Source organism: Panulirus ornatus, chromosome 55 (assembly GCF_036320965.1).
Source record: "Panulirus ornatus isolate Po-2019 chromosome 55, ASM3632096v1, whole genome shotgun sequence".
In the NCBI taxonomy this organism is placed as follows: domain Eukaryota; kingdom Metazoa; phylum Arthropoda; class Malacostraca; order Decapoda; family Palinuridae; genus Panulirus; species Panulirus ornatus.
The window spans coordinates 23,249,311-23,321,399 of record NC_092278.1 but is presented as its reverse complement, the minus strand read 5'-3'; the positions used below and the strand labels follow the sequence as shown (position 1 = coordinate 23,321,399).

Here is a 72,089-nt window from a genome sequence, read left to right as displayed (position 1 = left end):
ATTCAAACTCACCTCCCAATTTACTTGACCCTCAACCCTACTGTACCTAATAACCTTGCTCTTATTCACATTTACTCTTAACTTTCTTCTTCCACACACTTTATCAAACTCCGTCACCAGCTTCTGCAGTTTCTCACATGAATCAGCCACCAGCGCTGTATCATCAGCGAACAACAACTGACTCACTTCCCAAGCTCTCTCATCCCCAACAGACTTCATACTTGCCCCTCTTTCATATATATATATATATATATATATATATATATATATATCTTATCTCTGGGGATAGGGGAGAAAGAATACTTCCCATGTATTCCCTGCGTGTCGTAGGCGACTAAAAGGGGAGGGAGCGGGGGGCTGGAAATCCTCCCCCCCCTTTTTTTTTTTTAATTTTCCAAAAGAAGGAACAGAGAAGGGGCCAGGTGAGGATATTCCCTCAGAGGCCCAGTCCTCTGTTCTTAACGCTACCTTGCTAATGCGGGAAATGGCGAATAGTTTGAAAGAAAGAAAAAGACAGGGATAAATCAACTGCCGAGATATTGTCAGTTCGGTCATCTACACGAGTTCCACTACCATCGTTTAGAGGAGTGAGGTTGGCGTTTATCATACAGTCAACCATTTGTTCTCCCCTGGCGTCTGCCTGGATGCTTCCCCACTGATAATGATGAGGATTTAAGTCTCCTAAAACTACTTTACGGTGAGGCAACTGATTAACAAGCAAGTTTAACTCATCATTATCAAGTGCATTGGAACCGGAGCAATATATTGAACAAAGGGCCAGATGTGTGTTATCAAATTTCACTCTACATGCGACAGCGTCTAGAGTAGAATTTAAAGTCACTCCTGTGTGAGGTAAATTTTGGTGTACATAACTACCCCACGGAACAGTCTTCGACTGTGCCGTTTGGAAGCGTCTCCTGTAGACATTCACGGTTGGCCTATACAGTGCAAGCAACAGTTGTAGTTGTGCTTGTTTATGCCTAAGGCCTCTACAATTCCACTGGATGATGTTGAACGTGTTAGTTTAAGAGTTACCTAGCCGACCAGTTTTCTTAGCCCGTTTATGTCGGGACTTGGGGGAGTCCCCAGGGAAACATGATCGGTCCCTGGAAGTGGATGTTCTGGCTTCCATCACTTCTATGTCCTCCAACGAAGAGGACCTGTGAATCACAGACCTCCTTGGTGGAGGTACTGGTACGTTGACGTGCGACGTAGGTTTTTCGAGTTTAGTTAATTCTAAGGATATGTTAGTCTTGTTCTCTTGCTTATCTTTATGGTTGGATGAGGATGTGGTGTTGGCATAGGATTTTTTGTGGGCTTTGGTTGGAGAAGTTGGTATAGGATTAGGTGGAGCTGGGCAGTGGTGATCGGTGTGTTACAAGGAGTTTGCGTAGAATTCGTACGCATAAACGGCTTACATTTCAGAGCCGACGCGTAGGAATCATTAGGTTTAGGAGTCTCATGAGACTCAACCTTCCTCCTAGCCTCGCCATATGAGATGTTGTTCTGAGTCTTAGTTGTGCACACTTCTTTCTCAAACTGGAACCGGGGACAGGCCCGGTCCGAGCTTGGGTGGTTGCCATTACAGTTGACACAGATTAGATTAGATTATTTACATTATTTATTGACCACAGAATCACATAAGTCACAAATTTCTAAAAAATACCGAAACCAAAAGTAAACCATCGTCTCCATAACATAAAACGTTAATTATGGTCCAATTGAAAAATACTTATTATATAATGACTTAAACATAAGACACCCAATACAATACATAAGAGAAACATTAGTAGCTAACATATTCTAACACAATTAGTCATATAGGTTCAAAATTTCATGAATAGCATGACATACAGTTTTATGATCCATCCTATTTACAAAGAAGTCTTGCATGGTAGTAATACCTAACTGCTGTCTTAGCTGGGTAGACACTGCGCACTGTTATATAACATGTTTCTCGGTTTGAATATTTCCATACATACAGAGCCGCCCCTCCAATGGTAACCTGCCCCTCCCTCGCCTGTTCCAACGCCCTTCCTCCACAGCGAGGGAGTGAGTGCTTAAACGCAACCTAGACCATGACATTCGCTCTCTCTCTTACATCTCTCTTCAATTTATATATGTCATGTGTTACAAGACTTGGATTTAGGGAACAATAAAGTTGAGTTCTGTTTGCTGATGAGTTTAACGATTTTTGTTTCAAATCCATCAGAGCAATGTGTACATCATCTACCTCGTTTTCCAGTAAGTCATGGATATAGCGAGACGTGTTGTGATTATAAGTAAGTACTGTACTGATCGAATGAGCTAAAGGGTCATCTTCCATTGAGCGTCTCTCCCTCCACTTGATCGAGAAGAATTTACGTTGTTTGCTCAAAATAAGTGCACGTAGGGTATCCTAACTCCAATAAACACAGATCATTACATGTTGTCCTTCTCACCCCCAACAACTGCTTAATGCACCACATGTATAACCTATTGACTGGCTTTATGTCACCATTGAGCCACGATTCACAGCCGTACAACAAGGAAGATATTAACGCCGCTTCAAAAACTTTTCGCTTGACACATTATGTTATTCGTACAATCTTCCGCAGTAATGACCCTCCTCAGCACACTTCCCGTACCTTGCAGGAAGAGTGCAAGACTTTGAAGGGTGACCAAATTTCTGGCATTTATAGCAATGCAGGGGATTTGGAATATATGGGCGAACTTGACAACGCATGTAACCAATAGATATTTTCAGGTAAACGAGATTTTCCGAAAGTTAGGGTAATCAGGGGAGTTCTACGTCGTTCGCCAGATAAATTTAGTGGTGAATCTGGCAGCGATAACGTCCTCGTTTGCCAGTTCCTTCACAATGTCGTCCTCTGACATATCCATGACAATCAGTGCAGTGGATGACTCCCCTGCATGAAGTTATGGAAACGGGTATAGAGACCTCAACATCATAAGTATGGAATTTGGTCAACTTAAGTAGTTCTGCCACCTGATTCGATTATTTCACTTCTACCAATAAGTCACCACTTGCCAGTTTCCTTACCGTTTCAACAGGCCCAGACCATCAATGATCTTCCTGATTAGGAAGGGATTGAGGGAGGCGAGGGTCGTTGCTGCGGTCGCATGATGCGGCCAAAACACAATCAGCATTTTTATTTTTGATCGAAGGTCCGTCCCTACTACCCCCAAGGGGGGGGGGGCAGTGGATGGCTTACCTGGGTCCATCCTAGGGGCCTAACCCCAAAGTCTGGGGTGGCAAACCACCCCAGACAGTGGAAAAGAAACACTAGCTACCCCCTCAAATAGAAAAAAAAAAAAAGGATCAGGCAATTGTTCTATGCAAAATAAATTTCGGGGCTGAGCCGATTGCACAAGGCCAGGGGAAGTTTTGCGGACACCCGTCAAAGAAACATCAATTTTGCACAAAACCTTACAAAGATATTGATGAACAATAATTTTGCACAAAACAACCTTATAAAGATATTGATGAACAATAGCTTTAGAAAAATTACCTTCAAAACAATGTTAGGGTAGCGCAACGCAGGAGGGGGGGGGGGGGGGGGGGGGAAGAGTAGCGACAACCTCGCTCTGTAAGACGACAGCGGCTCCGTACACATCGTGAGCTGATGCGCGATGCCGCCATTATCATGTACTGATTTGCGGCAGTACGTAATTGACAGCGACTTGCCCATTTTGGGAAAAGCTTTAGTTCAACTTGGTGGGGTAAACTTACGTATTTGCAATCATGCCCTCCAAGTAGAACAATCAACTTTCCCTATGGTGGTAGTTCCACTGCCAGACAAGGCAATCATGTCAGTGGCTGATGCAACCTATGAAACAATGCACAACTAAACCTACAACCGGATATGCTATAAACAAGAAATCACAGCAGTGACAATCTGAAATGATACCCGAGGAGAGCAACACTTCATGGCTGGATACTGTAAAATGCTGATATTCCTTCGAAGGTAGGGTGAAAATCCTGAGGCACGAGACACTCAAACTCACCCATACCGACAATCGTTATCCTACCCTCTAAACATGGAGTGGAATGAGAGACACGAATAAGTCATACTACCAAATTACAAGATTCCTCTGCTAAATATCTGCTTGAGAAACAGTCTTTGTTGAGACACTAATAAATCTGTCAATGATAACTTACATAAACAAACAAACAAACAAAAACCCGCCTCGACCCGCCGGCTCGGGTGGCAGGCATTTCTTGCCGGAGGAATCCCGAACCTGTGTATGTGTGTGTGTGTGTGTGTGTGAGGATTACAGACAGTCTGCTTCTGCTGCTTTATTCAGTGACAGTTGATACACAGTAACGGTGACTACTATTTTTACCATACCTTTTTAATTCTACCTCGTCAGAATCATATATGCCATGTCAATACACCAGAATATATGTTAATGTGTTGATACAACACCATAGTCTCCACTAAACACCAATAACATCCTATATATGAGGAATTACTAATTCGTAGCGATTAACGAGTATAGAAGTCAATATGGACAATGAAATAAGTACATAAGTAGACAACAGACTACCTAAAACAAAAATGATGAACTGAAAAAGTGACTTATTACCGGGCAGGTGGTATCATGGTTTCCAGCAAAGCACCATCGAGTGGTTCAGTTGTCCCCCTCTGCTCTTGTGATACGACTTTGTATCCCGGTTAGTACGAGGTTAGACACTGTTAGTTTTAATTTCATAATACTAAAGGCTAACTGTTGAGGTGGTTAACAAACATGTATGGGAACAAGTATGGACCACTAGGGACCAGGCATTATAGATCATATATATATATATATATATATATATATATATATATATATATATATATATATTTTTTTTTTTTTTTTTCATACGATTCGCCATTTCCCGCATTTGCGAGGTAGCGTTAAGAACAGAGGACTGGGCCTTAGAGGGAAAATCCTCCCTGGCCCCCTTCTCTGTTCCTTCTTTTGGAAAATTAAAAAAAAAAAAAAAGAGAGGGGAGGATTTCCAGCCACCCGCTCCCTCCCCTTTTAGTCGCCTTCTACGACACGCAGGGAATACGTGGGAAGTATTCTTTCTCCCCTATCCCCAGGGATATATATATATATATATACATATATATATATATATATATATATATATATGGATCTGGAGAAGGCATATGATAGAGTTGATAGAGATGCTCTGTGGAAGGTATTAAGAATATATGGTGTGGGAGGCAAGTTGTTAGAAGCAGTGAAAAGTTTTTATCGAGGATGTAAGGCATGTGTACGTGTAGGAAGAGAGGAAAGTGATTGGTTCTCAGTGAATGTAGGTTTGCGGCAGGGGTGTGTGATGTCTCCATGGTTGTTTAATTTGTTTATGGATGGGGTTGTTAGGGAGGTGAATGCAAGAGTTTTGGAAAGAGGGGCAAGTATGAAGTCTGTTGGGGATGAGAGAGCTTGGGAAGTGAGTCAGTTGTTGTTCGCTGATGATACAGCGCTGGTGGCTGATTCATGTGAGAAACTGCAGAAGCTGGTGACTGAGTTTGGTAAAATGTGTGAAAGAAGAAAGTTAAGAGTAAATGTGAATAAGAGCAAGGTTATTAGGCACAGTAGGGTTGAGGGTCAAGTCAATTGGGAGGTGAGTTTGAATGGAGAAAAACTGGAGGAAGTGAAGTGTTTTAGATATCTGGGAGTGGATCTGGCAGCGGATGGAACCATGGAAGCGGAAGTGGATCATAGGGTGGGGGAGGGGGCGAAAATTCTGGGAGCCTTGAAGAATGTGTGGAAGTCGAGAACATTATCTCGGAAAGCAAAAATGGGTATGTTTGAAGGAATAGTGCTTCCAACAATGTTGTATGGTTGCGAGGCGTGGGCTATGGATAGAGTTGTGCGCAGGAGGATGGATGTGCTGGAAATGAGATGCTTGAGGACAATGTGTGGTGTGAGGTGGTTTGATCGAGTAAGTAACGTAAGGGTAAGAGAGATGTGTGGTAATAAAAAGAGCGTGGTTGAGAGAGCAGAGGAGGGTGTTTTGAAATGGTTTGGGCACATGGAGAGAATGAGTGAGGAAAGATTGACCAAGAGGATATATGTGTCGGAGGTGGAGGGAACGAGGAGAAGAGGGAGACTAAATTGGAGGTGGAAAGATGGAGTGAAAAAGATTTTGTGTGATCGGGGCCTGAACATGCAGGAGGGTGAAAGGAGGGCAAGGAATAGAGTGAATTGGAGCGATGTGGTATACCGGGGTTGACGTGCTGTCAGTGGATTGAATCAGGGCATGTGAAGCGTCTGGGGTAAACCATGGAAAGCTGTGTAGGTATGTATATTTGCGTGTGTGGACGTATGTATATACATGTGTATGGGGGGGGGGGGGTTGGGCCATTTCTTTCGTCTGTTTCCTTGCGCTACCTCGCAAACGCGGGAGACAGCGAAAAAAAAAAATATATATATATGCAGTGGAGGAATTAGCGACAACCTCGCTCTGTAAGACGACAGCAGCTCCGTACACATCGTGAGCTGATGCGCGATGCCGCCATTATCATGTACTGATTTGCGGCACTACGTAATTGACAGCGACTTGCACACTTTGGGAAAAGCTTTCGTTCAACTTGGTGGGGTAAACTTACGTATTTGCAATCATGCCCTCCAAGTAGAACAATTAACTTTCCCTATGGTGGTAGTTCCACTGCCAGACAAGGCAATCATGTCAGTGGCTGATGAAACCTATGAAACAATGCACAACTAAACCTACAACCGGATATGCTATAAACAAGAAATCACAGCAGTGACAACTTTATCTGAAATGATACCCGAGGAGAGCAACACTTCATGGGGGGATACTGTAAAATGCTGATATTCCTTCGAAGGTAGGGTGAAAATCCTGAGGCACGAGACACTCAAACTCACCCATACCGACAATCGTTATCCTACCCTCTACACATGGCGTGGAATGAGAGACACGAATAAGTCATACTACCAAATTACAAGATTCCTCTGCTAAATATCTGCTTGAGAAACAGTCTTTGTTGAGACACTAATAAATCTGTCAATGATAACTTACATAAACAAACAAACAAACAAAAACCCGCCTCGACCCGCCGGCTCGGGTGGCAGGCATTTCTTGCCGGAGGAATCCCGAACCTGTGTATGTGTGTGTGTGTGTGTGTGTGTGTGTGTGAGGATTACAGACAGTCTGCTTCTGCTGTTTTATTCAGTGACAGTTGATACACAGTAACGGTGACTACTATTTTCACCATACCACTTTAATTGTACCTCGTCAGAATCATATATGCCATATCAATGCACCACAATATATGTTAATGTGTTGATACAACACCATAGTCTCCACTAAACACCCATAACATCATATGTATGAGGAATTACTGATTCTCAGCAATCAAAGAGTAGAATAGAAGTCAATATGGACAATGAAATAAGTACATAAGTAGACAAGACCACAGAAAACAAAAATTAACTGAAAAATTGACTTATTACCGGGCAGGTGGTATCATGGTTTCCAGCAAAGCACCATCGAGTGGTTCAGTTGTGTCCCTCTGCTCTTGTGATACGACTTTGTATCCCGGTTAGTACGAGTCCTTTTCCTCTGCTCTGTAACAAAGTTTAACAAACTCTTGTCAATATCTATTTATGCTTAGACATTGTTAGTTTTAATTTTATAATACTAGAGGCTAACTGTTGAGGTGGTTAACAAACATGTATGGGAACAAGTATGGACCACTAAGGACCAGGCATTATAGATCATATATATATATTTCTTTCTTTCAAACTATTTGCCATTTCCCGCGTTAGCGAGGTAGCGTTAAGAACAGAGAACTGGGCCTTTGAGGGTATATATATATATATATATATATATATATATATATATATATATATATATATATATATATATAACATAGGGAGCTGTGGTTTTGGTGCATTACACATGACAGCTAGACTGAGTGTGAACGAATGGGGCCTTTGTTGTCTTTTCCTAGCGCTACCTTGCGCACATTTGGGGGGAGGGGGGCTGTCATTTCATGTGTGGCGGGGTGGTGACGAGAATGAATATGGGCAGACTATGAATTATGTGCATGTGTATATATGTATATGTCTGTGTGTGTATATATATGTATACGTTGAGATGTATAGGTATGTATATGTGCGTGTGTGGACATGTATGTATATACATGTGTGTGGGTGGGTTGGGCCATTCTTTCGTCTGTTTCCTTGCGCTACCTCGCTAACGCGGGAGACAGCGACAAAGTATAATAAATAATTTTTTTTTTTTTTTTTTTTTTTGCTTTGTCGCTGTCTCCCGAGTTTGCGAGGTAGCGCAAGGAAACAGACGAAAGAAATGGCCCAACCCCCCCCCCCATACACATGTATATACATACGTCCACACACGCAAATATACATACCTACACAGCTTTCCATGGTTTACCCCAGACGCTTCACATGCCTTGATTCAATCCACTGACAGCACGTCAACCCCGGTATACCACATCGCTCCAATTCACTCTATTCCTTGCCCTCCTTTCACCCTCCTGCATGTTCAGGCCCCGATCACACAAAATCTTTTTCACTCCATCTTTCCACCTCCAATTTGGTCTCCCTCTTCTCCTCGTTCCCTCCACCTCCGACACATATTCTCTTGGTCAATCTTTCCTCACTCATTCTCTCCATGTGCCCGAACCATTTCAAAACACCCTCTTCTGCTCTCTCAACCACGCTCTTTTCATTTCCACACATCTCTCTTACCCTTACGTTACTTACTCGATCAAACCACCTCACACCACATATTGTCCTCAAACATCTCATTTCCAGCACATCCATCCTCCTGCGCACAACTCTATCCATAGCCCACGTCTCGCAACCATACAACATTGTTGGAAGCACTATTCCTTCAAACATACCCATTTTTGCTTTCCGAGATAATGTTCTCGACTTCCACACATTTTTCAGGGCTCCCAGAATTTTCGCCCCCTCCCCCACCCTATGATCCACTTCCGCTTCCATGGTTCCATCCGCTGCCAGATCCACTCCCAGATATCTAAAACACTTCACTTCCTCCAGTTTTTCTCCATTCAAACTCACCTCCCAATTGACTTGACCCTCAACCCTACTGTACCTAATAACATTGCTCTTATTCACATTTACTCTTAACTTTCTTCTTTCACACACTTTACCAAACTCAGTCACCAGCTTCTGCAGTTTCTCACATGAATCAGCCACCAGCGCTGTATCATCAGCGAACAACAACTGACTCACTTCCCAAGCTCTCTCATCCCCAACAGACTTCATACTTGCCCCTCTTTCCAAAACTCTTGCATTCACCTCCCTAACAACCCCATCCATAAACAAATTAAACAACCATGGAGACATCACACACCCCTGCCGCAAACCTACATTCACTGAGAACCAATCACTTTCCTCTCTTCCTACACGTACACATGCCTTACATCCTCGATAAAAACTTTTCACTGCTTCTAACAATAAAATATAATATATATATATATATATATATATATATATATATATATATATATATATATATATATATATATATATATATATAACGTCACCTTTTAACTTTTCTCGAGAAATATGACCGATACAAAAATTCAAAGCATTGCTTGAGCTGTGAGAGTTTAGCAGCAAATGGTTAAAAGACTGTGCAAAATCAAGTGCATGAACATAACATTGAAAACCTAATGTAATCATGATAAAATCTGCGAGGTGGTAACCTTGAAATCGGTATATTAGACCGGTCGTTATAAAAAAAAAAAAAAAATGACCTTGAACTGCCGTACACAGCACCAATTTAACCCACTGGTTCATGCAAAAATCTGTCTGCAGATCTATTCTAAACTGATCAATCCATGCAAATATTCCAGTGACATGAATGATGCCTGACAAATTACTGCTGCGGCTGCAACCACAAAAAGTTTACATAAATCATGAAAAACACTTGGAGTACCAAAGTTACAGCTTTACAATTGTTTAAATGTTATCATGGAACAAGACTGGTGGCTGTCGACAAATGCCGTTTTAATTCAAAATTGTTCATGATTTTTTGACCATAGTTACAGCCGCCCTCTTCCACCAATACGCCATCTTCAACACTCTCGCGGGAAGTGACGATCATTGAGGTTTATCACTTAGTTATATTCTGTGCATTGTGAAACACTTCCAATTGTAAATCCCACAATCCTCGACTACTTAAACACACAAACAAATCCAAGAAATCAATTCAAATTACCTCAGTAAGATGCTTCAGCGGACCCACTCTAAACCAAGACGTTGGTTGTCCCTTCACCTGCATCACAAATTTTGGCGGGAAAGGAAGTCTCATGACCCGCCCAACCGTAAGTCAACTGCCATTAAATCATTTAGAAATATTGGAAGCCTTTTCTTTTTGAGCGGTAAATTGATAAACGAAAAATCTCACTTTTCGAATATTTGTGATTAAAAAGATACTTTTTCCATTAATTCGATCAGTTAAGAAATGAAGCAGCTGGATCATGTATTGTGACCGTTTATAATCTTTCTTTTTATAAGTGTTTAGTGAAAGTTTCTTTATATGTATTATTTTCATGAACAGTAAAAGTATATTAAATGATATACGTTACTTTGTCATACCTTTACACTCGTTTTTACAGCAGGGATGATCACAGATTAAAAAGCTTAAAATCCTTATTTTTCAGTTTCAAAATAAAAATATAATGGATCTATGATATTATGAAATGAAACTTTTGTATCACCAATAAATACATTTATTTTCATCAATGTACATATATTGCTTAGGTTTTCCCGCGCAAACATATCCTTGTCGGAGCAAGCCTTCAACCATCACAGATTTATTTTCAAATTTCTGAGTGAAAACGAAATGTACGTAAATAGTTCTTATCACAGACTCATATATTGGTAGAAGTGTCTTAAAAAATCTACTGACAGTTGTGTAATTCAGTGCATGATTCAAGCTGTGTAGAATTTAAAACCCTGGACGTTCATGGCACACATTCTTCGGTATATGGGATGTTGGTGCCAACCATCATGGCTATCAAGAGAGAGAACACTCCTAACCTCATCCTCCTGTAAGTTCAGAAACCGCGCTCCTTGTCATACTACATATAGAATGGTTTACTCTTTAAGTGTACATTGTTATGAGAGAAAACAAAACAGACTGTAGACTTACCAGCATCTCTGCACAACTTGTAGACTTAGTCCTATCTAGGTTTGAATTACATGTATTTCTATGTAAAGTTTTTGATTTAATTAAAATGCAGAGGCAAAATGTATTTCGATAAGATTCTAAATCAAAAGATCTGTTACACGACGAGAAATAGCAGTGTTATGAATTTAATCATGGCCACAAACTCGGTATCTAATCAGCCCCTGTGAGTTAGGGGAAAAGTTAGGTATTGGTGATTATAACCACCCAATTTACTGTAAATTATCAATTTGATTTGATGCATATGGGTACATGGGTGACCTTATCATTGCTTGGGCCTTGAGCAACAGTAGCATCTGGGCCCCGTGGTATGGTACTCTTGCTACAGATAATGTAAAACTTTGGGGCCTGGACAGTGCGAGTCCCTAGCGATGGCCTTCCCTAAGTTGGCCTCTGCATGACGATATAAAACTTTAGATTAACAGGCAGACAAAACCCACCTTGAAACCAGCGATTTGAACTGGATTAGGCCCTTTGACGTTAACTTAGTTCAAGAGATATAGAGTAACTTCAGGAATAAAATGCTTCTTAGCAAAGAGTACGTACCAAGAAAGGTAAACACACACACACACACACACACACACACACACATATATATATATATATATATATATATATATATATATATATATATATATATATATATATATATATATATAGTACTGAGAAGGATGTATCGAGTTGAATAACAGAAGGAATCAGTGACAATTGTAAGAAATAAAGATACCCTCATCGTATCTAAGTGAACATCATTAGGAATGTGATATACATATGAGATAAAGATATTGTAGAGAGAAAACCGTAACCAATACAAAAATGAAAAAACTTTTCACAACATTTGTAAAAAATTTAGGGAATTCTTAAATTATGCAAGAAGCAAGAAAAACTAGAAAATGTTGGTCCACCAGCAGATTCAAAACTTGCCGATAACACACACACACAAAAAAAGAAAATCCGTTAACAGAACATTTCCTCAGAATGCAAAGTAGTTTAGACAAATCATTGGAACTATTGGCTACTTAGCAAATAAACATCATAGGAAATAAATGAAGTGATGCATTTTGGCGCTAAAAGATGATTAATCATGAATGCAAGATATTCAATAAACTATTATCAGGGTGAAAGATCTTGGATTGATTTCAGTAAAAACCTTAAATACGATTAACTAGCAAAGAAGCTCGATTTCATTTGTTTCACATTTCGTATTATGTACACTTGTCTAACTTCCAGTTGTTTCTCTTTGCTCTGACCTCTTCTTGTCTTCACATGACATTCTATGATAACACCGTCAGAGCGTCATAGAAATATACATTTTGACAACTTGTCTCCTACTTTTTTTGTTTTTATCATTTGGGCAGATTAATGAATGTCTTCCTGTGGGTCATTACACTATAATTCATAACACATTTCAAGAAACATTTCTTAGAACTAACACCAGTTTTCTTCTTACAAACGCTGAAGCTTTAAGAGAAAATGCTCCTCTTGACTCCATCCACTACTGCCTTTATGGTCGCCTTCTACACTTGGATATATTCCTTCTTCTTTATCCCCCGGAGATAACATGATACATAACCCATGAAATTACTTGGATTTGGCCTTACTTAGCTTTAGGCTTAAACATTGATGGCATTAGTATTTGATTTTGGAGTGACATCTTTTGGGCGAACAGTGAAAACTGTTGGACCGTTGGGATTAAATGCCAGTTTGTGTTTTACGGCAGTTTGGTCTTTCACGTCTGGTGCTGGTGGTTCAAAGAGGAAACACAACCGATGATGCTGTTGTACTTGAACAAAAGGGAGCAAATCTTGTCTTGTTGAAGGAATTTATACGAAGGCAAATCGTGAGAGACCTTTTAGTACAAAGTTAGGGAATCTTAAAGACAGGCATCACTGGTAAGTGAGGTGTCATGAGCTGCTTGTGTTTATCTCTGCTGAATTCGAATGTTTACATGTTGACCAACAGGTGGTTTATGTATATTTTTCTGAGATGTTTGGGTTGTTTTACTCTCCTATCCTCTAGGTTAACCGTCATATGCTATTGATTTCTATTAGTTTTGTTCAAATTACGGGTAATTATTATATGGGAATAGCGAGGAAAGATGCATTCACTGTATCGGTTATTTTGCTACAAATTCAGTTATCTTTATGGATGAGTGAGTCACTGTTTACCATTACTAGTGCTGCAGTACTATCTTAACCACGTGTAATTATTATGTGATTGTTTGGATGTGAAGTAAGGAGTGAATGGAGTATTATTTGCATTATTTTACTGCTATACTAAATATGTAGTCATCCTCTTACTAACTATATTGCACTGAAGGGTCAAACAATGTTTCTTGAGCTATGTAATTTCCTTAAGTTTCACTTTATGCTGGACATTTCAACTTTCATATCAAAGGAAAGTTTGTTAAATACACTGTAACAAGCACGTATGGGTATCTTTGTGTAATAATGAAAACAACATTGAATTTCCGGCAAATCATTTTGCAGATTCATAAACTTTTCTGATGTAGACACATGAGGAGTTGAAAGCACTTTAGCGAGACATCAAATGGATGGAAGAATGTGATATATGGCTCCAGACTTTTAAAGCTGTGTTGTGTAGCAGTATGCATGTGGGGCAGTAACATTTTAGGAACAAATTAGGAAATTAGTGGCATTTGGATTGAAAAATTGATGTTGAAAAGGACTTTGGATTGTATGCTTCCTTCACTTTAAAACCAACATTGGATATTGTCTTAGCATTACTTAGCCTATCCTAGTGTTACCTAGCTTGTCATACCTTAACATTTGCATAGCTGAGCCTAGCTTCCTATATTTGCCTGAACTTGGCAAAACAAACTGTGCCAACCATAGAGCATATAATGTGTGTTGCCTAATATACCCTTAGCAAAGCTAATGTCTTGGAAGTTTTGGCTTTGATGTTGTCAGTTAGTTATATCAAAAGGACTCATAATTTTGATACACTCCAGGAAATAGTGCAAGAGTTGGATATTTTACAATGGCAATTGGGACTTTACAAAACAGGATCCCTTCATTGCTGAGAAATAATACTGTCACCACACTTGATCCTCAGGTCTTTGGTCATTTTGCTGTGGCAAAAATTTAATTTTTTCTGTTAATTGAAATGGTGGCATGGCATTTTTTTGTATATGTTATTACATTTTGAAATGTGAGACCAGAGATTTACCCAGATTCTAATGATTCAAAGACAGCCAAATAAATCCAGCCAGCATCTCTTATCAGCTCATGCTTTCTGCAGATCCATAAATGCTACAAGAATCCTTTTCTTTCCCTAAGCATATTTCAAAGAGTCTTCAAAAACCTGGCCCTCGTATCCTTTTTCACTCATGTATTCACATTTTCCTCTCAGAGGAGGAGCATAAAGCAACTACCTTTCTGCCTAACATTTTCATGTTTCGGTAAGTAACCTCATACTGATCTTGGTTTCATCTTTTTGATTTCTTTGGTTGGTTTTAGACTTCTGTTTCTATGATTTACTTGCAATTCAGCGTGAAAAGTAGTTGGTGATTTACCTTTACGATATAGATTAAGGTGTTTAAAGTTTTCCTCTCTTTAATAAGTCTAAATTTATTATAGCTTACAGAATTCAAGATTTTGTTTTCTTGAGAAAATCCCAAACCACAGTAAAACAGGGTAGCTTGGTTAGTCAGAACCTTGTAATTAGTTTTATAGCTGTGTTTTAAGTTGCCATGTTTATCATTGTATTACAGTATGATAGATGTGCTGTATTTATGTATATTATGCGAGTTCAAAATTTGACTGATTTGTATTTACATATGGTATACGTTTTTTCTTTTTCAGGAGTAGCAGATATGGATGAGCAGGAGGTAAACTTTTGTGTTTCCATGGATGAGCAGGAGGTAAACTGTTGTATTTGTATGGAACCTTTTGATGAAGATGATCACACTCCTCGCACATTAAGATGTGGTCACACACTGTGCTCATTCTGTATAGAGAGTCTCCTGCAGAGATGTGTAAATGACAGAAAATGTCCAGAGTGCTGCAAACCATTGAAAATCACCAATGTTTCACATCTTCCAGTTAGCTACACTGTACTAAGACTATCACATGTATTGTCTGATGTGAAATATAAGCTTTTAAAAGAGGCACTAAGTGATGGTGATGTATGTTTGAAGCATGGGTTTTTGATAATCTCATGGTGTAAAGAGTGTGATATGTGGCTGTGTCGACGGTGTAAGTGTAGGGAGATGTGTTCAGATGCAATGCCATACTCTGATGCATTGCTTCATTTGAAGCGTGATCTTGTAGCTGAAACAAACTTAGTGATCTTTGATTTACTCCAGAAAAAAGAATTCTATGAAGAAATGAAACACTCTTTAGAATTGCAAATTTCAGAGCTTAAGGGAAAGCTTGAAGGTGTTGTAGAGAAATTGAGGAAAATAGAGATAGGCATTGCTTCAGTAGAAGAGGATGAAGCCCAAGTAATAGAAGTTAATTCGGTAAAGAGGATAGAGAGAGCTATTAAGCAAAGTAAGAAACACATAAGTGAGTTACAAAATTTTATGGAAGAGAATGGTCGAGAGTCAACACCAGAAGTTCCTCTTTCTGCACCAGTTGACTTACAGGTAACTGCTTGTTGATGGTATTGTTGAAGATATTTCAGTTGTCTATCCTAAGCTAGGGGAATGTTAACTATCATGCGAAAAGTAAATTGCATTACAGATAGTGTTTTATCTGATCTACCTTCCAGTGATACAGACTTGGCAATTTTGCTTATACTTTTATATATCTACCAGATTTATCATCTCTGACTATTGTGCACATTGGCACAGCTACACATAATCTGGCTTGCAACTAACTAAGTTATCCTTTGATATTTTATTGTGGGAGTCATATGATTGCAAGGATTGTAGATATACATGTGCACTTTTATAAAGGTAATATTGTATGATTATTACAGGATTTAAAAGATAGACTACAAATTACTCAGTCCATGTATGCTGTTCATACGAAGGTTGATGGTTCAGTGCGTTGGTCCAAGCTGACCATCCACGGCATGAACTTGCTTCTTCATGCCTCAGAGGAAACTCCACCACCATGTGATGCTACTCTTGTCACGGTAGTTTTATATGTGTTTTTGTGGTAGTGTAAAACAGCATTGGACAGATTTCTAGTTTATCACTGTGATGTAAAGATACAAGAATGCTTGTGACATTATCTTGAAATATAGTAAAACACCTTATCTTACTTACCCCACCATTTTTTTTTCTGTAAATTTTTTCCTCACTGGCTCTCTCTTCCATGACTTTTTTTTAATTTAATTTTAGATGACGTAATGCTGATATTTTGACTTCTCAAAATTTTTTAGAATTAAACCACTTTCCTCTACATGATTTTAATTCTTTGTTTTTCTCACTCTTTCATTGCTTTCAATGTGTCTCTCATGATTTTGTTTTCTTCTGTGTTTATTTAGGATGATTGCAGATAGTTTACCTTAACTCATTTTTAAAATGTGATTTATTTATTTATTTAATTTTTTTACTGAGATGGTATGGGCAACTAAATGCCTAATCAGGGCCATCTCATCAAGGGGGCCAAGTGAGGATTTTTCCCTCTAAGGTTCAGTCATCTGTTCTTGATGCTACCTTGCTAATGTGGGAAATGGCAAAAATGTATGGGGTCCCCTCCACCTCTGACACATAAATCCTCTTTGTCAATCTTTCTTCACTCATTCTTTCCATGTGACCAAACCATTTCAATATACCCTCTTCTGCTCTCTCAACCACATACTTTTTATTACCACACATCTCTCTTACCTTTTCATTGCGTACTCGATCAAACCACCTTACACCACATATTGTCCTAAAACATCTCATTTCCAACGCCTCCACCCTCCTCCGCACAACTCTATCTATTGCCCATGCCTCACAACTGTATAACATTGTTGGAACCACTATTCCTTCAAACATACCCATTTTTGCTTTCCAATATAACATTCTTGCCTTCCACACATTCTTCAATGCTCCCAGAACCTTCTGCCCCTCCCCCACCCTGTGATTCACTTCCGCTTCCATGGTTCCATCCGTTGCCAAATCCACGCCCAGATATCTAAAACACTTCACTTTCTCCAGTTTTTCTCCATTCAGCTTACCTCCCAATTTACTTGTCCCTCAACCCTACTGAACCTAATAACCTTGCTTTTATTCACATTTACTCTCAGTTTTCTTCTTTTACACACTTTACCAAACTCAGTCACCAACTTCTGCAGTTTTTCACCTGAATCAGCCACCAGTGCTGAATCATCAGCAAATGACAACTGACTCACTTCCCAAGGCCTCTCATCCCCAATAGAGTGCATACTTGCCTCTCTCTCCAAAACTCTTGCATTCACCTCCTAACAACCCCATCCATAAACAGATTAAACAACCATGAAGACATCACACACCCCTGCCACAAACCGACATTCACCGGGAACCAATCACTTTCCTCTCTTCCTATTCGTACACATGCCTTACATCCTCGATAAAACCTTTTCACTGCTTCTAGTAACTTACCTCCCACACCATATTCTCTTAATACCTTCCACAGAGCATCTTTATCAACTTTATCATATGCCTTCTCCAGATCCATAAATGCTATATACAAATCCATCTTCTTTTCTAAGTATTTCTCACATACATTCTTCAAAGCAAACACCTGATCCACACATCCTCTACCACTTCTGAAATCACACTGCTCTTCCCCAATCTGATGCTCTGTACATGCCTTCACCCTCTCAGAATACCCTCCCATATAATTTCCCAGGAATACTCAACAAACTTATACCTCTGTAATTTGAACACTCACCTTTATCCCCATTGCCTTTGTACAGTGGCACTATGCATGCATTCCGCCAGTACTCAGGCACTTCACCATGAACCATGCATATATTGAATATCCTCACCAACCAGTCAACAACACAGTCACCCCCTTTTTCGATAAATTCCACAGCAGTACCATCCAAACCCGCTGCCTTGCCGGCTTTCATCTTCCACAAAGCTTTAACTACCTCTTCTCCATTTATGACATCATTCTCCCTGACCCTCTCACTTCGCACACCACCTCGATCAAAACACCATATATCAGCCACTCTATCATCAAACACATTCAACTAACTTTCAAAATACTCACTCCGTCTCCCTCTCACTTCACCACTACTTGTTATTACTTTCCCATTTGCTCCCTTCATCGATGTTCCCATTTGCTCTCTTGTCTTACGCACTTTATTTACCTCCTTCCAAAACATCTTTTTATTTTCCCTAAAATTTGATGATACTCTCTCACCCCAACTCTCATTTGCCATTTTTCACCTCTTGCACCTTTCTCTTAACCTCTTGCCTCTTTCTTTTATACATTTCCCAATCATTTGCACTACCTCCCTGCAAAAATTGTCCTAATGCCTCTCTCTCTTCTCTTTCACTAACAATCTTACTTCTTCACCCCCCACTCATTACCCTTTCTAATGTGCCTACCTCCCACCTTTCTCATGCCACAGGCTTATTTGGCACATGCCATCACTGCTCCCCTAAATACATCCCATTCCTCCTGCACTCCCCTTATGTCATTTGCTCTCACCTTTTTCCATTCTGCACTCAATCTCTCCTGGTGCTTCCTCACACAAGCCTCCATTCCAAGCTCTCACTCTCACCACTCTCTTCACCTCAACATTCTCTCCTCTTTTCTGAAAACCTCTACAAATCTTCACCTTCACTTCCACAAGATAATGATCAGACATCCCTCCAGTTGCCCCTCTCAGCACATTAACATCCAAAAGTTTCTCTTTCATGTGCCTATCAGTTAACACGTAATCCAATAACGCTCTCTGACCATCTTTCCTACTTACATATGTATACTTATGTATATCTCTCTTTTTAAACCAGGTATTCCCAATAACCAGTCCTTTTTCTGCACACAAATCTACAAGCTCTTCACCATTAACATTTACATATATTTTTTTTTTTTTATACTGTTCGCCATTTCCCGCATTAGCGAGGTAGCGTTAAGAACAGAGGACTGAGCCTTTGAGGGCATATCCTCACTTGGCCCCCTTCTCTGTTCCTTCTCTTGGAAAATTAAAAATGAGAGAGGAGGATTTCCAGCCCCCTGCTCCCTCCCCTTTTAGTCGCCTTCTTCAACACGCAGGGAATACATGGGAAGAAGTCTTTCTCCCCTATCCCCAGAGATAAACAGTACACATATAAAAACAAAAACAAGACTTACTGGAATTTTTTTTTTTCTTTTTTTCACTTTCATACTTGTTAGCTATTTCCTACCTGAAAAAAATCCTTGCTTGGCTCATTTCCTTTTGTTTCATCTTAAAAGAAAAAAAAAAAAATAGCAATAAAGGAGGGAGGGATTTCTAGCCCCCCTCTTAGATGCCTTCTACAACTTGCTGGAGCTATGTGAGCAGTATTCTTTCTCCCTTATTCTCAGGGATAATACAGTATATTATTTTTAACATTAACTCCTTAATGCCTTTAGACTGATATTTATGTGATCTGAGTAATGCCTCTTGATGGATAATCATGTGTCAAGTTTCACACCCCAACTTCAAGGTCATGCAGCAAGTCTGGGCGATGGCTGAGGTGGCAGGGCACAATAATTTTTCCCCACATTGCTTTGGTTTCTTAAGAAGGAAACTGTGCAGCTTTTAGCTAGATTTAGAGGACCAGGCTTAACATGATCCTGAATTATTTGATAAGGCACAAAAAAAATTTCTAGCAAAAATTGGGGCAGAGTTGCTAGTACAGGTACACCACCGATTTTCCAGCACTCTTATATATTTTTATATATTTTATACTTTGTCGCTGTCTCCTGCGTTAGCGAGGTAGCGCAAGGAAACAGATGAAAGAATGGCCCGGCCCACCCACATACACATGTATATACATATACGCCCACATAGGCACATATACATATCTGTACATTTCAAGATATACATACATATACATACACAGACATACATATATACACATGTACATTATTCATACATGCTGCCTTCATCCATTCCTGCTGCCACCCCACCACACATATATTTATTTATTTTTATATATTGTTTGCTTCTATTAGAGTATTTTCATGATCACATTCAAAAGATAAAGTGAATGCTTTCATTTTAAGAGGTAAATTTTCACCTCAGGAACTACCATGAAAGCTTTTGGTGTATCTAAAGGGTTAGATAAGCTTTCTGGCATTAATCATTGAATTTTAAACATTTACTGTGTGTGCAAAAAAATTGGAAATGAAGTTCATTGTGGAGTATGTTGATGTAATTGTAAAGATTCTCCTTGATACATGATTTTTTTCTTTCTCCATTTTCTTACAGTTTGATGGAGTCATGCAAGCCATGGATCCAGTCAGGCAGATGGCATTCATTGACCTCTCTGTTGATTACCGCCATGAAGGGCGTATATGTATAGATTTGTTTAGAGGCACATTGCGGAGTGAAAATTTTTTACGGTTTTGTTTGGGGAACCACGGCCCATGTTACAAAGGCTTAGAGATAGAAAAACTGGTTATTGACGATGGTGGTAAAGAATACATTCAGTCCATTCAGTCAGGAAATTTTAAAGACATGAGGTATTGCACAGCACTTGTTGATGGTATTACAATTGGTGGTTATTACCAAAGAAATTGTCACCCAGGGCTAATTTTTGGCAGTGATGATCCAGAAAGAATGTCAATGTTTGGAATATCTTTGGGATATATGAGTGGAGGTTTCACTAATACTGCTTTTGGAAAAGTTACAAGTGGTGTTTTAGTCCTCAGAAATACGCTTTATGAGATGAAAACTGAATCAAAAATAGCACATGTTGGTGACTGTGGGATCATGATTCCTCTTCGTAAATAAGCATCTGAGTCATTACTTTCACTTGTTTTAGATATTTTATATATGATGAATGTTTATGAATCAGATGTCTTTGTCATGTATTAGTTTTTGTACATCAGTCTTTTATATGCCAAATACAGTATTTACATTGTGAAATATGTAAGTTTCTCAACTTATTACATTATGTGTAAAGAACAGTTGTCAAGTGCATAGTTAAAAGTTTGCAAAACATAAGGCAGTTTGTGTATTTAGCACATGTAAATGAATGAACTTTTTAAACTGAGTATTCTTCCTGAAATGAAAATGGTACAAGAAAAAATAAGTGGCTTTTGTAGAGATGGTCTTTCTCATGTATTAGTTTAGTAAGCAATAAAGTTGTTTTTTAGGCATGCAAGATCAGTCTCACTAAAATTTTGTTCAGGTTTCTAGTCAAGCATTCTAAGAAACATATTGCAGCCTTCTTGTTTGGAAAGTTTCATTGCACATAGTTGTCACAGTGAATGTTAATGATGGTCATTATGTTGATATGAACTTTGATGTATGCTGGGGGTGATGTGTAAATAATTAGGGTTGGGAATCATGTAATTATTATTATTATTGAAATTTATCCCTGGTAAGTTGTTAGAAGCAGTGAAAAGTTTTTATCGAGGATGTAAGGCATGTGTACGTGTAGGAAGAAGAGAGGAAAGTGATTGGTTCTCAGTGAATGTTGGTTTGCGGCAGGGGTGCGTGATGTCTCCATGGTTGTTTAATTTGTTTATGGATGGGGTTGTTAGGGAGGTGAAAGCAAGAGTTTTGGAAAGAGGGGCAAGTATGCAGTCTGTTGTGGATGAGAGAGCTTGGGAAGTGTGTTGGTTGTTGTTTGCTGATGATACAGGGCTGGTGGCTGATTAGGGTGACAAACTGCAGAAGCTGGTGACTGAGTTTGGTAAAGTGTGTGAAAGAGGAAAGCTGAGAGTAAATGTTAATAAGAGCAAGGTTATTAGGTACAGTAGCGTTGAGGGACAAGTCAGTTGGGAGGTAAGTTTGAATGGAGAAAAACTGGAGAAAGTGAAGTGTTTTAGATATCTGGGAGTGGATTTGGCAACAGATGGAACCATGGAAGAGGAAGTGAATCATAGGGAGGGGGAGGGGGCGAAAGTTCTGGGAGCATTGAAAAATATGTGGAAGTGGAGAACGTTATCTTGGAAAGCAAAAATGGGTATGTTTGAAGGAATAGTGGTTCCAACAATGGTATATGGTTTCAAGGCGTGGGCTATAGATAGAGTTGTGCGGAGGAGGGTGGATGTGCTGGAAATGAGATGTTTGAGGACAATATGTGGTATGAGGTGGTTTGATCAAGTAAGTAATGAAAGGGTAAGAGAGATGTGTGGTAATAAAAAGAGTGTGGTTGAGAGAGCAGAAGAGGATGTTTTGAAATGGTTTGGTCACATGGAGAGAATGAGTGAGGATAGATTGACCAAGAGGATAAATGTGTCAGAGGTGGAGGGAACGATGAGAAGTGGGAGACCAAATTGGAGGTGGAAAGATGGAGTGAAAAAGATTTTGAGTGATTGGGGCCTGAACATGCAGGAGGGTGAAAGGCGTGCAAGGAATAGAGTGAATTGGAACGATGTGGTATACCGGGGTCGATTTGCTGTCAGTGGATTGAACCAGGGCATGTGAAGCGTCTGGGGTAAAAAATGGAAATTCTGTGGGGCCTGGATGTGGAAAGGGAGCTGTGGTTTTATTGCATTATACAAGACAGCTAGAGACTGAGTGTGAACGAATGTGGCCTTTGTTGTCTTTTCCTAGCGCTACCTTGTGCACATGTGGGTGGAGGGGGTTGTCATTTCATTTGTGGCGGGGTGGTGACGGAATGAAAAAAGGCAGACAGTATGAATTATGTTCATGTGTATACATATGTATGTATGTGTGTGTATATATATGTATACATTGAGATGTATAGGTATGTATATGTGCTGTGTGTGGACGTGTATGTATGTACATGTGTATGTGGGTGGGTTGGGCCATTCTTTTGTTTGTTTCCTTGCGTTACCTCGCTAACGCGGGAGACAGTGACAAAGTATAATAAATGATAAATAAATAAATATCCCTGGGGATGGGGGAGAAAGAATACTTCCCACGTATTCTCTGTATGTCGTAGAAGGCGACTAAAAGGGGAGGGAGCGGGGGGCTGGAAATCCTCCTCCTCTCGTTTTTGATTTTCTAAAAGAAGGAACAGAGAAGGGGGCTAAGTGAGGATATTCCCTCAAAGGCTCAGTCCTCTGTTTTTGACACTACCTCGCTGATGCAGGAGTTGGCGAATAGTATGAAATTTTTTTTTCATTATTATTGGGGATGGGGAGATAGACTACTGCTCGTGTGTGTTGTAGAAGGCACCCAAGACGGGTAGGAGCAGGGTACTGGAAATCCTCCCCTCTTACATTACTTACCAAAAGAAGGAACAGAGGAAGGAGCTAAGTGAGGATTCTTTCCTCTTAAGGCATATGCATTTATTTCAGATTCTACCTCACTCACACAGGAAATAGCAAAGGTATGAAAACTATTATTTTTGTGGAGTTGCTTCTGACATGCTTGACAACTCTCACTCTTCACGTTTTGAAACCCCCAGAGTCTCTCTTACTCTGTCTCCTTCTTGGCCTCTCCTTCCTCCTTCCACTTTTGATGCATAGATCCTTTTAATCAAACTGTTCCCTCCAATTGTCCAAATGTTTCAGCATACCCTGATTAGCTCTGACAAAGAGATTTCATTTACTGACTTGTCTCTCTCTCTCTTGCACTGTCATTATTTTCAAGTTCAACCTGCCACACACCACACGCTTACCTCAGTTTTTTTTTCCCCATCAAACCTCCTCCATTCTTTGGTGTTCAGGTTCCCAAACTCATCTGTACACCACATGGAACCATTACTGTATACTTTTTCATGCTTGATTAGTGTTTCCAATGCTAGCAAGGTAGCACCAGGAGCAGAAGAATGGCTTTATTTGTTTACATCCACTCCCTAGCTTCATGTGTAATTCTCTGAAGCCAGTGCTTCCATCTATAGCCAAGCCACACAGATATTTCCATTTTTATATCTGCTTGCTTTTCCCCACATTAGGAAGGTAGCATCAGGAACAGATAATTAGGACTTCAAGGACATATTCTGCTGCAGCTCCTCTGTTCCTACTTTAGGAAAATGGTAATACAAGAATGGAAGATTTGCAGGTCCCCAGACCTTCTGCCTGTTTTAGTTGCCTTCTACAACATGCTGGAGATACTTAAGGAGTGTTCTTTCTCATTTATACTTTGGGTATTGTCAAACTCCAGAAGAAAATGTTTGGAAGTAGGTGAATAGTTTGAGGAGAATTGATAGATGCATGAGAGAAATGGGGAAGCAATAACAGGGAAAGAAGATAGAGATGGAGTAATTATGTGAATGACTGATGACTGTATTGGAGGATAGGGTGGCAGATGTGGGTTGTTTGGGCTGTATAGGTATGCTGGCAGAGTCTTGGCAAAGGCTTTTGTGAAAGAGAAAAGGTACTTAAAGACTTGCAAAGTGACTGGAATAGATGGTATTACAGTTGAATTTCCCATGAAAAGTGTTAGCTGTGTTGAGTGAATAGTCAGGATTTTTGGCATATGTATGATTAAATGAGGTGCCTCAGAAGACTGACAGAATGCCAATATAGTACCATTATTCAAAAGCAAGTGGGACGAGTGATTGCTCGGTTTACAGTGGTAGAAGTTTGTTAAATGTAAGAGCATACCTAGAAGATACATGGCAGAGCAGTGACAGAGAGGCTGTTGACATACACAGAGAAGGGGGCCAGGTTAGGATATTCCCTCAAAGGCCCAGTCCTCTGTTCTTAAAGCTACCTCGCTAATGTGGGAAATGGCGAATAGTTTAAAAAAGAAAGATCTCTATTTCCAGTTAACTTCGCTCTGAAGCTCATCGTAGGCAATCTATAAAGCAGTTACAGTGTATCTTAATCACCTGACACAGATGGAGTCATATTTTTTTGCTTGCATTATCCATCTGTTATCTTGTACTATTTTTCCAATTATCTGAGTGCATGCATAAAGACTCTCATTTCTCACAGGCGTTTTCAACCTACATCGAGTATGCTGCTGTCAAATTTGTCTCCCATAATGATATATTCACTTGATGCCATTTCACATTAAATCATCCCATGAGAAATGAAAGTGTCTTTTAATACTTCGTTCAAACGGAAACCGATTGATTTACATTTTTATTCATTACCTGCTGATGAAGAATCAGTCAGCATTGATATGCCATGTATAACATACTGTAATTTTATGTATAATATGTAAAAGTATATAACTTTTAGTACCCCATCACTGTCATTTTACCATCACATATAATTTCTCTGGCATCTGAAATCCCTCCTCCCTTCATCAGTTGCCTTGTTGCAGTCTATCAGTCCTCCTTGTACTGTCACCGATACTTTTTTATTTCTTCATTAACCTATATCCTGTGGATACTTCATACATGACTACACTTTTTTAAAATACTTTGATCCATGCACTCTTCTGATGATATCTATTTATCCTTTTCACATTTTTATATTTCACTCTTTCAGTTGTATTATATAAGTTATCCATGTATACTGCTGTTTCTCACTTAAGGACTTAACTCGATGAGAAAGTTACAACAACTTCATGCCCACAAATGATAAGCTATAACGATGAAAATTCACTCTTTTTGACCACCATAATGATCATGAGGACAACAGATGTCCATTCACCTGTTCCCAGTGCCATACAGCAACCTATGCAGGTTTACTGTGTCACAGCATGAATTGGCCCATGAGGTACGATCTCCAACATGGCATCTTGGTCTTGACTTGTGTTTTAGGGGCAGATCCCCAAAACAACCTTAAAGTATGTTTAGAGTAAGCTAAAATCTCAGACCAAACTGTGGTGGTAGTAGATCTTCAAAACCACCATAGAGTATACTTAAGGTTCCAGATCAAGCTGTGGGGTTAGGTGACTTCTAAAAGGTATAGGTAATGTAAAACAAGGTCCTAGACCAAGATATGGTGGGAAGTGTGCCATTGAAGGATTTTGTTTATGTTTTCCTCCTGGAAAGCTCTCCATTAGTATTTGTTGAGGAAATTTTTTGGAACTGATATCTTAGCTTGTTAGTGGTAGGTAACAATATAGTGGGGTACAGAAAGGTGACCAAAGGTGTGAGTACACGTTATTCAGCATATGGGTGGACAAGGTGAGTGGGATCTGAAGGTGACAATCTTCTTGTGGTTCACTACTAATCTTAAGAGGTAAGTGGTGACACTTTTGCCTTGTAATTCATAATAGCAACCCCCTTTTCTCTTTTAGTTTTAAGGAAAGGTAATAGCAGTATTTTGACCCTTCAGAAACAATTCCCACCAGTTAATGTCATTCTTTTGGATGCTTTTTAACTCGCATAAATACTTTATGGATTATGGTTCCACAAAGACGCACCACATTCTAGTTTGTAAGATTTATATACCTTGTTCAACAAGAATACTGTTATTTTGTTTGTTTGACAGTTATGCGTATATTGCAATCTCATACTGCCCAGTTTGGGGGGGGGGAGGTGTCATTTCGTATGTGGCGGGGTGGTGACGGGAATGAATAAAGGCAGCAAGTATGAATTATGTGCATGGGTATATATGTATATGTCTGTGTATATATATGTATACGTTGAAATGTATAGGTATGTATATGTGCGTGTGTGGACGTGTATGTATATACATGTGTATGTGGGTGGGTTGGGGCATTTCTTTCGTCTGTTTCCTTGCGCTACCTCGCAAACGCGTGAGACCGACAAAGTATAATAAAAATGAAATTATATATATATATATATATATATATATATATATATATATATATATATATATATATATATATATATATATATATATATTAGCCACCTACGACATGCAGGGAATACGTAGGAAGTATTCTTTACCCTATCCCCAGGGAAATTTAACTTCCCCCTGATATGTAATTCATATGTCTAATTGTTCCATTAATTTAATTTTTTAATGCAGGTTACATTAACCTACATATTACAATTTTAGAATAAATATAATAAGTAGGTTTATGCAAGTTAATGTGCCATACAAGTCATTCCTTCAAGGAACGATGACACGATTTCTATAAGGTGCTTTATAATTATTAAATAATTTAAATCATTATATTTTATGTATTTTAAAATAACAATGATATATTTCCAAGCGACAGCAATTCTAGTAACAGTATTCATGGTTTTACATTGTAAACATTTTGTTGTGTGCTTAAAAACTAAAGTTGGTACGATTTACGACTTGAATAATTCACTCCTGTTTATACGAGGCTGTGAATGATATATGGAGGGATCATGCTGCTGCAGGACAAACCTTATGTCACATTATGTCAAAATTACGTGGAAGTGTGGAGGTCGGTGCGCATCTTCCGCCTCCACTGTATACTGTTTTGTCGCCTTTATTCGAACACTCTTATATGACTTTAACCAAAAAATTTAGCACAGAACTAGTGAATCTGTAATAAGATGTTAACTCGTAGTGTTTTACCATATTTCTTTATAAGTTACTGAAATACGTAATTGGTAAATGTATTATTATTTGATTAAGATTGTTAAAATTATTGTCAATATAAAATGAACGAAAGGGATTGTGAGACGGAGTGTTTTGGAGCGTCGTCTGATACACTGAGGCAATGGCTTCCAACTGTATTGATGATTTGGTGCAATCTGTAGGCTTATATGTACCTCGACCGCTATTGTTACATGGCTACATATTCCCCTTCGTGTTGTTATATAGTGTATGGGCGTGGGCGTGGACGTGGGTGTACGGCTGGGAGGAATATTTCGAGGCGGGTCTCATCGTTCTTGCAGGCATCGGCTGTCTCCAGGTCCTGACCTGTCTCTTCTGTCACTGGTCTGTCCATGTCCGGTGCCTCCTCACTTGCAGGAAGGTAAGGCTCACATCTTGCGTCAGGAAGACTGGGAAACGTCGCTCATGAATTCTTAATTTATATTCGTAGGGTTTAGATAGTTACAAATATTTTCCTTGGTGCTTTTATGTAAATAGCTCGTACCACACAGGACTGATTTGTCGTATCTGAATAGTGAACGAAATTAAGTAAGATAAGAATGGCATATCTGGGCAACTTTATAAGTAACAGAAAAGTTTGTAATACCCTTAGTGAATCAGCAGAATTTAGTGTGTGGAAATCTCACCTAACCTCCCAGCAGTTCATGTATTCCTGTCACACATGAACATGCACCTCTGACATGGCACTAGATGTCAACAGACAACATACAAACAGTCATTCAGTTTCAGCAGGAGATGAATTGTGGTACATTTTTTTCCCGCACTTTGGCTTCTAGTTGATTTCTTTTTCCTTTTTAATGATATGAGTGTATTACTTACTATTACATTAATTAATCCCACATTTTCTCCAATACACATAATCTTCTTTGCTTCTTTTGAAATCATCTGATAAACTATGATGCTCCAAATCGTGCTATGCAACTGTTATTGTAACCTCTTAAATTTTGATAAATTTTAATCTGATATTGCAGAGCATGTATGTATCAGTTGTTATTCTAAGTTAATAGTAATGAGGAGTTTTGGGAGTTTAGGATGTATCTTTATTGGACCCAAGTTATATTTGACTCTGTTTATGTGTTTTTTGCATACAGTCTTTTCCGGGAACTCAAGTATGGTGTATTTTGAGGCTTAGATGTAACTGACATTCCATTCCAAAGATCTCTGGGTAGAAAACCTATTCTTTTATAATATATACTGAGATGAAAGATGAATTATTTTATCATATAATGTTTTGTTCTTCATTGGCCATCAAAATGAAAATTAATCCTGTCTCATTTACAGTATCATTCACAAATGTTACTGTAATATCTATCTATCTATATCTCTGATGCCCATTCCCTCCTGGAACTCCCATCAAGGGATGGCCACGGCAAAAGAGTCCTTAGTTATCTCTGTCCTTACATGCCTACCTCATATACACCATTTCACACATTTTCTTTTATTTCTCTCCCTCCCGTATTCCTCCATCCTATTTGCCCATGTTGCAAGTGGTCTTCCTGTCTTACCAACCCCTTTAATTGTACTATCATACACCCTCTTTGTTAACTCCCAGTCTTGCTTTCTTTCCGCATGCCAAAATCACCTCATTCTACCACTCCACAATTCATTCCCTTTGCATTCCTTGTCATACCACATCACTCATACACCCTTACATTTCTTTCTTCATACTATCTAGTCACTCCACAGGCTCTTGTCAAATAGCTTATTTCCACAGCCTGGATTCTTGACCTCGTGCCTCGTTCCATATCCGTTTTTGCTGCCACCACACTCCATCTCTGCACCCCTTTTCCATAGTTTTGCTTTCATCTCTCTTATCACTGTATCCATGTATATATGTTAAAAAGCCACATAAAGTGAATGATGAAATACCCTCTTGATTTCAGGAAAGGGATCCAAAAGTAGCAACAGTAGCAAAGGTGGTGCCAACTCCCAACAATGGCTCCCCAGAACTGGTCAGGGTCCACAAAACTCCTGTAAGTTGGATTTGATTTACTTAGGATTTTAAATCATTATAGTACTGATAAATTTCTCAGGATTTTAGATCATTTTAGTACTGATAAATTTCTGCTCCTACCAGTCTTATTTTATAAATGTTTTTCTTTTCCCTCTGTCTTATTTTGGAACACCACAATTAATCCCTACAGTAATCCCTGGGGATAGGGGAGAAAGAATACTTCCCACGTATTCCCTGCGTGTCGTAGAAGGCGACTAAAAGGGAAGGGAGCGGGGGGCTGGAAATCCTCCCCTCTCGTTTTTTTTTTTAATTTTCCAAAAGAAGGAACAGAGAATTGGGCCAGGTGAGGGTATTCCCTCAAAGGCCCAGTCCTCTGTTCTTAACGCTACCTCGCTAATGCGGGAAATGGCGAACAGTTTGAAAGAAAGAAAGAAAAAGTAATGTAAAGATGTTGGCATAATCATACCTTCTGTTCGCTCCTGTTTTACAGGCTGCCGACAGGCAGAAGCCTGTGTCGGATTAAGCAGAGGTCTGACAATCTAACTAACAAATCTCCTGTTAATCCAATAAAATATTACTAGATCATCTTCCTAAATAGTATGGGGTATTTTATAAGTGATATACAGTAATTATTTCTCGTTAGCAACAGACTAATTGGGGAAAATCGTATTTCATATGAAGCCAAATTTCAGTACATCGTGAGTTTTGTTAGGAGCAATAGCAAATTATTGATTTTATAAGTACACTGCAAAATTACCTTGGTCCAGCATATATCATCTGTGTTATAGATCACTCCTCCCTCAAGAGGCTGGAGGGAGTCACCTAGATCACTTCCTGATCAGAAACAGGGCACACGTGTGGTGTGAGCTACTTTCACCACCCTCAATAATCATGACCCTAAATCATTTTTAGCTTCTCAGGAATGGTGAAATAAGTCCTAGGCCTCATAGCTAGTGCACTGCTGATAGTGCTATGATGTCGTAATGTAATACAAAAAGACAGGCCTTTATTCCTCTGAAAAAATGCATTTGTGTGAGAACTTGGTATCAAGTGCATGTTTTGATGAAGCATTTGTGTATCTCAGTCTGACAGGCTGTGACCATGTTGAAATTTCTACCTAAATTATATTATTTTTCTAGGTGTAATGGTACAAGAAATAGTATTGCATCATTAAACTATCTTAGATTAGGGTAAAATTGCATATATATATATATATATATATATATATATATATATATATATATATCAGAAAGACTGTTGGATGTCAGTGAAATAGAGATAAAGGTGCAGAGATGACACGCAACAGGCTGTCACATGTTGTCTTGATGCTCAACATTCCAGAATGAATTTGGGAGCTAATAGAATATTTCATTACATCCCAAACTCAGTCGGATGGTTCTGACCTTACTGGACAAAATTTGTAGTGTAATGAACTTTCACAGGATTTTCCATCACATCTCGTACTTAGTGTAATGGAATTCAAAAGGTCTGTCAGAAGTTGAACTTCAGTACATTGAAGTTCATTATAAGGAAGTCTCTCTGTAAAGCTTGTACATTATCATGATTTCATTTCCTTGTACATGAATCAACACTATCTTCATGAATTTTATATATTCTCTGTTTATAGTGTGGTGATTGATTTTTATGTACAGGTATTTGCTCAGAGGTTTTTGATAGGGAAATCATTAGATATTTGTCTGTACGTTACATCCCATTGAAGGAGATGCTCTATTTCCATTTATGCCTGAAGGTATTAATTATATGCAGTGCTGTTTTGCCCATCATATCCCTTTCTGGGAACATAAGGCCCTCATTTGACAAGGATCTGTTACATACACACTTCTTTACTTTCTTGCCCAAGGATCTCCTTCCCTGGGGATTCATGTAATGCTGAGTGAGCTAGCTATTTTCTCTGAGTGTGACCACAGATCAAGATATGTAACGTTGTATATCTGTCTTAGTGGGGTGAGTGCTGGACAGTAGCGTTGTAATTGTTCAAGGTCAACTGTGTGAAAGTTGATTCTTGAGCATAAAGGGTATTCTTATTTGTTGAATCAGTGTTTTTGTGTATTTTTGTTTACTAAAGTACCTTTTTATAGTTTTACATATTTCTTATTTATCCTTTATTCTTGATATTTATTTAATACTGATCATGCCATATGAAGATTAAGGCTGCAATGTAAGTGATACAGTCACCCATAAGATGGATCCTAATTTACAAAATCCCTTTTTCCAGATCAGTAAAGACACAGTGGAAAGTATTTGGTTCACTTTCCAAAAAACAAAATACATTTGGGACAGTGACGAAAAGAAGCAGTTTGTTGGACTTAAATTTCCAGTGGACCTCCAATTGAGAACATATGCTGAATGGCGGGGTTACCAAGAGGACACAGATTTAGCTTCAGCAGAGCAGAAATATGGAAAAAATGAGTAAGAACTAAATTTTTAGGTACAGTTTGATTTAGAAAAGGGCAACAGCTATTCACTGTTTTAGTTTACTTAAAGGGTGACAGTTGTTTATTCTTTTATGGTAGCAAAAATGGAATGGACTGAAACATACCCCAGTTGTGGACATCTCAGATGTAAGGAAGAAAAGAAGAGCATGAGAAAAAGACTTTAAAGATTACTCTGAGTTCCTTGACATTTGTAGACCTGACTTTTAAATGTTAAAAGGTTACAGGAAGAGGGAAATATGAAAGAAGGAAGACAATTCCACAGCTTTGCTCTTTTAGGAAAGGAGTTATCAGAATGGTCATTCCTTATGTGGCTCGTCTCCATACAGAAACCTTGGGAAGCAACAGTATAATTGATGAACAACTTTCTCTTCTGGAAAAACTGAAGAATTTTTTCTCATATGTGACTGCAACACAAGTACTAGTGTTGTATTAGAAGACAAATGTATCCTAAGAATTTACTTAATATCCAGTCACAATTGAAAAATTTATAGAATATTGCCCATGAATGAAGTATACCTCAGCTGCTGAATTTATGATTTTTGATTAAAAAGTGCAACCTTGGACATGGTAAATTAGCAAAGTTGGCTAAATAATGAAAAGCTGGATGATTTCCAAACTTCAGAATGCACTGCTAATGATACTGAGGCTGAAAGTTAAGTTTTTGTAATGTAGTTAAAGCCTTATCCAACAACTATTTGCTTTGTGTGTCTTTCTGTAAGTTGCAGCTACAGTTAGTCTTAACTGGTTCAGAGGATTAACTGGATAGAATGGTAAGTGGGTTTGATATGTTTTAAGAGGAGGCTATTGAAAAGATGTGAGTATAAGAATATTAGAGATCAATAATGTACATAGTATAGTTGGAATTGGGGGTTAAGATGAGTGATGATATGAGAAGGATGTTTGTCAAGAAATTGTTTGAAAGACTAATAAACAGGGGTTTAAGTAAGGTGCTCTGGCAGTGTACCAATCATGGCAGATGATAGGTTAAGATATATGATATCATAGTGAAAGTACAAGGAGAGTTAGACCATGAAAGAGGTGGATAGATGCAGTGAATTAAATCTTTAATGTTAAGGTTATTTCTAAGGATTTCATAGAAATGAATCTTGATTGTGTGAAATGGAGAGGATTTGTATATGTATGGTTGTGGGAATGGAGTCCTTAGTAGCACTCTCAGAATCAGAGTAATGTGCATGATGAAAAATTAGAAGTGGTTCTGTTGTGAAACTCCTTATAAACATTAGTATATTTGTTATAAATTGAGGATCTTTGTAAGTAGAGCCTAAGACTATATTGCATCTGCTCCTCCTCATAGATATGGTAATATGTTTAAAGCTAATTGATGTACAATATAGATAATGTTTGTTTTTGTTATTAGATTAACGTAAGAGAGGATCAGACATACAGCACTACTTAGCAACTGGGTCTTCCCCTCATCATCCATTACAGTCCATGGGTTTAACTGCATGTGATTTCTGTTGATTCGTTTAAGCTTTAGCCAAAGATCTTATTATAGATATTTTTTAAGGACTACAGGATGTCAGAGTAACAAGCTTTTGACAAATACTGAAATACTGAATGCCTTTGTAGTGATTTTAATGGAAGTACCTTTAGGACATTAGCCATAGGCTTAAGCAGTAAATGTTGTAAAGGCTGATATGACTTGTAGCTCATTAAGGTGGGAAGAAGTGGTCAGAATGATATTTATTTATTATTATGTAAGCAGAAAGCAATTGTCATGCATTTGATAGTTAATATCCATACCAAATGCTTCAGGTGTTGCTTTTACACATCTGCACTTGAAATTTATTACATGCTCGGCAGTCCTGTGTTGTTATGACTGCTAGATATCCTTGTGAAGTACTCTCCTGTCCTGAACAACTGCTTCCTGTGGACCAGTTCGTTAAGAAATAAAAGAATGAAGTTTGTACCCCACCCTCGGTTACAGCGTACTTGCACCTTAGGCACTGGCTTACTGCTCCATAAATCCAGTCCATGCCAGAGCCATAACTGTTTGCTGTAGGGCTGTTTTTTTAGTGATGAGACTTTGCTTTTTTATGAACTTTTAAGTTTTTATGAAATGTGATTAACATTGCTTTTGTGAGGAACAGCATATTGGCTTTGCCTAAATTCTTGAAGAGCTGTGAAGTCGCACTGTAATGAATCATAATCTTTCATCATTAATGTTCAGAAGATAGTATGAATGATATTGGAAAGCTGCACTGGCAATAATCATGAACATACTCAAATTTGGCTTGTAACTTGGTTCATGTCACTATTAAACATGTGTACCATTCAAGTCAAAAATTTATTCTAAATCAAGTGATATACATTTATCAACTTAGTGTCCAAAATTCAGACACAGCCTGTTGATGGAACATGCAGCTCTGTAGGCATTTAGTTGGTCTAGGAATGCTATCAATTTCACGGGTGGTTATGAGACCAAAGGATGAATGGTTGGTTTTTTTGCAGAGGCATAGAGGTGGCTGGAGACTGCCATCTTCCTCTACTGAAGTTTCGATTGAGGAACTCGGAAGTGAGTTCTACGCATTGTATCATCAGTTATCTGCTGGGCTGATAAGGTGAATTTTGAATTAGCTGATCCGAGTGCAAAATACTTAAATTTCTCAATAGCTAGCTTTCTTATTAAGGTTATTTTAGCTTATGAACAGTCATTTGTTACTTTGTAAAGTTACAAGGGCTGGTGAGTTCCTGCAAGATGCCATTAAGTGGGCAGTTCTTATCCTGTGGTGGAACAGTCATGTACAAGGGAATTTTTTTAGTTCAGAACTCGTTTTGTTAAAGGATCAGTTCAAGGAGAATTTAAGTTGTAGCTTGAACAATCCAGTTGCCCAGTAACCACCTGTGCCAAATGCAGTGCTGGTCAGTTGTTGGAACAGTCTTGTTCCACCATTCATGATCTTCATGTCTGATGATGGTTGATTTGTATTGAGTAGTATTGTGTGTTCCATCTCTTTGCTAATAATTATAGAGGCTCATGATGTTGTCTTTTTGAGTATTAAGTACTCTGTGAGATGGAGTTCACCTGTACCCCAGAGACAGAGTGGATACGTTCCTGTAAAACTGATCATTAAGCATAATCCAGTAAGAGGGACCATCTTTTCCATAAACTCCTAATATATAATTGGAGTCAGGAGATATGTTCATACAATAGAAATTTCAGCCCCAGGACATGCCAAAAAAAGTTAAGTATGCAGAAAAATTTTGACCATAAACAAATTCAGTAATGTTTTGACAAAATAATAATAACATTAATATGGCAGAAAATACAGTGACGATTTAACATGACAGGTGGTTTTGTAGGAAGATGTGAAGGAGTTACTATAGCTGGTGTATATACAGTCCTGGCAGAAAAAATAGGTGTGATAGTGCCTGTGCCAGTATTTTTCACTTGTTTGTATCATGCCCCCAAAACATGACTTTGAGATTGTGAACAATACTCAGGCAGATCATGGACATTGGTGGTTGGGGAGGGTTAGCAACAGGTGGCAGTCAATCTGCCTGGAGCTGTTGTGGTGGGTAAATGTATTTTTCTGTTGTCCCCCTGACATCTGCTTTTTTATCCTACCCACGTGTGCTTTGTGGTGGGTTTGTGCTGCAATGCCTGGCCCTAAGGACTTGTTAACAGAGGATATAGCTGTTATTATAACCTTGTACAAGGCAGGGAAGTGTAATAAAGAAATAGCTGAAACTACAGGGCTGGCACTACGAAGTGTGCAAAGATGGATGAAGTCCTTCATTGATGGTGAGCAAGGCATTGGAGAATCCAGAACTTTTCCATGAATTCTGTCTATATCTTTGATGCCTGTCCCCTCTGGGAACTCCCATCAAGGGGTGGCCATGGCAAAAGGGTCTTCACTTATACCTGTCCATACATGCCTCCCTTGCATGCACCATTCCATACAATCTTCTGTTTCTCTACCATCAGTATTCCTCTACCCTGTTTGCTCATGTCACAGGTGGTTCTCCACTCACAGCAACCCCTTTAATTATACTATCATACACTCTCCTCATAAACTCCTGGTCTTGCATTCTTTCCACATGCCCAAACCTCCTCAAAGTATTACTTTCACCCGTATTACCAGAGTCTTACAGTAGGAAAACAGTATAGGAGACAGACTGTCTGCTGGCAAATGTTAAAGTATATTTCAGTATATTTATGAGGAAATGTTCAGCAAACTGCTTGCATTCTACATTTGGCCAAAACTAGATCATGTTAGCAGAAAAAGTTTCGACTTGTTTACTGATCTACTACCAACCCACCTATGTTATGGTTTATGATTTTCACTCTTCTTATGGTTAATTGATCTTTTAGTTTTTGAGTTCAATGTGATCTTGATAGGGTTAGATGAGCTTAAGAGCTTCATTTGTTTATTTAAGAGCCCCATGATTGAGTGATACACAGAAGGTATGTGGTAGGGGGAGTGTATACTCAGGGTAGTTGGGCTTTTGTGTTAGGATCTAGCTGCTTTGACTAGACAGGACTGCCTAGCCTGTTTTCTTTTGGTTTCTGTTATAATGCAGAAATTAGTCTGTGTACAAAATGTTTTAACTCTTTGATTTGTGAAGATGTACACATCATACATTTTGAAGTTTCTGCTTGACTAACCTTTCTCAAGTGTGAAGTTTATGTTAGATGTTCATTTAAAGTATAGGTAAATAATTCCCAGGAAATAAGTTATTTACTGTATTGCTTTTAATGTTATCCATTGTTTTAGGGTGGGCTTTGTTACATTTTCAATATGGACTATCCAGAATCAGTAGATACAGTGATATACCTCATTAAATTTGAAATAACTTTCAATATTTTTCATTGCAAAAAGCACATATATTATTTTCAGCCTTCAGATGGATGTACCTGAGTTCATGGAGCTTTTCAAGGAGAGAGCCACAGCACCCTTCTTTGTGTTCCAGGTCAGTAGTTGTAAGTAGTAAGACTACTTTAGTGATAGTTATAGTTTGCTTATGATTCCATTACTTTTACTTTGCTTATCCTTTATTTTAGTTTGCTGAGCAAGGACACCAATGTCACTCTGGTGGACTTGCATCTCTTGCTATTCTACAGTGTTAGACAGGGCAGAAGATTATTTGTAATAAGATCTGGACTAGAGGGTTCACATTACAATTATGGTGTTGCAGCTCCATTTAGCCAGAAATTTATGATTTATGTTTATGATGGGTTTTGAGGTGTGCATATTAAAAACTTGAATTCTTATTAGGGGTTGACTTTTATATGATTAGATTAACAGCTGGTATGAGTATTACTTAATGATCTTCAAAGATCTGTCAGGTGCCTCAGAATTTGAGGTGAATAGGCCTGAGAAAATTAGAAAACTTAGCTCGAGATTTGAAACAAATAGGCCTGCAAAATTGAGAAAACCTAGTGCTGTCTGTAGCATTATCAATATATGATGTTAGTGATAGGTATTTATTTCAGGTGTTCTGTGTGGGATTATGGTGTTTGGATGAATACTGGTACTACTCCCTCTTCACATTATTTATGCTGGTTATCTTTGAGTGCACTCTAGTACAGCAGCAGCTGCGGAACATGTCAGAGATTCGCAAAATGGGGGCAAAACCATACATGATTCAGGTAAAGTTTTTTTTTTTCAACTCCTTTGTGATGAATCATTTTTTATTGTACTGACCTTTCCTGGAATTTTTTCCACAGGGTGTTTGGTGTTTCCAACTACTATATTTTCATTACTTCCTTTATCAAACCCCTGTCTTAGGAATTTCTTGTGCATATATGTCCTCACTACATGTGTTTTTTATTGATTTTGTCCAAGTCTTGAATATGGGCTTTGTGTCCCATGCCATTCATTCTTATATCTCTTGCTATAACCGTTTTTGATTACTGAGAAAGAATTGGCACTTTAATGTGAATCATTATTTTTGTATGTCACAGAGAGTGTATTCTGAGTATTTGTTTGTCAGTTTCTCTGTTCCTGCAGGCGTACCGAAACCGAAGGTGGCGTTCTGTAATGACAGATCAGCTTGTTCCTGGAGACATTGTAAGTGTTGGTCGAAGCCAGAATGACAATCTTGTCCCATGTGACCTACTCCTGCTGAGAGGGCCATGTGTAGTTGATGAAAGCATGCTTACAGGTTAGTGCTTAAGGCTTCACTTGGAGTACTTGTGGGCTTTTTCTAGGACATGATGAAAAAAGTTAACTATGATGTCAGGGCTTCAACTTATGATTGATATATTTTTAAGAAATATATGGGATCATTATCCTTTGGGATGGAGGAGAAACAACACTACCCATGTACCGTCTGCATGTCCATAAAGGGGACTTAGGAGTAAGAAGTTGTTGACTGGAAATCCTTCACTCCTGTATTATCATAGTCAAGAGTAGAAACAAAAGATGAAGCACAACGAGAATATTACCATGTAGGCTCAGTTCCTAATGCCGTCTCACTTCGTGACAGTTTGGTTGTGAGCATAGATGAGGAATATGTAGGTCTTGATGAAAATATGTGCTTTTGTGTTAGAAACAGATGGTTGAACATGATAGCTGGTGGTTTATGTTGAAGATTGAAAACTAGGACTCAAAGTAGGGTTAAGTATTAGAGAAATGTCATTCATGTTTTTTTTCTTTATTTAGTAAAGAAGCTATCAGAGATCTTTTTTAGTGAAAACTTGATAAGTGCTGTTAACATTTAAGTGTGAAAGTTAGATTGTTGTGAAGTTACTTGTGTGCTTGATGATATGGTACATTCCTTTCAGTAGGTTCTTTGTGCATGAACTTATAGTTGTCTACACATTCAAAAATGCATGTGAACACTTAAGTTGCTTATCCCAGAGCTCTCATCACTCTTTCGTTGAAAACATTCAACAAAGTAGAGGAGATAAATGCCAGGCAGAATATGAGAGCAAGCAGGTATTCTTTGAGTGATGATTTGTATTGCCTCATAAACTGCACAGAAATTGAAACAGTATGGAGAATAAGAATTCAACTGTATTATACTGTGATATAATTGAATATGGAGTTTCACCTGTGTTTGTTCATAATGAGTGATTTTGTTGAAAACCTCACATATACTAAAAGTGCTATTCATTGCAGCTCTACTGATTTGATCAAGTTTTAGCCGGACTTTTGTCTGTGACTGAACATCCAAGTGACGTAGACCCTCCAGTCACTCAAAATATTACTGATGTATTTCTTGTGGTCATTTGGCTGTTGTGTGATTGGAACAGCTTCCATATCTGTGCGGTTAGAATTGGTGTGCGAAAGAATGACTGTTTCCTTAGAAATTATGCACAAGGAATGAAAGATAAGGAATTTAGATATGATAGAGGGAAGCAGAACCATTGAAAAACAATGATGAAGATGTTAAGACCTGTAATCTCAGAAATATATAAGGGGTTTGGATGTATGAAAGACCATCATTTGATGTTCTCTCTTACCTTATTTTTTGTAGTTGTTTGCTGTTTTCTACATGAGCAGGGTAGTGCCAGAGACGGATGAAGAAAAGGCCTTACTCACTCATGTCCATTCTCTAGCTGTCATGTGTATTGCACCAAAATCACAGCTTCCCATCCACAACCAAGCCCCACATACCTTTCTCTTTTGATGTGAGCAAAATTTGATTGTTACAAGCTGTGATATGCAAAGTTATGAGGTAAATGTCACTTTCCTCAAATTATCCATCTTATCAGCATAACTAGAAACTGTATTAAGTTATGCCATGTATTATTTTTGTTATTTTGCTACAAGTATCCAGATTGCTCCATGATAGAGACTGTAGTCTTCTTTCAGAATGCAGTATATCAAGAGATAGCATATATGGTATACTAGTTTGTGGGAAGCCAAACTGGCTTGTTGTACAAATTGAATGTTGTATATAAGAGAGTGATATAATTGTTTTATTTCCTTTTTTCCTTATCAGGAGAATCAGTGCCTCAAATGAAAGAGAGCCTGGAAGCTGTGGAACTCGATCACCATCTGGACTTAGCTGCTGATGCCAAACTTCATGTTCTGTTTGGGGGCACCAAGGTTGTCCAGCACTCTCCTCCCAGTAAAACTGTAACAGGACTGAGAGGTTAGTTACTGATTTTTGTCTCTGCTTTATACCATTGGCTTTTATACTTTTCAGTACTCAGTTGCATAGGTTTCTCTCTAGCCACTCCATTGGTGTAGTTATTGATGGATTGACTTCTTTCTTTTCCAGCCATCTTTATTTTTTCCAAGGTTTTTCATCTTTGCCTATTCTCTTAGTCATGCTAAAATAGTTGCTGCCTATATCTCTAATGCTCACTCATTTGCTGCTCTCAAATATCAAAATTCAGCAATACCATCCTGCAACATCATGAACTTTATTATAACCCTATCCTCCTCTTTGTACTGTACTGGAAACCCTAATGTGATGAACATGACAGAATAAGGTTCCTAAAGGCAGAGGTTGTTGTATGGATACTACAATGATTTGATTTTTTCAAGGCTGCTACTACATTTCTGTTGGTGTCTTGTTCTCTGCAGCTTGAAGTCCTACTCACATATCTAGGATGGCTTTTCTTCCAGTGGACTGAATGGACTGGAAAGCATTTTACCTTATTGATTGTCTTTGTTATCCCCTTTCTTCACTTATCTTTTTCTGTCTACCATGATATTACATCGCTTCTTTTGTACTATGAGTTGATGGCACTGCCTATGCTGCCCTGAGTTTCTGCATGTGTCCTAGCTTCTAAAAGTAAGACTTATAATACATAACTTTTTTTTTTTTTAAGTTGAATGCACCAGTCATGGACAAAACTCCACATCAAGGCCGGGCTGTAATTGAAATAGAGAAATATGAAGCAGAAAAAGAAAAGACAAGGGAAAGTATTTATGAATTTTTGAGGATGTGAAAGACCTGTCTTTTGAAATGTGCTAGGTCATAGGTATTGGGAAAGACATGAGAAGGTAGACAGTTCCAAATCTTTGACATGTAGGGAAAGAAGCAGGTATCAAAATGGCCCACCCTTGTGTTGCCAATGGCCACAAAATAATCATGTGATGCAGCAGCTTGCTGAGTATTGTGTGGTCTAGCTCGTGGTGGGGCACACAAGCAACCAGCTCTTGGGAGCAAAAACCAGAGTAGTACCTATTGAAGAGGGAAAGTGAACCAACATTTTGGCATAGGGCAAGGGAGTCAAGTTTGGCAGTTAACCTGGGACAGTATAAGTCAGAATGCTTTTGACTTGACTCTGTCAAGTAAGGATACAGAGCTAGAACCACCCCAAATATGAGAGCAGTTCTCTATACAAGGGCAAATCAATCCCTTGTATAAATGGAGCAACTGTTCAGAAGAGAAGAATTTTCAACATCTAAACAGGAAACCCAGTTTCTCAGAGGCTGACTTAACTGTTCCTGTAATGTAGGGTTTCCAAGATAGAGTGGATGTTACAGTAGTACAAAGTATGTTTATTGAGTTGAGGTGGAATAACAGAACCATCTAAGGAGAAGTGAGTTGTCAGGAGTTTTCGATAGAGAGATGGGTAGAAATTAGGTCTTAGAGGCATTAAAGTTAACAAGATTTTGTCTACCCAACTGAGATATCCTGTCTAAGTCTGACTATATTTAGGAAGCTGTGTCAAGACAAGATGCAGATCAATTGAGAGAAGAGGGAGCAGAATTGAAGGATGTTGAGTCATCACTGTATGAGTGCATTGGATTATTCGTGGAGGAAAGGAAATCATTGAAAAAAAGAGGAAAAGTGTAGGGGACAGGACAGAACCTTGAGGGACACTGCTGTTGATGGAGAAAAGGGGGGGCTGATCCATCAACAACCATAGAGATAGATTGGCCGGAGAGGAAGCTAGATATCAAGGAGCAAAGTGAGGGAGGGAAACCAAAAGAGGGGAGCTTAGAGATGAGACCCTGATGCCTCACCCTGTCAAAAGCCTTAGATATGTCAAGGATAGCTACACATGACTCCCCAGAATCTTTCAGGGATGATGACCAGACATAAGTAAGATAGGAAATAATATTACCAGTGGATCTTGCCGTATGGAAGCCATACTGGTAGTCAGAGAGAAAACTGTGAATTTCGTGGTGTTTAAAGATATGGGAGTTGAAGATGAATTCAGACTGGAAATGGTAGATGTCGAAGCAGAAGGATGATGTTTAGTGGGGTCAGAATGGTCACCCTTCTTAGGGATGGGATGTATCAATGCGTATTTCCAAGGAGAAGGAAAAGCTTTGGTTTTTAAGCAGAAATGGAACAGATGAACAAGCTTAGGTGCAAGTTCAGAGGCACACTTCTTCCTCATTTGGTACCTGTGTGGAGACCATTTTTGTGAAGATTGGCAGATATGATCTCTAGTGCGACTGCATATTAAAGCTGTGGAATTACCTTCCTTTCATTATCTTATCCTCTCCTTATGATTAAATCCTTTTTAAGAGTCAGGTATATAAGCATCTGATGAACTCATATTGTTTCCCTTGTATTTTATAGTAAACTCATTTTACTTTTTTAACTGGATGTGGCTTCATTTAGGTTATAATCTTGTCAGTGCCTTGTCAGCTACTATAAAAAAGAAAAAGAATTAGCTGTATCCTAGACACTGAATTTTGGTATTCTTTAACATTGTTAGAATTGTAATAGAATTAGATTTTCTTAATTTTTAACAAATTTTTTTCTTGATTGCATTTTTATTTTACGTATGTAGCATGGTAGACACTTTGGGATCATTTTGTCTGTCATTGAGTCATTGGTTAGCCTTTTTTATTTACATGATCACTGAATTTCTGATAGTATCCGTGAGTTTCATCCATGTGTTTCAGCTAATGAGATTGGGACTAGGTTTTCAAGTTCCCCAAAAGGTACATGTATGCATTCAATCCATCCTCTGTTGACGGTCATAAAGTTAGAGATGATAATAGGCAGATATAGATAGGCTCATGCTATGCATGTTACTGGAAAAGATAATCTTGCTCATAACCAGCAGAAGGATGAAAGAATGAATATTTAAGAATTATATCTCTGCTTCTTTTTTTCAGCTCCTGATAATGGTTGTGTTTGCTACGTTCTTCGCACAAACTTCAACACTGCTCAGGGAAAATTGCTTCGAACCATTCTGTATGGTGTGAGCCGTGTGACTGCCAACAACTTGGAAACCTTTGCGTTTATCCTCTTCCTGCTGATATTTGCCATAGCTGCAGCATCATATGTCTGGATCAAGGGTAAGCTCAGATTCAGCTCTCTGTCCTGACAGCAAGATGCTGTTGAGTCAGTAGCTGGGCAGAGCTGGTATATTTTTTCTTTGTTATATGTATGCAGTTGATCAACATGACTTTGTACAACATATGGAAAAGGAAGTTTATATTGTTTTAATGATATAGTAATTTTAATGAAGTTGATATTGTTTTAATGATGTAGTAATTTTTTTCTAATGTGAAGCATCTTTATTTTTATTTAGTATCAACACCTTGCTTGACTTTATAGCTAATGATTTGTTAATCTTGCTAAGTTTTTGACACATCAAGGACTTGCACTTGATAGGTTTTCATTGTTAACAGTTGCCCAGCTGGTGATTCAACAGGTCAGAGGCAGATACGCCATAGAACTTGTACCTGTTGAAATACAAAAATCAAGGTTCTGTTAGCATAGATACTTTAGGTATAGTGTTATATAATAGAGATAATGATTTGATAAGTATGGTTTCATGTTTTTATGAAATTCTTCCTTACAGGTACAGAAGACCCCGACAGAAATCGCTACAAGTTATTCTTGGAGTGTACTCTCATTCTTACATCAGTAGTACCACCAGAACTTCCCATAGAATTATCATTAGCAGTGAATACTTCACTACTGTCACTGTCCAAGCTGTTTGTGTACTGCACTGAGCCTTTTCGCATTCCATTTGCTGGAAAAATAGATGTCTGCTGTTTTGATAAAACAGGAACTTTAACCAGTGATGATCTGGTGGTGGAAGGGGTGGCTGGTTTAGAGTAAGTATGATTATTACTTATTATCTTTATCTTCCCAAGCGTGATTTATGGCTTACATTTTGTTTGTCGTACAATTTGCTGTTTAACCCATTCACTGATGCTGGGTTGTAGATGCCCCAGTTTTTTATTTATTTGAATATATTCTGTTCACTGCAGCTGGGATATATGTGATGAAAATTCTCGAATCATTTGCCTCTGCCTTGAGGCAAAATAGGCAGCCATTAATACTTTTACTGTTGTGGTATGCCATGCATTATTGTGAGATGCAACATCCTAATTTTCTTGTATTCCTGTCAGTCCCTGTGCTGATGTTGAGAAAACCTGTATATTAGATCTGCACCCTCACATTATGTGATGATTTATGAAGTTGTGACACTCTTGAAAGATAGATGATATTAGTGGGGAAGGCCCTTAGTTGTCACATTGTTAGTAACTAAAACATATAGAGATATACCACACATATCACAATGTATGCTTGACAGTACTCATGGAATGCTTCATATACCTGGCAATGGAGCAGTATGATTTAAAGGGGTTATAAGAAATGTAAACATTGTTTCACTAGCTGAAATTGTTTATCATTTGAAAAAGATCATGTTTTGATAAATTGTAATAAATGGATGGAGATATGATTTTAGAATATATGAGAATATCCGATACTCAAAGTGTTCCATGAATAATAGGACTGCTGCGGTGAAAAAGATAACTGCAGAATTTGATTGTGATGTTCTTTGATATTTCTGCTTAGAAAGTGATAATTTGTATCTCCGAGTGACTTTACCCAATAGATCACATTAATTTGAGTGAAAACCTGAAGCTTTTTCAATATTCACATTATCCTTGCTTATGTTCCCAAGTATGTTTTTTGATCCCCAGTTTTTAGTTCAGTGCAGCCTCCTCTCTTAAGATGCGTGAAAATGGCAATTTCACCATTTTGTTCAGTATGATACAATGGCTAAATGTGGCTGTCTGGGATGGGATGAATCATCATGAATATATCTGCAGACAGGACTGGTTTCAGGGATTAGGCTATGAAAACCTTTACATCATTGTTCATCTTAGAAAGCTGTTAGGAAGGGGGAAGTTGAGATTGGAGACCTTTCACCATTAAATTGCAAAAATACAGTGGCCCAGCATCAAAAAAATTTCATCTCTTTTCCCCAGATGAAAGGTGCTAAAGGACTGAGGCTTGGACAAAAAGCTAATATTTTTTATTTGATTTCAGTGGAACGAGTGATGTTGTACCAGTTAAAGAAGCTCGATTAGAAACTATACAGGTAAGAGCTGTTATGCTAGTTTATCACATTGAAAATCAGTCTTTTAAGTCATTACTGTAAATTGAAAAGTTATAGTTTTGAAAAATGAGATGCAGTTAAACAGCAAGTTTTAGAGTGCAGTCTTAGATATTCCAGTTAGTAGGCATATGAATGAAAAGCTACTAGAAACAGTAAGGAGTTTTTTTGGGGGAGAATAGTGGTAGGCAGCCACCTAGCAGGGAGGTGCATTACCTGTACTACCCTTATGGGTATTGGATGGCTTAGTGTTGGCTGTGTAGTGAGCCAGCACATCAGTGGTTTTCAAGTTGCACTCCTCTAACCCAGTTAGCTCTCTTTTCTTCTTACCTCACCCACACATGGACTACTGGCATTCTGTCCACAAATATACAGCATCTCCTTGTCACACATAGCACTTGACACTTCACTCACACAACTTATTCTTTGTAAATAGATTTTCCTGTGGTGAGTGGAATGCATTAGCCCAGCCTTGTGGAAAAATTGTAGGAGCAGTAGATAAAAGTAGTAGGAAGGAACTTTTAGCAGGAGCATTAAAATAGAAACATGAAGTAGTAGTAGTATGTTCCTACGTAGGAACATTAGGGAGAAGTAGTAGGTTGGAACATTAGGTAGACACATGAGGCAGTAGTAGTCAGTAAGAACATCAAGTAGGCCATTGAGACCATTCCATGTAAGGAAAGATTTTGGGATTAGGTAGTGAAGAGGTTTTTGCATGTATGAATGCAATATTTTCTTGGAAATTTTTCCCTTTTTTCACCTTCACCAAAAGAGTTGTGCAAGGTTCATATATCTGATACTGTAGAGGCAAAAGGTATATGTATTACTTAATCCCCCTTCCAAAAGATGCTCTCTTCAATATTTTATTGGACTTTTTCTTGTTTTCTCATTTTTCATTTCCATTTTTCATGATATAGATAGATATGATTTTCTGAACATTGACTAACAGTTTTACAATCAAGGATTCACGGATAATATTTAAAGTTAACAAATCTAATTTCAGGTGGTTGCTTCATGTCACTCATTAGTTCAGCTTGAGGATGGTTTGGTAGGAGATCCTCAGGAGAAAGCAACTTTAGCTGCCATTGACTGGACACTTGTTAAAGGTAAGACTTAGCTTGCTTACTATCTTTATATTGACACTATATGAGATTTTTTTTATTACATTTTGAGGTTTTCCTTCATGTGCTTTCTTTTCTTTTCCTCTTCCCTTTCTTTCTCTCCTTCCTCATCCTTTTCTTTTTTCCATTCTTGTAGATGGATGAAGTCCAGTGTAATAATGTGGCCATAATGTAAAGTATTGGTCTTATTTTCCTTAATAACTGTTTGACCAAGTTTCCTAATCTGTGAACTTAAAGATGAAAGAAGTAACAGAGGCCTTACCTTTGACCTACTCTACTGTTTGCTTTTGTAGTCTATCTTCTCACAATTTATTAACAATGATATGTGATAACTTAGGTACTGTAGGTTAACATGGTGTAATGTTATTAATAGTGAGGGGAGCTACTGAGAAAATTCTAACAGGTAACGAAGATTTGCAGGAGATGGAGCAAGTACTTTGAAGGATTGATGAATATGTTTGATGATGTGCTGTGTTTGGGACTAATATGTAGGGTGAAAAAGTCTTGGTGAATGGTATGATGAAAAGAGAAGAGGTATTGAAAGCCTTGGATGAGATTACATTTGGCAGAGCAGCAGGAGTAGAGTAGATGGGATGACAGTTAAGTTTCTGAGGAGAGAGTTATAGTCTTATTATTTTCTTAGTCAGGCTTTTTGATACCTGTATCCAAGGTTGAGATGCCTGGGGACTATCAGAATGCATGTATAATATGCATTTATGAAAGCAAGGAAATTCTTTAATCACAGAGCTGGTGGGAACAGGCATCAGAGATGTAGATAGAAGATAGATAGATTCAAACAGATGTTAACACTTCTAGATTTCTTTATAAGAGGGGGATGCTGCATACAAAACTGACAGTTTGATATTTTTGATCGGACATTTGTACTAATTGTACTAATTTAGGTAAGTGACACTGGAGTTCTTTAGTTATGGAGACTCCGTTGCGATAGTGACCCCTTTGAGGGAGTTACAGTTGGAACAAGCATCAGAGGTATAGATAGACAAACAGAGCTTTAAGTATGTTGAGTATACCTGGTAAAATGTAAGGGTAGTGATGACTGAAGGGTCATGAGATGCACAGTACATCTGATTGGGGAGGACCAGTGTTACCACATTAGATGTATAGGGTGTATGCATCAAGTGTGAGAAATACTTGGAAAAAGAAAAAGAGAGGGCTTTGTATATAGCATTTATGGAACTGAAGAAAGTATATGATAGTTTTAGTAGACTTGCATTGTGGAGGTGCTGCTAATTCACTGCCCTCATGATATTTAATGCATTATTTATTAGATTTTCCTATTTCACAACTGCCTAGATTACTGCCATTATTTTAAGAAGTTGAGTATTTGTTGAGTATTCCTGGTAAATTATATGGGAGGGTATTGATTGAGAGGGTGAAGGCATGTACAGAGCATCAGATTGGGGAAGAGCAGTGCGGTTTCAGAAGTGGTAGAGGATGTGTGGATCAGGTGTTTGCTTTGAAGAATGTATGTGAGAAATACTTAGAAAAGCAAATGGATTTGTATGTAGCATTTATGGATCTGGAGAAGGCATATGATAGAGTTGATAGAGATGCTCTGTGGAAGGTATTAAGAATATATGGTGTGGGAGGCAAGTTGTTAGAAGCAGTGAAAAGTTTTTATCGAGGATGTAAGGCATGTGTACGTGTAGGAAGAGAGGAAAGTGATTGGTTCTCAGTGAATGTAGGTTTGCGGCAGGGGTGTGTGATGTCTCCATGGTTGTTTAATTTGTTTATGGATGGGGTTGTAAGGGAGGTAAATGCAAGAGTCCTGGAAAGAGGGGCAAGTATGAAGTCTGTTGGGGATGAGAGAGCTTGGGAAGTGAGTCAGTTGTTGTTCGCTGATGATACAGCGCTGGTGGCTGATTCATGTGAGAAACTGCAGAAGCTGGTGACTGAGTTTGGTAAAGTGTGTGGAAGAAGAAAGTTGAGAGTAAATGTGAATAAGAGCAAGGTTATTAGGTACAGTAGGGGTGAGGGTCAAGTCAATTGGGAGGTGAGTTTGAATGGAGAAAAACTGGAGGAAGTGAAGTGTTTTAGATATCTGGGAGTGGATCTGTCAGCGGATGGAACCATGGAAGCGGAAGTGGATCATAGGGTGGGGGAGGGGGCGAAAATTTTGGGAGCCTTGAAAAATGTGTGGAAGTCGAGAACATTATCTCGGAAAGCAAAAATGGGTATGTTTGAGGGAATAGTGGTTCCAACAATGTTGTATGGTTGCGAGGCGTGGGCTATGGATAGAGATGTGCGCAGGAGGATGGATGTGCTGGAAATGAGATGTTTGAGGACAATGTGTGGTGTGAGGTGGTTTGATCGAGTAAGTAACGTAAGGGTAAGAGAGATGTGTGGAAATAAAAAGAGCGTGGTTGAGAGAGCAGAAGAGGGTGTTTTGAAATGGTTTGGGCACATGGAGAGAATGAGTGAGGAGAGATTGACCAAGAGGATATATGTGTCGGAGGTGGAGGGAACGAGGAGAAGAGGGAGACCAAATTGGAGGTGGAAAGATGGAGTGAAAAAGATTTTGTGTGATCGGGGCCTGAACATGCAGGAGGGTGAAAGGAGGGCAAGAAATAGAGTGAATTGGAGTCATGTGGTATACAGGGGTTGACGTGCTGTCAGTGGATTGAAGCAAGGCATATGAAGCGTCTGGGGTAAACCATGGAAAGCTGTGTAGGTATGTATATTTGCGTGTGTGGACGTGTGTATGTACATGTGTATGGGGGGGGGGGTTGGGCCATTTCTTTCGTCTGTTTCCTTGCGCTACCTCGCAGATGCGGGAGACAGCGACAAAGTATAAAAAAAAAAAAAAAAAAAAAAAAAAAAATTTTAAGAAGGCACAAAACTGAAATCTGTGTGGCTAGCTTGGAAGGCACACAAAATGATTAGTAATGCCAGGTAAGATTTCCATTTATTTCACGTATATTCTTTATATTTTTCTGGATGTCAATGATTATTAATTCATGCATTCGGTAAAACCTCAAAATAGCCATCATATTTCAGAATGACACAGTACATGTCTACCAGAATATCACAATATATGCCATTGAGGTTGCTTCATTTTTGTTCAGAAGAGCCTGTTGAACAATGCTTGATGTTAAGTAAGAACAGATTTGTAGCTAATCAAAGGAAAAGAATTATTTTGCCCTGATGCTGTCATCAGTTCAGCTCAGAAATTTCAAGATCATTTTAACTGCCAACTGTCTCTCCCTTATGAAATGAAAGAACATAAATGAAAAATGAAATAACTGAAAAATAGGTATTAAACTATGCAGCTTACCTTGGAAGAAGTACAAAACTTGGGATGGGAATGCATTGGTAAGATACCTTACAAATGTGCTTGTGGTGGGAGGACTTTCTTACTAAAATGTTTTATTTCTCCCTAAGTTGTTTTATTATTCTAATATTTTGTTCTTTCATTTCATTAGAATTAAATTTCTGATTTTTTTATTATTTTGGTCTTTAAGATGATCTAGGTGTTTGAGAGACTGATCTGGTGAAAACACTACAGCAAAAGATATCTATATCTTATTAACTGACAGCAGATCTTTTCTTATTTTGTACCAAATGTTGTTCTTCTAGCTCATTTGAATACAAAATAGGCAGTTTACAGGGCATGTACCATGTTATTCCATTCATCAACCTCCTTACTTAAAGTATTTCTTCTCATCTTTCATGACAAAGTTTTTTGTCTAATTTCGTATTTTGTCATTGGTTGCTCTATCCATGCATCTCTTGAAGAACTGTACACAGTGTGGGTGTGGGTGTTTATATATTTGATATTTGATCTGAAATATTTTTTGTGTTACTTAAGTCCCCAAGTAATAGAAGTTGTCTTTGCAGATGCATGTGTGAATGGAGCAGAAAATCAGAAGAATTGGGAAATTTAGTAAGAATTTTAAATTTTGATTTTACACACTTCTTATGACAGCAGTTAATGCCTTTTCCAGTGTGAAACTCATTAACTCATTCTAACCATATAGGTGAAGCTGTAATTCCAAGGAGAGGCAAGGCTCCTGGAATGAAGATATTCCATCGTTTTCACTTCTCTTCACAACTTAAACGAATGTCAGTTATCACCGGCTACACTCAGTCAGGATCTGCCGATGTTGTTTATTTAGCAACTGTCAAAGGTGCTCCAGAGACTCTTAGGCCTATGGTATGCTATTGAACTTTGCATGAATATTTAAGTTCATTATTATTATTATTATTATTATTATTATTATTATTATTTATTATTATTATTATTTTGTATTTTGTGATTGAATGGATCTCTTCTACTCACAGTTTTGTGAGATGACCACTGAATTAATATACTTTGTGCCTCCTGGGATGAATATTGCAAACTTATTTGGGAAAAATGTTTTTTATTATTTTGTCTGAAATGCAGTACCATAAGTTCAAAATTTCTCCACATGAATATAATATTTATATTAGTTTGTATGAAATACCTCCACAGTAGACCATGTGAGATTTATGTTAGTTAACTTTGATATCCAACACTTTTAGCCATTCATCTCAGTTTCCATATCCTCCTCCTCTGCTTCCTTCAAAGGTATGCATAGACATTTTTATGAGTTTTCTTTCATTTTTGTAGTGCACAGTCATATTTAACCCTTACATTGTCCAGTTGATATTTGTGGCCTTCCAGAGTAGCACCATGCTACATAACCATAGATTGACATCAGTAGCACTGAAAGGGTTAGCTTCATTCACCATTGTAGAGTGAACCATACCTGTCACACAAACACGTCTTTACTCCATATAATGTTTCTCATATTGCTACCAACTTAAGTACTTTTCATCACTCAGATATCACAGCATCCATTTCTCCATTTTAACAGAGAACACTTAGTAGATACTTCAACATCTGAATGCTTTCAGACCTGTTCGTATCCTTCAATGTGTACACAAGCCCCTTTTTCTACACTTGTCATGTAGCTGAAGAAAAAATAGCTAAAATCTTCATATCCTACCTTATGTGCTCTCAAGTGGAAATGTCTCGTAGAACTCATGATAATGGTCTACCCTACTGCTGAAAATTGAATATTGGTGGTGAGTCATTAATACACAAACCAAATACATATCAAGTAATCTACCTTATGAGAGAGTGACAACAATTTGCTGCGAGTTTAAAAGCAACAGATATGATATACTTACCAGTTATTTCCCTGATCACCTATGAAGATACTTTTATGTGTAATCATACCGGTATTGCTAGCATAACTTAACAAGTCACTGTTCATTTTCAGTAGCCACTCTTTTTTGTCATGGCCACCCCCTTGATTGGAGTTCCTGGAGGGAATGGATGTCCAAGATATAGATAGACCTCCCAGCACAGTACCACAGAAATTTATGTTATAGGGTTGAGGGAGAAATGTCTGAATCATTTGAAACTGACCTTGATTCTTTGCTAATGAAAATTTTATGACTTGAAAACCATAAGGATGTAAAGTTTTATTGTATTGATGATAGTTGAATATCAGTTTTGATGACAGACTGTCTATTTCCAGTTTTCATCATTACCACCAAATTATGATAATGTTTACCTAAAACTGTCTCGACGTGGAGCACGTGTGCTGGCCCTTGGAAGGAAAGAACTTGGCAAATTGTCACATGCAGAAGTAAGGAATGAATCTAACTTTTTTGTGTTCCTGTTTTTGTGCAAAGCAAAGCTAGACTTAAGTAATTGATATTAGCTCAATGTAAACAGGAAGGTGGCAGATTTAAGAAAAATTGGAATGTAACCTGACCTTGCATCATAATTACATGCCTACTTAAGAGAGATATGAAGTGCTTAAATGATTGTAGGTAATGTAACTCTATTAATTGCATTAAAATTAAAGTGAGCATACTTAGTGATGAAAATATGAATGGAATCAGACGTAATAGATAGATAGGTAGATATTACTGATATACACTACCAAGTTATTTGTTTCATCTCATTACCTGAATTTTAGGTGAGGGAAACAACACGAGAAAAATTAGAATGTGATCTGACCTTTGCTGGATTCATCATCATATCTTGTCCTCTTAAGAGAGACTCCAAAGAGGTTATTAAGGAAGTGCTTCAGAGTTCACATGCTGTAAGTTTGTCAGTGAAATCATTATATGATTTAGTAATTTATTTCTTGTCATGTAGATATAAGTTGCCTCATCGTAATAAAGGAAGTGAAGGTTTGCCAATTGGCATGCTACAGATGAAAGCTTCTGAGATTCTGTACATAATTGAATATCATATTTAGAGATCATTACAAAGGCTTATCATGTTTTTTATATTTCTGCTTTGTAGACTATTTTAAGAAGCTGATGAAATTTTGAGTTTTGTTTTTCCAACAGTACTGACATACATGAAACATATGCACAGTGTATTTTTTATTTTGAATTGGTCAAAGCACTTGTATTACTTTTTAGATTAACATACTTTAAGGGACCCAGTGGTCTGTTGCTGTTTAAATTCCTTTTTAGAACATTTGTAATTTCTATCTTGATTAGGTTTGCCCTTGTGGTAGAAACTCAGTGTAGTCCTTGCCATAATTTGATTGTGGTTTGCCCACTATATAATGTAATGATTAATGCCTTGATGACCTGGCATAACTAGGGGTTGGATGGTGTTATCATTGGTTAATAACACAGAGCATTAAGGCCATTAAGAGATAAACATGTTGAAGAATCAATACTGAATCATTACGGTAATGCCCATAGGTTGTTCACAACTTTTAGAATGTCTAAATCCATTAGGTATTGTACCAAAAATTATTTCATATCTGTAATTGAATGCATTATCTCTCATCACAAGGCTGTTATGATCACTGGTGACAACTCTTTAACTGCCTGCCACGTTGCTAAAGAATTGCGATTTACGCAGAAAAAAGCTACACTTATTTTACAGGTGAGTTATACTTTATTATACTTTCTTCACATTATCATCCAGCTACAATAGAATGTTGAAAGACTTGATTTTTTTGGTAATTGCATCTTCATCACTCAATTTTTAACGTTTAAGTTGGATTGTAAAATATAGAATTTGAAAACATAAATTCATGTTTCAGAATTCATAGTTCAGGAGTGATGTGTATAAGAAAAATATAACCAAGGAAAGAAAGGTTTGATTGGTCATTAATTATTTTGAGATTGTGTTTTGTTGTTGTTAATGATAATGAGTAAATATAATGATGAAAATTAAGTGGATGAACAAATGGAATTGCATAGTACATTAGTGGGAAGTAAACTAGATTGTGGACATCTGGGGAAAGGTATGCAGTAACCAGAGTATTCAGGGGAGGAGTGATTATTGGTTGGACACCTCCTTTGGGTTGTGAATAGGATTTTAAAGTTTTTTCTTTGCTGTCAAAAATTTTTTTTTTTATGAATGTTTAGGACAGCTTTCCACAAACCTCAGGGACTGTTAACATTTATGAACAGTCAGTTCATGTGCAAAGCTCAAGTAACCTTGAGCATATCTTTTTCCATATACCAGGTTCATCCTATTGTGATTAGTTTGAGAAAAGCCCATATTGGGTTGAGACCAGGCCTCCCTGTGGTCCTTTTTAAGTTCAGAGCAAATGAAACCAAAACTCATTCAGTTTAGTCCACCAGATATACTAAAATCTGAACAATTTCATTGTTCTGACCCTGTTGAATGACTATGTCCCTTTGAAATTTGTTCTACATTGAACCTACTGTAAATTTGCTTAGACTTGGAACAATCATTGCTTTTGACCAGCTTACCACATCATTTTTCCTGACTTTATTCTTTAGAATGCAGATTCTGCTTTACTTGGCCCTCAGTAGGGCTTTTGTTTTGTCTAAGGCTAAGACTAATATGTAGTCTAATATGGCTAGCCAGTTGCAGCTTATCTAGTCAGTAAGTGTTGCTGTAAGTTAGCAAGGTGCCACAAGATTAACATATTACCTCATCCTTATGTACAGTTTTTGACTGTCATAGAAAGCATTTTCTTTGGATCTTGCCACAGAAAAATAGTCCTAGAAGCTTCAGGGTGAACTGTCTTGGGCTTTTGGGCTTTTCCTTGTAATGGAGTTATTTAGACAGGGAAAGGTAAAGATTTTTTCTTTATCAAACCAGGCAATAGGTAGTGCCGAAAATATTTCCAGGATTTTGTTTCACTGATGTGAATAGTGATTCTAACACAGTTTGATGATATACAAGTTTTTTCTTTTGCACAGAACTATAATGAAAATAGCTGGGGATGGGAGAGTATTGATGAGACAGTCAAGATGGATGTCATTCCTTCTAAGAACATTAAGGAATTACAGAATGGCTTCTTCAGAACCTATGACTTTTGTATTACTGGAGAGGTAAGTATTTTTTTTTTTTTTTAGGTATTTTTCTTGCTTGGATTTTATTATATGTGCCTATTACTCTTAACACAGTATGCCATCTGCCACTTTTCAGCAGGATTATGCATGCAGTGTCTCCACCATACATTTGTATCTTTTCATGATATCAAATGCTACAAAAAGTTAAACCTTTTTCATGTTCGTATTCCTTCACTTTGTTGTTCGCTGATGATACAGCGCTGGTGGCTGATTCATGTGAGAAACTGCAGAAGCTGGTGACTGAGTTTGGTAAAGTGTATGGAAGAAGAAAGTTAAGAGTAAATGTGAATAAGAGCAAGGTTATTAGGTACAGTAGGGTTGAGGGTCAAGTCAATTGGGAGGTGAGTTTGAATGGAGAAAAACTGGAGGAAGTGAAGTGTTTTAGATATCTGGGAGTGGATCTGGCAGCGGATGGAACCATGGAAGCGGAAGTGGATCATAGGGTGGGGGAGGGGGCGAAAATTCTGGGGGCCTTGAAGAATGTGTGGAAGTCGAGAACATTATCTCGGAAAGCAAAAATGGGTATGTTTGAAGGAATAGTGGTTCCAACAATGTTGTATGGTTGCGAGGCGTGGGCTATGGATAGAGTTGTGCGCAGGAGGATGGATGTCCTGGAAATGAGATGTTTGAGGACAATGTGTGGTGTGAGGTGGTTTGATCGAGTGAGTAACGTAAGGGTAAGAGAGATGTGTGGAAATAAAAAGAGCGTGGTTGAGAGAGCAGAAGAGGGTGTTTTGAAGTGGTTTGGGCACATGGAGAGAATGAGTGAGGAAAGATTGACCAAGAGGATATATGTGTCGGAGGTGGAGGGAACGAGGAGAAGAGGGAGACCAAATTGGAGGTGGAAAGATGGAGTGAAAAAGATTTTGTGTGACCGGGGCCTGAACATGCAGAAGGGTGAAAGGAGGGCAAGGAATAGAGTGAATTGGAGCGATGTGGTATACCGGGGTTGACGTGCTGTCAGTGGATTGAATCAAGGCATGTGAAGCGTCTGGGGTAAACCATGGAAAGCTGTGTAGGTATGTATATTTGCGTGTGTGGACGTATGTATATACATGTGTATGGGGGGGGTTGGGCCATTTCTTTCGTCTGTTTCCTTGCGCTACCTCGCAAACGCGGGAGACAGCGACAAAGTATAAGAAAAAAAAAAAAAATTCCTTCACTTTGTATTTGCCCTTCCTATCCTTTCAGTACCCTTTTAAACATGTCCCTTCCTGGGACCTTTCTGGGACCTCCTGAAGCTTTCAGGAAATCATTCTCATCTACAGTTTAAGTGTGACATTGCTGTGTATTTGTCTGTAGGATGAGTGCAGGGCTATGGGTAGTAAGTGTTTGATGTTTTCAGTGTAGATGCTGCATCTTTGGCATGAAGTGCTTACCAAGAGTGAGAAGTAGATTTAAGGATTGAGTGAAGGCTTTTGGGTATCACGGGCTGATCATTCAGGAGGATTTATGGGGTATATGGAGGGCATAATGTTATCAGTGGGCATATTGTAAGCCATTGAAGTCTGTTGGACTTGGCTGTGAATGTTAGGCTCAATTATAACTACATACAAGTCAGTTAGAGAGTTGACTTGTTTGTTCTTGATAGAGTTGGGATTCTTTCTACACGAGTAAGATCTCTCCTTGGCACACATAACGCTTGACAACACTTAACCTACATGACTCATTCTTCTTAACTCTTGATTTTCCTGTGGTGAATGCTGATCGCTGACCTTGCCTTTTGACAAAGTGATAGGAGTATTAGATAAAAGTAGTAGGTAGGAACAGTAGACAGGAACATTAGGTAGAAATATTTGAGTTGCCCCTCTGCCACTGGCCTGTTAAGGGTGAGGCATAAAGGCTAGAAGCAGCACTGAAGTTTACATTATGAAGGCTCTTTTGCCATGACTACCCCCTTAAGGTAGTTCCCAAATGGAATGGGCTTCAGAGGTATAGATCAGTAGATAGATCTTGACACTTATGTATTGGTATATACTGTAGTTAAAGAGATAGATAGGTAATGAAAAGGATTTTTTCATTTTGTACTTCAGAATAAGAATAAAGTTTGTCACTAATTTATTGAAATATCTTTTCTGATTTTTTTTCTTTTGTTAACCCTTAGGGTCTTGCATGGTTAAAAGAACAACACCCAAAAATGTTTTGGAGCATCCTTCCCCATGTACGAGTATTTGCTCGAGTGGCCCCAAAACAGAAGGAGTTTGTGATCACAGCATACAAAAGCTTAGGCTTTACTGCTCTCATGTGTGGAGATGGTACCAATGATGTGGGAGCACTTAAACATGCACATTGTGGTAAGTTCATTAAGTAATTCATTTGTTAGTCTGTAGATTGGCATATGGGATCCAGAAATTTAATGATCCTTCAGTTTAAGTGTTGGGTCCATAGAAGTTTGTATGATAGTACTCTTGTCTTATCTCTCTTGTTTGGATATGATGTCTTTGTTTTTCAATGTCAAATAAAAGAATGAGAGTAATGGATATTAATATAATTTATGTATTTAGGATTAGAATATATGAAGATGTAGATAAGAGAAAGATATATGGAATGAAGAAATTGTTTGGGAAATGTATGGAAGAAAGTGTTATAAATGCAATGGTGCAGTATGTCACATGGCAAATGATAGGTCGGCCAAGAAGATAAATGGAAGAATGGTTGAATATGTAAGATGAGGTATACCATGGAAGAAATGGAAAAACACAGTTTGTGACGTATTTAGAGCTTTAGGTATTTCAGTAAAGGATGCTTGATGAGTAATTTGTAGTTGCTTGCAGCAATTTGCTGTGTGATGTTGTAAACAAAGATGTTAGTCTTGCATGGCACACGTATTAAGAATACAAAGGAAAATCATATACATCAGTGAAGAGGGCTAGAAGCTCATGTTTCACTTGAATGCTCTAGTTACGAGTTAAGGATGTGAACTGAATAGATGTATTTTCATCTACCCACACACATATGCACATGCTTAGGGTTTGCCTGATTAGAACTAAGCAGATTTCCAAGCCAGTGGCATATGGTGGTAATGTGGCCTGCTTTATTTCTGATTGATTCCCCAATTTAGACCAATTATCCTTTAGCAACTAGGGACACATCCTCATAGGTAGGCCTAGCAAAACTCAGTTCTGCAATTCAAGCATAGGCAAGCATTTGCACCACTTAGGTACTACTCTGTCTTTCATACTTACTTTTAGATGAATCTCTTTGTTCAAGATAATTTGTCATCTTAGTAAGATTGGTTATTTTATCACATTCAAAGCTTCCATTAGTAATTGACTAGCACACTGGAAACATCTTTGAAACAGATCAAACAATTCCTCTCATATTTTTAGTCAATCTGCCATGGACAGTATTTGTTTGATCTAAATACTGATTCCTTTTTTTTTACTGGGACATTCTTGTGAGTTAGTTTTACAGTATAGCTATGCATTTGCATTGAGATACAATATTCTTTTCTTTAATTCAGCTTAATTAAAATGGTTATATCCAACTATCTCTTTGGATGTCCTTAGCAGAATGACTAATAACTCTTAAAGAAATAAATTCATTCATTCTAAGATTTTACAGGACATATATGATCACACTTTTCTTTAGGTGTGGCCATTCTGTCCAATGCACCAGACCGGCCACCACTGAAAAAGAAACGTGGGGAAGACCCAAGCAACAATATATCACCAGCAGTATCTGAAAAACTGGAAAGTGCAAAAAAATTGGCTAGAAGAGTGGAGAAACAAAAAGCACAAGTCCCTCCTGCAGGCTCCAGTCAGGCTAGATTAACTCCACACCAAGTATGTTTGCAGGCCATGGTATATTTAGCTTGTTCTATTACCTTGCCATATCAAACAAAGCAACCTTGCTCTTTTTTATTTATCTCCCCTTTGTGGTTTGTCCCACAAGCATGAATACACTTCTGGAAATATACCTGCAAGGACCCTCACAATCCTGATTTTTGGTTTGAAGACTGCAGCTTACACTCATTATTTGTAATGGACTCAGTAGTAGGTAGTAGTTGGTAGGCAGCCAGTGACAAGGGAGGTATATTGCCAGTACTACCCATCTGGGTATTGGTAGGGGTAGTCACAGTTGCATAGTGAGCCAGCGCTTCATAGGTAGCTTCTTTCCTTTATGCCTCTCCCATATGTGGACTACTGGCTTTCTGTCTATAAACATACAATCTCTCCATGTTACACATAACACTTGACAACTTTTAACTCACACAGTTTGTTCAGCTTGTTCTTCATAATAAGGTTTTCCTGCAGTGAGCACTATGTGCTAGTCCTGCCTTTTGGCAAAATGGTAGGAGCAGTAGTAGGTAGGAACATTTAGGCAGGAGCATTAGGTACACACATTATGTAGTAGTAGTCAGTATGAACATCAGGTAGGAGCCTCTGCAAACACTATGCTAGAGATGCCCTTTGTCAATGGCCTGTTAAGGGTGAGGCATTAGAGGCTAAGAAGCAGCACTGGAGTCCACTAGTTATGGAGACTATTGCCGTGGCCAACCCCTTGAGGGAGTTTCATTTGGAACAGGCATCAGAGTTATAGATAGATAGACTCACTAGTAGTATTCACAGCAACTGTTTGTCTTCCTAGGTCTGCGTTTGGGCAGTCATCAACCACCACCAGGCTGGTATCATCAACTTGACTTTTACCAGCCATTTGAAGCTCCCACATTTCCTGGGTTCATGGTTCATTGGACATACCACTTGGCTGCTCCTGCTGTTCAGCCCCCCCCCCCCCCCCCCCTTTTTTTTTTTTTTCTGAGCATTTCTTTCTTTTAACTTTTATTTTCTCCATATCCATATATGTATTTGAATGTCATATTGTAAGATTCCTGAGAATCTCTGAAGTTAAAAAAAAAATAGTTCCAAGACTGATCCCCATGGCAAACCAGTTGTTTTGTCTAACCATTCTGAGGCTTGACCATTAATCACTGCTGTTTTTTTATGACCAGTAGGCCAGTTTCATAACCACTGAAGTACAACTCTCTACTATGTGACTTATTTTTTTTGCTCGTAATTTGTAATGCAGGACTTGACTGAATACTTTTTGAAAATTTGAATGGATGACATCAACTGCTTTATTTTCATCTGGAAGATAAGAGTTGTCAAATGCATCATTTACATCCCTTTCAGGTGCTGACTTAGCACTAGACCAATCCAACATAAAAGCAATAATATAATTACCTGTATATTAACTTTTGAATGCTAATTTGTCATTTGTCATTTCATGAAGGAAATTATTTTTGGTTTTTGTGCATTTTGTGATGGAATTCTTGGAATATCACATTTCTTTAGATGAAGTCACAGAGTGTTTCCTTTAGGTACACTTGTCTTATTCTGTAAGAATATATTTGACATGTGTCTTTTGATTGAATTCAGACATTTAAGCCTCTTGTTAAGGAATGCAGCTTTTTTTATTTAATTGATTTGGTAAAAGAAGGTATATACACAGTTAAAGACATGATTGAATAAGGACAGTTGATTTAGAAGATTTATTCAGTATTTGAGTAGTGGTTTGGTGTTCATATGCAATCAGATGTTAGACAGAGGGGCAGAGTAAAATCTTGTCAAAAAAAAAAAAAAGATGTGATTGTAAATTTATGTGTTGAGTGTGACCTGTTCATTAACTCTTACAGGAACAAGTTATAAAGACTCAGGCTCAATTGCAGAAACTTCTTCAGGAAATAGAGGAAGAAAGTAATCCTATGGTAAAGCTGGGAGATGCCTCAATAGCTGCTCCCTTTACGTCTAAACTTTCTTCAATACAGTGTGGTTAGTACATGGGCGTGGATGCTGTCTTAAAATGAGGGGCTTTTTTTATGATCTTATTGAAGTTTCTTTATTGTGATTTGAATATTGCAGAAAGATTTTACATTCAAGATATTGTTTCCAAAATGTTTTTGATATATTACATTGCCTACAGTATGTCAAAACTAATTGTCATTGGTTTTGGATAATCAGGAAGAAAAACTGAAATGGGAAATAGAACCATTTGTAAATCAATAGTATGTTATTCAAAACTAGTTTTTAAGACATGATAACGTCTTATGAATGAAACTGTAATGCCGTAGGTAGTATTTTGCGTAGATATTATATTTCAAGTGTAGTATAAGATTTAAAGGTCCTATATCAAAAGAAATCTTAGGTTTAAAGTTGAAAGCTTTCTTAGGTTTAAAGTTGAAAGCTTTCTGCTCAAGAGTCTTTGGGCAAAATATGGATTTTGATGCTTGGAATGAATAGGCTGTCTGTGTCCACAGCTCTAAAGCCATTAAGGGTTTACAGGATTTACCAGATTCTTTTGTCATTGTTTCTCCCTTTTTTTTTTTTTTACAACCTAATGTCATGGTCTTAGAGAGAAGTTTACATAAAGTTAATGCTGCCTTTTAAGAGTACCAGTACTGGAGGGTAAGAAATGGGGGAAGAATGCAAGGAATGGTTTATGCAAGGGATAAGCAGAGGCTTGTACTGTGACCACTCCATTGATGGGAGTTCCTGGATGTAATAGACATCGGAGATACAGATAGAAAAGCCACATCAGGCTGCTGATATTTAGATATCATGTAAATTCAGAAAAAATATAATTGTTTTGAAGTTTTAAAGCTGGGTGGAAATTTTAATGTGGAAATTTTTCCACAGTAGGTTACCCCATTAATACTTATTGATTAATTCTTCCCCAAATGTGTCTGTGTTATCCATACAGTATGCCACATTATCAAGCAGGGACGATGTACCTTAGTTACTACACTGCAGATGTTCAAGATCCTGGCCCTAAATGCACTTATTTTGGCTTACTCTCAATCTGTCCTCTACCTTGATGGTATCAAGTTCTCAGATTATCAAGCTACACTTCAGGGACTGCTACTTGCAGCATGCTTCTTATTTATTTCCAGGTCAAAGGTAACATAAAGACTAATGTTTTGTGGTTCTTCTTGAAAATCTGTAACTTATTTTTCTTCACATTGCACTGCTTCAAAACATTTCAGAAGTAAGCCATTATTATTCACTGTGTGTTAAGGTGTAGCCATAATAACTTGAAGCCATTTAATAAAGAATCAAACTCTGGAAATTTACTGAAAGAGATCACATTTTGAGCCACATGGTATTGTTACTAAGTCATGACTAGGTCCTAGGTTAGTTTGAAAGTAATCAGTTTTAATGGATTTTGTTATTAACTAGCGCTTGCACTTCAAGGACAGTGCCCCCTTTAAATATGAATTTACCAAAGATGTCTTTTAGATGCATCACTTTTATCTTCTGGTTAGTGGATATTAATTACAGCTGAATCTTTCATTTGTGATGCATTATTTAGTATTACCTTGCTCTATTCTAAAGACTACTGAAAATATCATCTTCCAGCCATTGAAGATTCTCAGTAAAGAACGGCCACTACCAAATATTTTCAACGTGTATACAATCATGACGGTGCTACTTCAGTTTGCCGTTCACTTTACCTGCCTTGTATTCCTTGTTAAGCAAGCTAATGAATGGTCACCTCCAAAGTGAGTTACTGTTTAAGCTAAACATTCATTTTGTTCATATGTTTATCTTTAGAACTGAAGAACTTGAAAGAATATGTGATTGAAGAGGGTAAGAACATTACTAATGGTATTGTATTTGAAGAGATTAAGATGTTTGTAGGGGTTAAATTTTCTGTCTGTTTATTGAAGTTTTTATCAATGCAAATTAAGTATGGTCATTTTGATTGGTGTTTAAACTTTTTTCAGGGAGAAGTATGTTGACCTAGAAAAAGAATTTGAACCAAGTTTGCTGAATAGTACAGTGTATGTAATCTCTATGACACTACAAATATCCACATTTGCAATAAATTATCGGGTAAGTGCATTTTCTTAGTCACAATTCAATATGTTTTGCAATATTAATGAAAAAGTATAGCTGATCAAGTGTTCAGTATCAAACTAAAGTTAATGGTGTTGTAAGCAGAAATTATGAAATGTTCTGTGGGGCTTGACTGTGGATGGGGGACTAATTTTGGTTTATACATGACAGCTAGGGGTGAATGTTAGCAAATGAGGCTGTTATTCATCTGTTCCTGGCATTACTTCATTATTGTGAAAAATGGTGTTCAAATATGAAAAATGTATGTGAGAAATACTTAGAAAAGCAAATGGATTTGTATGTAGCATTTATAGATCTGGAGAAGGCATATGATAGAGTTGATAGAGATGCTCTGTGGAAGGTATTAAGAATATATATGGTGTGGGAGGAAAGTTGTTAGAAGCAGTGAAAAGTTTTTATCGAGGATGTAAGGCATGTGTACGTGTAGGAAGAGAGGAAAGTGATTGGTTCTCAGTGAATGTAGGTTTGTGGCAGGGGTGTGTGATGTCTCCATGGTTGTTTAATTTGTTTATGGATGGGGTTGTTAGGGAGGTAAATGCAAGAGTTTTAGAAAGAGGGGCAAGTATGAAGTCTGTTGGGGATGAGAGAGCTTGGGAAGTGAGTCAGTTGTTGTTCGCTGATGATACAGCGCTGGTGGCTGATTCATGTGAGAAACTGCAGAAGCTGGTGACTGAGTTTGGTAAAGTGTGTGGAAGAAGAAAGTTAAGAGTAAATGTGAATAAGAGCAAGGTTATTAGGTACAGTAGGGTTGAGGGTCAAGTCAATTGGGAGGTGAGTTTGAATGGAGAAAAACTGGAGGAAGTGAAGTGTTTTAGATATCTGGGAGTGGATCTGGCAGCGGATGGAACCATGGAAGCGGAAGTGGATCATAGGGTGGGGGAGGGGGCGAAAATTCTGGGGGCCTTGAAGAATGTGTGGAAGTCGAGAACATTATCTCGGAAAGCAAAAATGGGTATGTTTGAAGGAATAGTGGTTCCAACAATGTTGTATGGTTGCGAGGCGTGGGCTATGGATAGAGTTGTGCGCAGGAGGATGGATGTGCTGGAAATGAGATGTTTGAGGACAATGTGTGGTGTGAGGTGGTTTGATTGAGTGAGTAACGTAAGGGTAAGAGAGATGTGTGGAAATAAAAAGAGCGTGGTTGAGAGAGCAGAAGAGGGTGTTTTGAAGTGGTTTGGGCACATGGAGAGAATGAGTGAGGAAAGATTGATCAAGAGGATATATGTGTCGGAGGTGGAGGGAACGAGGAGAAGAGGGAGACCAAATTGGAGGTGGAAAGATGGAGTGAAAAAGATTTTGTGTGATCGGGGCCTGAACATGCAGGAGGGTGAAAGGAGGGCAAGGAATAGAGTGAATTGGAGCGATGTGGTATACCGGGGTTGACGTGCTGTTAGTGGATTGAATCAAGGCATGTGAAGCGTCTGGGGTAAACCATGGAAAGCTGTGTAGGTATGTATATTTGCGTGTGTGGACGTATGTATATACATGTGTATGGGGGGGGGGGGGGTTGGGCCATTTCTTTCGTCTGTTTCCTTGTGCTACCTCGCAAACGCGGGAGACAGCGACAAAGTTTTTTTTTTTTTTTTTTTTTTTTTTTTTTTTTTTTCAAAAAAAAATAAATAAAACAGTAAACTGTCACTTTTCTGGGAGACAAGGCACTTATGTGAATAGGAAGGGAGGGTAAGTGATTCTTAGTGAAGATGGGTGTGCATCAAGGATGTGTAATGTTTTTATGGCTGTTAAATCTCTTTGGTATGCTGGGGGTCTTTAGGCAAATGATATGCTGTTTGCTGCAGATACAGTTCTGGTGGCAGACTTCAGAAGCTGGTGACAGAATTTAATATGTGTGAAAGGAGGAACTTGAAAGCAAATGTGAACAAAATGAAGATAACGACGAGCAGTAGTCAGATGAGACAGAATGGTGTGAGTGTAAGATTGAGCTGGAGGAAGTGGAGTGCTTTGAATACCTCTGATTAGAAATAGCAGTTGTTGGAACCTTTGGACTGAAGAGTCATGGAATGTTAGAGGAGGACTAGGTTCTGGGTGCATTATGGAGCATGTGGAAGGGTAAATCAGTGTCTTTTGGGGCAAAATTGGTATCAGGAGGTATAGTAGTCTTGACATTTCTGTATAGATGTGTCTTAGACCTTGAGCGCTAAAGAAAAAAGTGAACATTTTGGAGTTGAATGAGTGGAAATATGTGGGATGAGGCGAGTTGATGCAGTAAGAAATGGCAATTTAAAGAGAGAAGTACAGTCTGATTGAGAGGGCCACCTAGATGCACTGAAATGGTATGGACAAATGGAGAGGATGCATTAAGAAAGACAGATCATTGGGATCTTTATGTCAGAAGTGATGGGAGCATAGCATAGGGGGAGACCAAGAGGGAATGAATGGAATGAAGGAAGCTTTAGGGCACTGGGACCTGAACATTCATGAGGTTTTGAGGCAGAATGAATTGGACCATTAAGTTTTGTCAAGGCATTGTGCTGTCATTCAGTTGAACCAGGGCTTATGAAGTGATCAAAGGAAACCTCAAAATAGTCTCCAAAGCTCAGCTTTGGACAGTAGGATATGACTTCTGTGTATTATTTATGATAGATAGGGAGGGTGTGTGTGCAAAGGAGGCCATTGTTCATTTTCCTGGTGCAACCTTGGTAAGGCAGGAGTGGCGTTTGGGTATAAAGGAAGTGATGTACTAGTTTTGTAGGCTAACTTTATCATATACAGTCTGCTGAGAATGATACTTGGCCTTGAAGTTGCAAAATGAATATTTAAAAAGTGTTAGATTACCTGCGCATATAATGACTTTCCTTTTCCCGAAATGAATATTCTGTATCTTTCCAAGAGACTTTTTTCCCACAATCATGATGTGTCTTTGAATGATATCTCATATTATGTTAAGGTGCATTCATGATATGCAAGAGTTTTTTAACAAAGATGTCAAATGAGCTGATGACTAACCCCTACACACACATTGTTTGGCCATAGATTACATGCATGTGCATCCTCTGCTCCTTGTGCAGTTGCTAAAGCAGGTGTTTAGTCATAAAGATTCATTTATGATTATAGACAGGGTAGAGGACACACTTGTTGCTCATTTTTATGGAAAGGTGCCATCTTTTGCTTGCTAGGGAGAGATAGGATGATGGAGGATGTTAGTAGTCTGTGATACCTTTTGCAGATTTTGCTTACATTTTATGGCTGAAGGTATATACCAATATTTGATAGCTAGAAATTGTGTGAATAGCGATTGGTTAAAATTTATCATTAGTACCTTTTCAAGTGTTGCATTATAAGGCTTTTTATGTATGATTATGTTTTATAACTCATGAAGAAATTAGGATAACAGTGATACTCATGACAATTTCTGCATAGCCTTTTCACGTGCATTAGACAAGAGAGAGTGTTTCAGTATAGATGTGTCATAAGATTTGGTAAATTATGGAAGGTGAATTATATTAATAGTTCTTTGATTCTATCTGTCTATTTACATCTCTGATGCCTGTTCCAATTGGAACTCTCTCATAGGGTTGGCCACTGCAACAAAGTCTCCACAACTAAAAAACTCGGCAGTGTTGCTTCTTATTCTTTAGTGCCTCACCCTTAACAGGCCACTGACTGAGGACAGGTCTAGTGTAGTGTTTGTAGAGGCTCATATCTAATTTTCGTGATGACTATTACTGTCTTTGATTACAGATAAAGAGTTATTGTTGTAACTGTTTCATTGTCATCCAAGTTATTCTTAGTAATTTGATATATGATTTTTCCAGGGTCACCCCTTCATGGAGAGTCTTTTAGAGAATAAGGCTCTTCTCTATAGCCTCCTTGGCTCGGGGGGTGTCATTTTGGCTCTTGCTGTGGGCATAGTACCAGAGTTTGCTCAACAGTTTGAAATTGTTGATTTTCCACCTGAGGTATGATAATCTGTATTTTCACAAGCCAAAAGTAGTATATCTATTTTGGTATTCATTACTTATAATTTTTCTCAGATCTTTTGCTTGCATGCACTTAGCCATAGCCTGGATTTAGAACAGTAACATTTCTTTTTTAAGCTTTGTGATCATATGTTGCAGTTATGAATGTAAGCACATAATTCAGGTCTCGTAATTAAAACTTCCAATTTCCTTAATTTTATTTTTCCTTCTTTACACTCTGATAGGATTTTTTTTGTGATACTTTTTCTAGTTTATTGAATTTAAAAAAAGATCAAGAGGTATACCAAAGATGGTATTTAAGAGTTTTATCACACTAGTCTAGGGTATCTTTGGTAGATAGAATGAGTTAAACTCCTCAGTGGTTTCCAGTAAGTTTCATAACCTTCCCCCTACTTAAATATGACTTTTCAATCTCCCCTTTAGGGTAAATAGACCCACCGGTTAATAGATGTATTGGTGATGGGAAGAAATTTTGGTGCATGTTTAAATTAGTAAACGAAGTTTAACCTTTTTCTCCATTTTTTTTTTTTTTTAATGCGGGTGTATCATATTTTATTAGAATTAATTATTTTGCTTGAGATCAATTTCGTGAATAGAAGAATGTGATGGGGTTGCAAGATAAAGTTGTATTGTATCAATTTTAACAATACATGTGTATAAGCATATCAGTTTTAACAGTACGTGTATTGAAGGTAAGAATGTTTAACCTCTTTTCCTTTTTCAGTAGTCCCATTTTTTCTTTTCTTTGAGACTTTGGTTACAGTAAATTCAGGAGTTCATTTTCTGTGCATCAGTAAAGTAGCATCAGGAACCAATAACACGGCAAACATTTTTTTCAGCACTTATTTATACGTGAACAAAACAAATTTATTGATAGTAATATTTTACTATTTCTTTTTTCTTCTAATTAAACTAAATCAGATGCTCTTCTTGAATGACATAGCCTTGGATCTCCCACCATGGCTATGTCATTCACAAAGGCAAGGAAATTTTTTCCTTTGTGAATGAAATACCCATGGTGGCAAATCCAGGGAAAATTCCAAATGCTGATGATGATGTTTGGGAGGTTGTGCAAGAGAAAACATTGAAAGTTAAAGTAATCAAAAGTAAGGGAATGAGTTGAAATGGTGGGTTGAGACAGGATGGCTTGAGAGTGAGGCTCATTGGGAAGGACCTGGATTGATGATGTGGAATACACGAGGCTTCTGGGATTTAACATGACAGCAAATGGACCCGTGCAGGCTGAAGTTCGTCACTGATTTGATAGAGGGGTTAAGATCTCTGGTGCATTAAGGAGTATGCATAAAAGGAAAACTCATTGGCAAAGATGAGTATATGTGAAGAGTAGTAGTCCTAACATTGTTTTACAATGAGAGTCTTGGGGCTAGAATGTAAAGTAAAAGAAAGTGGATCTCCTGGAAATTAAATGCCAAATGACATTATGTGGTGTTCTCAGATTGATTATGTAAAAAATGACATTTTCCCCTGAATGCTTTGGTTGTAAGTTTAATCTGGATGAGAGGGCCAATCAAAGGTATGTAAAATTGTTGAGGCATGTGTAGAGGATGAGTGAATAGAAACCAATAAAATAATATGATGTTGAAAGCATAGTGAACAAGAGAGAGGGGAGCTCAAGGAGGAGATAAAGGGATGGAGTAATGGAGTTTTTAGGGCATTGGGATAAAACAACCAGGAGTTTGAGAGGTTTACCTTTGATAGAACAAACTGAATTGATGTTTTGTACAGGGTTTGACATTTCTTTATGGTCAGAACTAGGACATATGATGCAATGTACATCATTGAGTGATCGATGGGGCTTAGTTGTGGATGAAAGACTAGTTTCAGCACATTACACAGGACGATGATATGTGCTACTGAACCCATTTGTTTCATTGTTCCTGACAATACTTTGTTAAGATGGGAAGGACAATTTGGTATGGAAAAGTATGTGTCCATATAGCTTACCTTCTTAGGATAGTTAAGAAAATTAAAACATTTTTCAGGAATCTGGAGCTTTATTTGAATGTATAGATATCCCTCATTGGTTCCTTAACTACCTGAATTTCTCACATAATAGCACTGTTAGTATTAAGTTATAGTCCTTTGTTTGCTAATAAATTTATTTTTGCAACAGTATCGCATCATCCTGGTGAAGGTCCTCGTGGCGGACTTTGCTCTGTCTCTCATTGTCGATCGAATTTGCCTCTTCTTATTTGGAGAAGGAAGACTACCCTCAGACCTTAAGAGAAGGACTTCATAAACTAGGGTGGTGATGGTAGAGACTGTGAAAAGTGTACAATGATGTTACATAATGCCTCATGACTGACTATTTGGATGATAAAGTGCATGCACTGTGAATGGATCTGCATTTTAAGGTGAAATTTTCTAATCTTCTAGAAAGTTAAGAAATTATGTATTTAAGTGACCGAGATAGCTGTGAAATGTAATTTTTTAAAGGACATTTATATATTAAAGTTATTTATTTAAACTATTTATATATCACTTTCTACGTCCAGCACCATACATCCATGAGCTCCCATCCTCTAATGTAAGCTGACATATTGTGGTTTATAGAACTTAATGCTTTAGGTACATTGTAAAAAATGAACAGTGTTCAAGTCTTTGTTGAGTTTAGTCAGATAATATCTTTGTACCACAATAGGTAATTGATTGCAGAATATATGTTTCATTGGTCGGTACATTAGTTTGATTTGCTGGTAAAAAGCAGATGATATAATTGGAACTTGCTCAATTTTGTCATACTTTTTATAGTGAAGTTTGCAAACCAAAGTCTCCAAGCTATGTGATATTTAATGCAAATGCTAGTTTGTTTCTCAAAGGCTGAGGAGTACTGTAGTTGACAAATAGGAGGATGTATTAAATTATGTACAGTGATTATTGCATGAAGATTGGTTATATTAGTCAGAGATTTTGTAATAAATGCTTATTTCAGTGTTTAGTAAAAGTTGTACAGTTAAAATCCTTATGTATATGAAATATGTTGGTGTTCATTCTTTGTTAGTGAGCACCTGATAGAGAAACAAAAGATTTTACTCAGTTATTTTCTTACCACTATATTATATAATAAGGAAAAAGAAAGTTGGATATGTATTGCAAGCTTCAGTTTGTTTCCTTGTTTCAACCTCATGATTCATCAACTCTTAGATGAAAACTAAGAGAATTTCATATTCATAGCATATTTATGAATAAAGTATTGAAGGCAGAGGTCATCTTTTTAATTTTTAACATGTAAAATTAGTTAATCTACCTTTGATCTCTGCTATTTTCTCCTCAAATTCTTTGTATTGATATTGCCCTTAATGACACTTGATAGCAGGGCAGTACATGCAACATGTTACCTTGCATGGTATTTGTGGTACATTTGCATAACAATTCATTGCACAGGTATGGCTGGTTTACCTAACATTTTGGGATTTAGAGAAGAATGGAACAAATAGAATCTTATCCAGACACTGATGTCTTTACTCCTGTCACATTTATGTGGGAATTCTCTTCACTAAACTTTCAGAATGTTAGTCTACATTTAAAGTCATTAAATATCTTGTATTCCATCTCCAGCCTGATAATAGGAGGATTAGTTCGTACAGATTATTTCTACAATTCTTCCACTCTTACCTCTTACACATAATTCTGCACCTTGCCCTCCTAATTTACCAATAACCTTCCAGTATAAATGCTTGCATTCACTGCTGCAGTAGTTAGTTGTTTTGAATTCATATTCACTTTTTCGATACATGTATGCCGCTCCAGTATTCCAGTACTTTCGCCCTTCATATTTCCATATACATCCATCTGATTCTCTAACTACAGATACATCTCTGAGAAACTTCCTGATTTGCTAGTAATACATCAGTAATTTTTTTGCAGATGCATCTTTCACTGTTATACATTATTAGAGTATACCAAACCTTGCCTCACTTGCTGAGCAACACATGCAGGTATGACAGTTTGAGAGATTGTTTGACAAAAATAAATGCTCTGAACACAATGCAGGAAATAATAATGATAGGCAGAGAGGAGGATCAGGTGCCGTTCCTCAACAGACTCAAAGCATCAAGACTGATGCAGCAGAAGAGTGACCTCCGGACAGGGGTTTAGGCAAAGTTGTAGGTAGCATGATGTGCACCATCAGAGAGAAAACAATCAGGAAAAGCTATGCTGGAGAGCTTAGAGGATCATTACTTGTAAGCAAAGAGGGAGATTTCAGAGAAACCCAGAGACATTGAGGATGATGAGTCAAGATTGTAAGATTTAGCAGAAAGGTGGATGGCAACAGAATTAGTAAGACTAGTGTGCAATAGGTTGATTGATGTAAGTTACAGGTGATTTATGAACTGGAAGATCATATTTCAGATAAAGAGGAAAGGTGACAAAATAAAGAAAGATGATTTCAAGACTAGTCTAAATGCCACAGAGACGTTGAATTCAGTTTTGTTATAAAAAAGAATTGGTGGCTATAAGTAATCAAGACGCGAGGGGATGAGCAGTTTTAATTGTATTCAGTTTAAAATAATCTTGCTAGGTGATGCAGGTTAGGAAACATAAAGTGAATTTCAATAGGGTCTTCATCACAGGGAGAAAAAAAGAAAAACAAAGAACAAATAAAAGATGAAAAAACCAAATTAGGCAAAAGGACGTAAAGTTCAAGAATGTGGAGAAGGGGGTAAATGCACCTGGACACTATTTATTAAAATGGAAAAAGGATCAAAGAGAAAATGCACATGATAATGTTGCTGTGGGATCAACATACAATAGGGATGAGATCTCATCCATTTTAGCCAAAGGGATATACGAGAGTTAAGATAGAGGACGAGGGATTGGACCTCTTAAGAAATTGCCATAAGTTTAAGGAAATGTTGGTATCTGGCCCGTTCCAACCGTATAAAAAGGAAAGAACAACTGTTGAAGTACATACTGTGCTAACATATAATATCCCAAAAAATATAAATGAACAAAAGCAAATACACAATGAAGGAACAATCATGATATAAAGCAGGGCTAAAAGTCCGCAACATTTCAAAACCCACTCATCGAAGTTTCTGCAAACATTTAGGTGTTCGATAATAATTCAACAAGCATTTACGTTTGCCCTGCATAATGCATATTGCATATATGATCCATGTGATAAAGGCCAGCTGATTCTGCACACGACACCCAAATTTGCTCCCGGCACGCCACTGAGATGCGCACCATCTGGCGGCTCCAACCGGGACTAGCGAGGAGGGATTTGGCGCGACGTTACAACCTCAGGTAACCAGATTTATTGCTTATTCCGTCTATTTGCCCTCTTTTTCTCACAATGCATGACGGAAATTTTCATGGAAACCTATATTTTGCTTTCATATGCCATGAGATGTAGTAAATTGTCGATTTTCAAAGCAGATTGCCGAACAGTCATCAGTAACTGTCCCCAGGGCAACTGTGACTTTATTAGTATTCCTGACCTTTCCTGGAACGAGGATTAGCA

At 38.0% G+C, this 72,089-nt stretch overlaps 2 protein-coding genes across 4 annotated transcripts; both read left to right on the top strand.

Annotated features, from left to right (window-relative positions):
• The first annotated feature begins 12,912 nt into the window (after positions 1-12,912).
• LOC139765562 (uncharacterized) lies at positions 12,913-22,806 on the top strand. Of its 3 annotated transcripts, none has more exons than XM_071693115.1 (4): positions 12,913-13,107; positions 15,040-15,824; positions 16,160-16,318; positions 20,561-22,806. In XM_071693115.1, exons 2-4 carry the CDS (start codon positions 15,051-15,053, stop codon positions 21,083-21,085), a joined length of 1,458 nt encoding a protein of 485 aa, XP_071549216.1. In that variant the 5' UTR covers positions 12,913-13,107; positions 15,040-15,050; the 3' UTR covers positions 21,086-22,806. The 3 variants fall into 3 exon arrangements, with proteins under 3 accessions (XP_071549216.1, XP_071549218.1, XP_071549217.1); XM_071693117.1 differs by lacking the exon at positions 12,913-13,107 and adding an exon at positions 13,373-13,417; XM_071693116.1 differs by lacking the exon at positions 12,913-13,107 and adding an exon at positions 13,510-14,636.
• A 4,916-nt stretch (positions 22,807-27,722) lies between these two features.
• Positions 27,723-69,826, top strand: LOC139765561 (endoplasmic reticulum transmembrane helix translocase). The gene is made up of 24 exons (XM_071693114.1): positions 27,723-28,033; positions 29,556-29,645; positions 31,863-32,056; positions 36,945-37,017; positions 37,541-37,696; positions 38,058-38,211; positions 39,997-40,149; positions 43,089-43,271; positions 43,781-44,039; positions 45,265-45,316; positions 46,335-46,437; positions 50,451-50,626; positions 51,981-52,091; positions 52,428-52,553; positions 53,267-53,359; positions 54,655-54,786; positions 56,912-57,101; positions 58,399-58,592; positions 60,443-60,578; positions 61,507-61,703; positions 62,163-62,305; positions 62,531-62,639; positions 66,437-66,580; positions 68,736-69,826. Exons 1-24 carry the CDS (start codon positions 27,776-27,778, stop codon positions 68,859-68,861), a joined length of 3,552 nt encoding a protein of 1,183 aa, XP_071549215.1. The 5' UTR covers positions 27,723-27,775; the 3' UTR covers positions 68,862-69,826.
• The last annotated feature ends 2,263 nt before the right edge of the window (positions 69,827-72,089 follow it).

What these genes read in the sequence shown, in the direction of transcription:
- LOC139765562 (XM_071693115.1), top strand. Translation starts at nt 15,051, where the DNA reads ATGGATGAGCAGGAGGTAAACTTTTGTGTTTCCATGGATGAGCAGGAG. An exon ending in CTGCACCAGTTGACTTACAG is followed by an intron (nt 15,825 to 16,159) that starts GTAACTGCTTGT and finishes TGATTATTACAG; the next exon opens with GATTTAAAAGATAGACTACA. An exon ending in GTGATGCTACTCTTGTCACG is followed by an intron (nt 16,319 to 20,560) that starts GTAGTTTTATAT and finishes ATTTTCTTACAG; the next exon opens with TTTGATGGAGTCATGCAAGC.
- LOC139765561 (XM_071693114.1), top strand. Translation starts at nt 27,776, where the DNA reads ATGGCTTCCAACTGTATTGATGATTTGGTGCAATCTGTAGGCTTATAT. An exon ending in CAGAGACTCTTAGGCCTATG is followed by an intron (nt 50,627 to 51,980) that starts GTATGCTATTGA and finishes GTCTATTTCCAG; the next exon opens with TTTTCATCATTACCACCAAA. An exon ending in TGCTTCAGAGTTCACATGCT is followed by an intron (nt 52,554 to 53,266) that starts GTAAGTTTGTCA and finishes TCTCATCACAAG; the next exon opens with GCTGTTATGATCACTGGTGA.